The sequence below is a fragment of the Capra hircus genome, chromosome 2 (genome assembly GCF_001704415.2).
Source record: "Capra hircus breed San Clemente chromosome 2, ASM170441v1, whole genome shotgun sequence".
In the NCBI taxonomy this organism is placed as follows: Eukaryota; Metazoa; Chordata; class Mammalia; order Artiodactyla; family Bovidae; genus Capra; species Capra hircus.
The window spans coordinates 10,012,201-10,065,318 of NC_030809.1; the positions used below are offsets into that span (position 1 = coordinate 10,012,201).

Consider the following 53,118-nt stretch of genomic DNA (forward strand, 5'->3'; position numbering starts at 1 on the left):
ATGCTGAAGCTGAAACTCCAATACTTTGGCCACCTGATGCGAAGAGCTGACTCACTGGAAAAGACCCTGATGCTGGGAAAGATTGAAGGCAGTAGAAGGGGACAACAGAAGATGAGATGGTTGGATGGCATCACCAACTCGATGGACATGAGTTTGAGTAAACTCCCGGAGTTGACGATGGACAAGGGAGGCCTGGCTTGCTGCAGTCTATGGGGTCGCAAAGAATCGGACAGGACTCAGGGAGTAAACTGACTGAACTGATGTTCGCATGTCTAGGGGCTTCCCAGGTGGCGCTGGAGGTAAAGAACCCTCCTGCCAATGCAGGAGACACGAGACGTGGGTTCCATCCCCTGGTCGGGAAGAGCCCCTGGAGGAGGGCATGGCCACAATTCTCGCATGTCTAACCAGTTTGTAGGGATTAAAAACAATGTCAGGTGCGTCGCACCTAAGGATAGCTCAATAAGTAGAGACTGCACCACACCTCTCAGAACCCCTCAGCGTACTGAATTACTGAGTGCTTGGTGAAGCTCCCGCACTAGACTGCGCGCTGCCTGAGGCTCAGGCAGCGCCTCGCCGCCGGCGCAACGGCGCGGCGCTGGTGGGCGCCGGGCCCAGAGGGACGCGGCTCCTATTCCCGGGGGGAAAGCCAAGCCGGGCGGACCCCATCTCCGGGAAGTGACGCCACCCAGCGAGAGGCACTGGAGCAGGGGCTGGGCCGGTAGGCTCACGCAGCATGGCGGAAGCGGAAGGGAGTTCGCCGCTCCTGTTGCCGCCGCCGCTGCCTCCCCCGCTCGGGATGGCGGAAGTGGAGGCGCCGACGGCGGCCGAGACGGACAAGAAGCAACTTGGCGGTGCTGGCAGCGGCGCCATGGACGTGGAGCGGAGCCGCTTCCCCTACTGCGTGGTGTGGACGCCCATCCCGGTGCTCACGTGAGTCTTCTCTGGCGTTCGGCCGGGACAGGGAGAGATGGGCCGGCGCGGTGTCCTCTGGCGGCCTCGGGCCAGCCTCCGGGCCCAAAGCGCAGCAAAGCCTTCCCGAGGGGCCGGGGTTCAACAGTACCCCGCCAGCCGCGTGTTGCCTGTGGTGCTGACGGATGGGACCGGCTCCTCGCCCTCGTTACACCTGGTCTGATCTGAGAGACAGTTGTTGACCGTGGAGAGGTTCAGAGGCTGGGAAACTCAGGACCTGTGGGCGTACAGAAAAAGGGCCCCTTGACTTAGTGTGAGAGAGACATCTTCATTCATTCACTGGCTTATTCATTCATTAAACAGACGATTACTGGTCACTTCCTGTACGCAAGACATCCTGCTGGGTCTGGGAGGCCCAGAATGGAAGTTTGGTTGGGACCACAGTGACTCCTGGGATGTCGTCATTGGAAGGGCCCCCAGAAATACGACCACACCATCTCTGTTGCAAAGCGTGTTTAGGTCCCAGGCAGTCTGCCCACCAGACCAAAGTTCTTTCTATGGCATCAGATCAGCCTTTGTCAGAAAAGAAAGCAAGTGCTCCAGAAAGTGCTGGCGCCTTGTAGCAAGGAGCCGCAGGGTTAGAAAGGTAGGGAGCTGGTTTGCCCTGGTGCTTCAGCCCTGACAACTGATGATAACCATTGCCCACCGTGCTGAACACTTGGCTAAGCTGTTTTACACTCATTTTCTCTGAATTTCACAGCCACTTTCTGAGGTAGGAATTATAGCCTCAGATGATGGATCTCTACCATTAAATGTCTAGATCAGGTTCACACGACAGTAAGCAAAACCATCCCAACACCATTTTCTGACTTGCTCTCTTTTGACCACATCCTGTTCCCTCTCACCTGATGGAATAGACTTATTTGTTTCCTGTATCAAAAACAGCCAGGTGAAAAAAAAAAACAGCCAGGTGGTATGGAGAACGGATCATTTTTGTCCTTATATGTTTCTGATTCTAAAATGAGCTCTTTTTCTTAAGTCTTGCGTCATGTTAAAATACTTGCGTTGTTTCTGTTTCAAATGCTTTTGCATTTCTTTAAGAATATCCAAGTCTGAGTCCTTTAAAAATAAAAATATTTAAGAAAGTGTTTTCATTGATTAATTCAATATTCCTTATAGCACACCTGCTCAGCGACTCCTGTGTGCCTAGAATAGTTCTAGGTGATAAGAATATATAGTGGTGAGTAAAGCAGGTATGATCCTTGCTCTCACAGTGTTAAATCATGGTGGAAGCAGATAGACAGTTAACAAGTGAATTATAAAAGAACTGATAGTGATTAGTGCTATGAAGAAAGTAAAATGTTAATGTGAGAATAAGTGGGAGGGAATGTATTGGTTTTGCTAAAAATTGTGTTGTTATCCCAAGATCTCTTTGGTTTTCCCCTGTTCTCAAAAACACGTTTGCAGAGTCCTCTGCTCTTCAGAAAGCTGGTAGCAACGTTGAGTGGAAGCACCACAGTCCCCCGTCATCTGGGCCAGAAGCAGGGCACACTCCGTTTCTATGCAGATCTGTGTACAGGTGTTCATAAGATGAATCTGATGCCTCTGTCAGAGGGCTTATGTTCCCATCAAAGGACTCGCCCTCCAGCAGAAGAGAGAGAGAGGTGAACCATTGTAGTGCATTATGGTGACTGCTGACCTCAAGTGCAGAGCTAGGAACAGATGGGGCACAAGGAACTGTCATTGATTTTGGAGGGGGAGGATCAGAGAGAAGGCAACTGAATCCAGAGATCTGTCTGTCCCCTCAGAACTGTTGATGATTCTGCATGAAAAGCCTGATAACAGCTACTGCTACTATAAAAAACAGCAAAGAGTAGATGCTTACTCTGTTCTGGGCTCTGTTCTAAACATTTTATATTCACTGTCTCATACAGTCCTCACATCAACCTAAGGAAATAAAATAAATACTATCACTCCCATTTTATAGATGAGGAAACAAAGGCTTTGAAGCCAGCATAGGGCTTTTTCCACTGAAATACTCTACCTTACTAGGTAGAGGTCCAGGGTCAGTAACTCATTCATTCAATAAGCAGATCTTGAGGCCCTGTTACATACTAGGTCTGACTATACGGTAGTCCACAAAGCAGCTTTGGAGCTTGCCTTCATGGAGCTTCCAGACTGACAAAGACTTTGAGAGTTTCTCCTCTGGGGCTTCCCCAGGTGCAGGCGCTGCCATTGTCTCCAGTCTTTATTCTAACCTCCAGCGCAGCCGTGGCACGTGGAGTACTAGTCAAAGCCATACCTTTGCCCCAACCAGATGAAAGAAATTGAGGGGAAGAGGGGGAGAGAGATCTTGAGATTAGGGTCTGAGAGGTCTGAGTCCTTTCCCGTAATCCTGAGTGTCCATGCTGTGGCCACTATGAATCTTCAGCAACTTATACACCAGTCCAACCAGTCATATAGCAAGTATTTATTGTACACCTAATGATAACAACATTGAGCAACTACCAAGTGCAAGGAAGTGTCAGGCATTTTGCAAGCATATCCTGTTTGATCCTCACAATTACGCCGCACTGAGGCACTATCATTAGCGTTCACCTCTCACTGAGAGATGGGAATGAGTGCCTGCCCAAAACACAGTCCAGGCTCCACCCAGGTCTGACTTCAGAGCCTGACTCCATTCTTAAATGCAGGACATTCACTCATTCAGCATTTAGTCAATGACTGTTTGGCTCCGGTCATGTGCCAGGCACTACCTGTGGGCTACTCTAATACCAGAGAAAGAATCCCTGCTCTCTTGGAGTCTACATGCTAGTGAGGAAAGACAGGGGCTTTCCAGGTGGCACTAGTGGTAAAGAACCTGCTTCCCATTGCAGAAGACATAGAGATGTGGGTTCGATCCCTGGGTCTGGAAGATCTCCTGGAGAAGGAGATAACCCACTCCATATTCTTCCCCGGAGAATCCCATGGACAGAAGAGCCTGGCAGGCTACAGTCCATAGGGTCGCAGACATGACTGTTAGACATGACTGAAGCAGCTTAGCACGCAGGCAAGGGGAAAGACAGTGACCATGTAAGTGAACAAGGTAATCTGAGATTGTAGTAGATACTATGAAGAAATTAAAGCAGAGTAATGGGATCTGGGGTGTCTGGGGTTGTGTGTGGCTACTTCAGAAGGCATCATCAAGGAAAACCTCCAAAGTTGATGGTTGAGCTGAGGCATCAATGATCAGAAGCAACCAGCTATTCAAAGCTCTAGAAGACAGTTTGGGATGAAAGCCAGAGCAGAAAGCAAAAAAAGCATTGAGGTGGGAGGACTTGGTGTGTTTGATGAACCAGAAGTGGGCAGTGTAGCTAGCGAAAAGAGTGAGGTGGCATCAGAGGATAAGCAAGATGAGACTGTTGGAAGGAGTTTGGAGTATATAAGTGTAACAGGAAGCCTTCAATGAATGTCAAAGCAAGGGAATGACGGAATCTGGATTACATTCTTAAAAGACCACTTGGGAATTCCCTGGTGCTCCAGTGGTTAGGATTTAGGCCTTTCACTGTGGGGGCCTGGGTTCAGTCTCTCGTCTGGGAACTAAGATCCCTCAAGCCATGTGACAGCAAAAAATTTAAAACAGACCACTCGGCCCGCCATCCTTTCAGGTCCTCAAGCTGCAGCCCAGAAGTGCTCTATTCTGTCAGCATGAAACCATCCAGTTTCCTTTGAAAGATCTTCTGAAGCCATCTGCTTCTCACCACCCCACCACCAGTACTCTGCCCAGGATCACTGTCACCTCTTGCCAGTATTCCAGAAGAGCCTCTGAACTCCTGTCCTCCCATTCTCCAAGCACGTGCAGCGCTTTGCTGCCTTTGGAGTTCTGCTGTCTGCCTGTTGACATCTTGTCCTTTCACAGGTCTGGGTTAAAGGTCACCTCCTCTGTGACGTCGTAGCTCCACATAATTGTTTCCTGGGGTTGCATCTCTAGGTTTTGCCTCCACCTCTCCAGCAGGCAGCCTTAAAATCACACATGGCTGCTGGCCCTGTGAGGCCTTTTTTTTCCTCCCTGTGAGTCCTTCTTAAACTGATCAGTCTCTCCACCACCTAGTTCCTGTGGAGCCATGGTTCTCAGACCCTAGACAGATCTGGAGTTCCTATGTGTTTTGCATATAGGGGTCCTACTGCGATTTGGGTGTTCGTAAATGCCTGTGACTTTGAAAAGTTTGAACTCAATTCCTGTAATACACCGTGCTTTTGTCCGGATCTCTACCCTTGCACGGATTGTTTCTTCATCAGTTCCTCAGAGGAAGCTTCTGAACCTACCCCCCACCCAACACACATACACACACACATATATTGGTTTAAATGCTCCCCTCTACTTTAAAAAAAAACAACAACAACAGCTTTTTATTGAGATGTAAAATATAGCATAAAGGGTACAAATCTTAAGTGTATGGGTCAATGAACTCTGCATATGTGTACGCTCACGTCACCCAGGTCAAGAAAGGACATTTTTAGTATCCAAGGGAACTCCCTTGTGCGTGTCAGTTCTGCCACAGAAATAACCCATCTTCTCCCTCCAGCACAATAGATTAATTTTGCCTTTTCTTGAACTTCATATAAACAATACTATGCACGCATTTTTGTGTGAGATTTCATTTACTTTGCTTATGTCTGTGAAGATCTGTGTTGTACGTAACAGTTTATTCTTTCCTATTGTTACCTGCTATTCCACTGTGTGACTATACCCCAGTCTACATACCCACTTTATTATTGTTGGACATTTAGCTTGTTTCTAGTTTTTTTAATCAACTTTATTGTGGTATAATGCGCTTTTAAGTGTGCAGTTCAGTGAGTATTGACAAATGTTTTTTCTAGCTATGTATTTTTCTTCTTTAAAAAATTTTTTTTCTTTTTCCTTTTTCCTGCTGTTTTTTAATAAAGGTGCTGTGAATGTTCTTGTCCACAGCTTTGGTGGACACTGGCACCAAAGGTTTGCTTTTGTGGGGTGTATACTCTGAAGTGGAGTTGCTGAGGTAGAGGGTATAGTGCCCGTTTGCGAAAGCTGTAGAAACGGCTTATATCCCAGCAGCAGTGAAGGAGCGTTCCCGTCGCTCCGCGTCCACACCTCGCTCGGTGTTCCTGTCCTTGGAGTTTAGCTGTGTTGCGGGCGCGCGGATTCCCCCTCTGTTACTCGTCTGCACTGGCCTCTCTTCCCTACTCCCCCGCCCCTCACACCACCCTCATGGGCACATGTATTATACTCATCTGCTCAAGCCGGATGGAGTGTCCCAGCTCTGCCTCACCAGCTGAAAGACTCCCCTGAGCTCTGCCCTTCCATGTCCTTTTCTCCCACAGGTGGTTTTTCCCGATCATCGGCCACATGGGCATCTGCACATCCACAGGAGTCATTCGGGACTTTGCCGGCCCCTACTTTGTGTCGGTGAGTTCCCCATTCTGCCCCCTTTGGAGGGCTCTGAGGCTCCCGTAGAAGGCTGGCCTATCTTGCCAGCAAGCAGCCTTCCCGTGTCCCTAGTATCCAGAGAGTACAGCTGCCCCATAGTCCTGGCCCTGGCCCTCTGCTCCCCACCAGTGTTTTGACCCCTTTTCCCCTTCTCTTGCCTCCAGGACAGGCCGGGAGGGCAGTGTGGCCAGAAGGAGTCTTAAGTAACTGACCCAGCTCTTGGCCCACCCCGGGGGTACCAAGACATGGGTAGGGGTTAGAGGCAAGAGTGGAGAGTCAGACCATCCTGGAACTACAGCTCTGGACCTTCAGAAGGTGGGAGTCACAAGGTGGGGGCACATGGGAGGCTGACATGGTTCCCTGGGTGTGGCCATGGAGAAGAAGGGGCAGGCCTTCTAGAATGAACCAACTGTGTTCTCAGGTCTGCTCCCCGGGGCTGGGCCCACGGTAGGGGCAGTGGGCTTGCTCCAGATAAGCAGGCAGCATCCTGCCTATTTCAAGGTTGCAGATTCCTCTCCATCAGAGGCTAGACGAACAAGTGTGACAGTACCAACCTGTCTGATTCATATTTATCATGATCTCTAACCCCACAGAGATCTTTCCTACCCCTTACTTTCAGTGTCATACACGTTGATGAGAATTCATCTCTGACCAGCTCTGTGAGCAGATGCTAAACCCAGATTCTGTCCCTGTGTAACTCCTGCACTCCACATCTTGTGTGGCAGGTCTAGGACTCAGCTATAACATCTCCCTCAAAGGAGGCCTCTTGAGACCCAACCTCTCTGTCCCCCGCAACCCACTCCACGTCCTGCTCCGACTGCAGCCACACTGCCAGGCTCCATGTGGGCCACCACTGTCAGGTCAGGAGGTCAGAGGGTGTCCTCATTAACACTATCAAGGAAACCACCTCCCTGTGGGCACAGACCAGAGACTGACCAGAGAACCTGGAGAAAACCAGGCCCAGAGAGGGGGAGAGAATTACCTGGGCGCCACAGGGAGCGGCGGCCATGCCTGTACCCCGAGTGTCTGGCCTCTGGGCACAGGGCTCTGTGCACTCCTGTCGCATCGCCTTTTTCACGCAGGAAAGCTGCTGCAAGCACTTGAGATACCCCGCCAGCCCCAGAGCAGGGCCCACGCCCCCCTCATGCCCACCCCACATACCTCCTTCTAAGTTGCGACACTTCCACCACCAACCCAGGTCTGTCTTTCTGGCCGGATGCAGGCTCCCCACTGACCTCTGCTCTTGTTCCCCAACAGGAAGACAACATGGCCTTTGGGAAGCCTGCCAAGTAAGTGACGAACATGCATGTGACTGGCCCTGGAGCCAGGTTCCTCTGCCTGGAGCAGCAGGCCAGGCCTTCTGGGGCACAGCAGGAGCCAGCAGCCTGAGGAGGGATTGAGGGGGGCGCAGCCAGGGTCCACCAGAGGGTCTGGCCTTGTACCACACATTTCCTGCGCTGGTCCCTGGCCGGGTCCTTTACCCACAGGCCTTCTAGGCCTTGCCCCAGCCCTGCAAGGTCGTGTTCTCAACTGTGTCGGAAAGGTGAGGGAAAGAAGGAAAAGGTGAGAAATGGAAAGAAGGTGGCAGGACTGGAACTTGCACGCAGGGCTGTCTCCCTCCAAACCTGGGCCCTTTCTCTGCCCCTCAGGGAACAGACACACCATTTAAGGTGTAAGGGAGGCATTGTTTAGAACTCTGCTGGAAAGTGCTGGTTGGAGAGAACGAAAGCAAATTTAGGCCCTCCTGAAGTATTGCTAGTTTGCATGGGGTTTCGGGACCTCAGTTTTTCTGTGTGGGGGCCTGTCTCTCTCGTGGCCTGGAGACAGCGCTTTAGTCATCGGTCTGCTCAGGAGAGCATCAGGTGCCCTGTTGGCCGAGGCAGCGTCCACGAGGGTGGAGCCCTGGAGGAGGCACCGCGGCAGGCAGCCGGGAGTGGGGCTCCCAAGCCCTGCTGGCGTCCTCAGGGGCCTATGGCCTGGGTGTCTGCTGCCAGCCCACTCTTCAGCAGGAGTTGGAAGGGCACCAGGCACCTGTTTCCAAGCAGGAACCACCGAGCAGCCCAAGTCCCCACAACACGTCCCCAGATGGCAGCGGTTTCTCTCCGGTCCTGTCTGTAGGCTCCTCTGTCAAGCCACTCCCCACACAGCAGCCAGAGGGCGCTCGAGCTCCCAGTGTCCCCGCCTGAGAGACCCTGTGGGCTCACCCCCAGCTTGAAGGTCGTGAGCTTTCAGCTCCACCGGTTGTTCTCACCCTAGCCTCCCGAGTGAGGCGATGAGGGGAAAGACGGATAAACACCTCAGGAGGACATTCAGGCCCCCAGACATGGCGTCCAGCCTCCCTTACCCTGTTCCTCCAAACCCTCCAGCAGTGCCCAGTGTCTTCATTCCTGTACACGCCACGCAGCGTCATGCCCCTTCCTCCCTTCAGACTGTTCCCTCTGCCTGGAACGTCCACTCCCCACTCCGTGCCTGGATGCTGCCTCCTGTCACACCGGACTCAAGTGTTCCCGCTCCCCCCCGCCCCCACCGCCCCCTCCCAGGGAAGCCTCTCACACCCCGACTGAGTGAGCCCGTGTCCTCCGCAGGATCTGCGAGGCCGCGGCATGTCACACTGTTCAGCTGCCAGCTGCGTGGCTCTCTCCTTGGACCTGGCTCACCCCTGCAGCCTCCGCGCCCGCTCAGGGCCCCACACAGAGCAGGCGTCAGGGGGCACTCATGGAGCTGAGCCAGTGCCCAGAATGCCCTCTTTCCCCCTCTCAGGTACTGGAAGCTGGACCCTGCTCAGGTCTATGCCAGCGGGCCCAACGCGTGGGACACCGCTGTGCACGACGCCTCTGAGGAGTACAAGCACCGCATGGTAGGTGGGCCACCCCTGGGGGCGGGAAGCAGGGTGGGAGGGCGCCCCCCGCCCCTCACGCCCGCAGCCCGGCCTGACCCAGCCCTCCCTGCATCTCCAGCACAATCTCTGCTGTGACAACTGCCACTCGCACGTGGCCTTGGCCCTGAACCTGATGCGCTACAACAACAGCACCAACTGGAACATGGTGACGCTCTGCTTCTTCTGCCTGCTCTACGGGAAGTACGTCAGGTGAGCCCCCTGGGGCTGCACTTCCACAGATCCCAGCAGGGCCACGCATCCCAGCAGGGCAGCTTCTGGGGTCCTTCAGCCAGCAGGGCCAAGCGGGCGCCAATGGAAGCCGTGGAGGTTCTGAAACGACTAGCTGAGCTGGCCAAGAAGGCGTGCCTTCCAAGGCCGGCTCTGTCCCCTGCTCACGGTGAGATCTCTGGGAGTGGCCCTGGCCTCTCAAGCGGCACCTGCCCTTTGGTAAAACAGAGATAAAGATGCTGGCTCCTCAGGGACGCTGCACGCGTGCAGAGAGCCCTGTGCTCAGGTCAAGGTAACCAGGTAGACCCTCAAAGAGCGTGGATGACCCCACAGGGTCCCCTCCCAGCTTCCCTTGCCAGAGGCAGGGTTCTGGGCAGGTGGGCCCCCCGTGGTGGCCTGGGAAGCCCTTTGAGGCCACGGCCCCATGACTTGTGAGGTAGCACAGGCCGTAGTCACAATTCACAGGTTGAGGGAGTTCAGAGAGGTGGAGTGACCCATCCACGGGGCCCCACACACCTGGGCTAGCCTGGCCTCCTCTCCAGGCTTCCCTTCAGCTACACTCATGGTTCAGAGCTTCTGAAAAGGAGGTTCTTTTCAGAAGAATCTTTTAGTTCAGAGGGTTTTAGAGGTCCCCGGGAAGCCCTTAACTACAGTCACACAGAGGCTGAGACAAAGCCTGGGTTGAACCTGGGACCCTGACTCCAGCCACAGCCCTGTGCTGACTCTTGCTAGCCCCTCCCCACCTCGTAGGCTGTCTGCACCACACAGACTACAGAATTCCTGGTTCTCTTGCCGGAGACCCCTCCCCAGACAGGAGCGATTGTGGATGGAGTCAGGAAGGCCCAGAGGGTGGGCCTGTCTTCCTGTGCCCACCCAGCAAGGTGTCCCATTGCCAGGCGCCTGGAATGGCGGCCGCCTGGGACAGGAGCTGGTGGGCCTCCGTAGTGGACCAGTCCCTCAGTTGACCGAGTTTGGGCCTGAGAGGGTGGGTCCGGGAGCTTCCTGAGGGGAGCAGCCCCGTCTGGGTGTGCAGGTGAACGGTGTTCTGAGCCACACACCCACAGGCCCCTGCGGCCCACACAATTCTCTCTCTCCACCAGTGTCGGCGCCTTCGTGAAGACCTGGCTGCCTTTTGTCCTTCTCCTGGGCATCATCCTGACCGTCAGCTTGGTCTTCAACCTGCGGTGATGGCGCTCCATGGCCCTGGGCCCACCTGGCTCCTGAGAAGGCAGCCGCCACCCCCCTTTTCGTCCCAGATTGTTTGTCCTCGCCCCGAAAGGCAGGGATGGGCCTGTTGGGTTTGACCCGAGGTCTGGGCTAGGCGGGATGGAGGGAAAGGCTGAGGTTGAGTTTGGGGCAGAGGCGTTTGCATTTTGTGCCTAACCAGTTGCTCAGAAGCTCCTGGACCCCTCCATCCCAGGCTTGTGACCCCCCCATCCTCGAGATACCCTTTGTTTATCTGTCAGAAAAGCCTTAGTTTCCCTCTGGAGCTGGGCTCCCTCTGCCTCAGCCCACTGACTGGCGGGGGAGAGAAGGGCATTTGGACCCACCAGCCAGGGCAGCACTGGGGCCAGAGCTGCGCTTGAAGCCCATTCTCCTGCCAGGGCTCTGGTCCCGGGACGAGGGCACCCTGAGAAGTCTCCATGAGCTCGGCGCCCCGGGGCCTGCCTCCTCCACTGGCCACTGGAATGGCCCAGCAGGACTGACGGCCCCCTCAGATGGTTGTCAGAAGCTGCGCTCGAGGCGGTTTGGGCCCCACTGCGGGCAGCCTCCAGCCCATGAAGCACTCTCTTCCCACTCTCCCAGGGCCTGCAAGCCCTTGGGCCTATCTTCCCCTGCAGTTTGGGGCCTGGGCTCCCCCAACCAGGCTGGAGAAAGGAGTGATATATCCAGGGTGACCCCTGCAGATCAAAGCAGTGTCACAAAGCTTAGCCTCAGCCCCAGGTGTGGACTTCGCACTGGTGACTGGACAACCTCCAAGATGTTGCGGGGGTGGTTGGTGCAGCCAGCCCCATCAGAGGGCTGAAGGGGAGCTGTTTCTGCCCTCCTCCCACGGCTCCCCCTTCTCTCCAAGATGTGGACGGGCCCGTGCCGCCACCCCTCACCTCTGCTCCACAGATTCCTTTGTGCGAGCCTCCCTGGACAGGACAATAAAGAGTTTTAACTCCAGACCAGGCCTTGTCCTTGTTTTCTCCCTTTGGTGGTCCCTGGGTTCACTGAAGATGTGAGTTCCCTTCAGCTCCTGTCTTCTGGGTGAACATGGCTTCCTCTGTCCCCAGCAAGGGGTCTGGTTGCCAAGGACATGGCTGTCTGGAGCTTAGACTCAGCGTCCCTCGGGTGTATTCCGCTCTGAGCCTGAGCTATGGAGGTTCCTCATCACGCCTCATCCACCGCCCCGAAGCTGTCTCCCTGAGGCAGGCAGATAGTGAAACCCCTCCCACATTCCCTTTTGGGAGGAACTTGGCAGTGGGATTGGGGGTCAGCGCAGGGCTGACCCCAGAGGCCAGGCCGCTGCCCTGCTCCGTGACGTTTCTGCTCGTCATGACCTTCAGGACCCTGCAGTCTCACTCTGCATCCTGGCCTCCACCAACACGGTAGCGCCCACTCTCTACACCCGCCTGCTTATGGTCCTCTGCTTTCCACCTGTTAAACTCATGCCCTTCCTTCCCAACTTAAAAGCCACTTCCTTGGCAAAGTCTTTCCTAATCTTGCGCTATGCCAGGTGTCACTTTAGTTGAGCTAGCAAAAGATTTGGTCTCTGAATCCTGAAATCCCAAGGACGGCCCTCCGGGCCCTGGATCAGGTGTCTGTCAGCTCACTCCAGACCCTACAGTGCTGCAGTTTGCAAGCCTGGGGGTTCACCAGGTTAGGGTAGTGCCACCTCCCCTCTTAAGAGCTATTCCATTTTCAAAAATCTGTTTTGCATATTGGGGTCCACCTAAGGTTTGGGGTTAAGTTCTGATACAGAGAACACAACGGCAGAATGGACAGGAAAGTTTTCGGGCCTGCTTTCATACAGCAGAATTTTAAATCAGCTGTGTGGTGATGGACCTAAATAGGTATCATAAAATCACTAACGGTTACTAAGTGCTGATAAAGTATGTCATTTACCCTCACCTCAGCCCCATGAGGTACATGCTGTCATCCCCATCTGAAGATTAAAAAAAGAAGGGATTCCCTGGTGGTCCAGTGGTTAAGAATCTGCCTTGTAATGCAGGGGATGTGGGTTTGATCCCTGGTCTGGGAACTAAGATCCCATATGCTGCAGGGCAACTAAGCCCGTGCGCTCTAGAGCACATGCACCCCAAGGAACGATCCCATGTGCCCCGACTAAGACCGAAGGCAGCCAAAATAAAATTTATACATTTTTTTAAAAGCACAGAGAAGTGATGTGATCAGCTCAAGGTCACAGAGGTAGTGTGGAAACACGTTCAAAGGCAGCAACCAGGCTCCAGAGCCCCCCACTTGGAACCACCCTGCGAGGTGGCCCCGCTGGAGCACAGGAGGACAGGTGAGGAGGGGCTGTCCCTGACAAAAAAGGAGAATGGACTCTGGAGGCAAGAGAAAGGGACCTCCTTAAGACAGTCCTATGAAATGGCTGCCATTGTCCCTGTTTCATAAAGGGATAGAGAGACGCTTCCAGAGACTGTCATTGATCCAAGGCCACGGGAGCCATGCAGCAGAGCCAGAATTTTAACCGAGGTCCAGGGCCTCTTAGCCAGGAGTTGCCTGGAGACCAGCCGTAGTGCAGAGGCGCTGAGTGGCGGCGCGTAGGGAAAGAATTCTGCAGTTGAGCTGGGAGCACACGTGGACCAGGTTGGGGGCGGGGGGTTGTTGAAGGACAGGAAACAGTGCCTGTAGGTAGGGCTCTAAGGATGTGGGACCACTGAAAGCCAGGCAGGGGTCCTGAAGGTCAGGCCGAGGGGCCGGGCAGCCCAAAGGAGGATGGACTGTCTTGGGAGATGATAAGACGCGGCTGGGCAGGCTTGGAGCAGATTTGTTAAAAAGGTCAGAGGGTTCCCCTGGCTGTCTGCTGGCACCTTCCAAAGCTGAGGAATGACACATAAAAGGACCCTCTGACAGCTGGGCGATAAAGGGCTAGGGGTAGCGCTGAGGGTGGAGGCCAGGAGGCAAGGGGGAGGAGGCTTCCAGAAGAGACTGGACAGGAACGGAAAGCTGGCCAGTGGGACAGCGGTGGAGGTGGGGGACAGATGGGAAAGGGGGCAGCCTGGGGAGTGGCAGCAAGCGTCAGGAGGCCTGGGGGGCCAGGACAGGAGGGCTGGCCACACAAGTGGGAACTTGGAAACAGGTTAGAGGTGGGGAGGGTACAGAGGAGTTGGGGCTGAGAAGAAAGGAGAGTCACAGATGCTAGGACAGGAGATGAGAAAGAGGAAGAGGGTATAGAAGCCAGAATAGACAGCGAAGTTTGATGCCTTCCAGGGTGAGAGCTGCGGAGAAGGCAATGGCACCCCACTCCAGTACTCTTGCCTGGAAAATCCCATGGGCAGAGGAGCCTGGTAGGCTGCAGTCCATGGGATCGAGAAGAGTCGGACACGACTGAGCGACTTCATTTTCACTTTTCACTTTCATGCATTGGAGAAGGAAATGGCAATCCACTCCAGTGTTCTTGCCTGGAGAATCCCAGGGATGGGGGAGCCTGGTGGGCTGCCATCTATGGGGTCACACAGAGTCGGACACGACTGAAGCGACTTAGCAGCAGCAGCAGCAGCAGCAGGGTGAGAGCTGACAGGTGGGGTGTTAAAGAAGCATCCTTGGGTGGAGCCAGGACAGAATAATGGGCAAGGGTGAGGGTGCTGCTGACCACTCGCCTTCCATTTGGGGAGACTTCGCAGAGGAGGCTGGCATCAAAGTGGTGGCTCCTGTATTGGACAGTCAATGGCTATCGCATCTACCCATGCATATACATGCTTATTAAGGGCCTGTAGGGATCTCATTGCACTCTAGTGAGACCCATCTGAGGAGGGATTATTATCCCCATTTAACAGGTATGGGTAACAGCACTTCCTGGGAAGCATCTGTGGACACTGAGGGACAGCAGTTGTCAAAAGGGGCTTATGTTGGCCAGAGGACACCTGGTAACCGTGCCAACTGGTTCCAAGCACTTCCATCTCCCCTAGAGGCTCTTCACACTCTGCAGCCCGTACTTTGCATAGGAGGAAATTGCAGCTCAGAGTGGCTGAGACCTTCTAAAGGTCACACAGCAGCCGAGCAGGAACTCTTTGGGGTTATCTGGCTGCGTGTGCAATCCTTCCACTGTTCTTGTTTTCAGGTTTTCTATACGTTGCTTTCAAAGCAAGTTTCTATCAGCTCCTTAGTGGGCAGGATGGGGCTGCAACCCATTCTGTGCAAGGGGCAGCTGAGGCTTTGGGGGTGAGAGCCAGCTCGGGTTACAAGAGTCACAGAGGAAGTCTGCCCAGGAGCTGGGGCCAAGCCCCGGGCCTCTCCCACTGACCAGCTCAGCTCTGGGTTTGCTGAAAGCCAAGGCTACACCCCTGGGGAGCCAGGAGTCCAGGCCCGGTTTTGCATAGGGCCCTGTGAGAAGGTGTTTCCTCCTCCTCCGTGGGGCAGCCGCTTTGCTGGGCTGCGGTTGAGTCAGCCTTAGGCCCTCACTGCTCTTCTCCTGGTCCCTGAACCTTGACTGCCAGGGAGCCGGGATTACCCCACAAAGGCGTCCCCTCCATTCTGGACCCCTACAGGTAATACATCTTGGGCCGGGGATCCCCTGCCTGTGCCCAGAGGGGCGTGCACTTCCACCTGGCAACCCGAGCACCCTCTAGGATCTCAGGGTGTAGGGGGGAGGTGGAACGCGTCTGGGACTGGAGCAACCAAACAAACAGACAGAAGCTTAAGCTGACCAATGGGTGTGTCCCATGAGGGTCAGAACCGCGGGGAGGGCTGGACGCTGGATTCTGCCTCTGGGACCAGAAGGGACTGCAGGGACCCTGGGCTCAGAAGCCCACAGCCCAGCCCTCAACCTCAGGACCAGGGTAGAGTCAATTCTGCAGACCGTCGCTCGCCTCCACACTCATACACACACACTGGGTAGCCCCCAAGGCACCAGGGTACACACTGCCACACACAGCCCCATCACACATACACACACAGGTGCACACCCCACCGCGCTGTCACCAGAAAGTCAGAATATACCACACAGACGACAGTCCCCTGTGCAGCAGCACACAGTGTCATGATGCCCAGAGACACACGCAGCTACAACACTCACACCCACAAAAGATACAGGCTCCCAGAGCCACGGTATGCAGACACCTGCCGAGAGCAGAGGTTCACAGCAGCACCAGGCAACGCAGGGGCTCCCACGCCAGGCCCCAGAAGAGCCCCGAACCCTGCATCTGTACCACCCCAGACCTGCACACGGCAGACGTTCAGGAAATGCTGTTAGCGTGGGCACAGGCATTTCCACAGCGTCATGCAGGACACCTGATCGAGACTCCCACCCACCCTCCCCGGGAGGGTGGGGCAGGGGCTTGCTCGACAGGCTCGCTGACTCAGCTGGGAGGGCACAGATTCCAGGCAAAGCCAGGACCTGCCTACTGGGCGCCCTCTCCCTACCCTGGCCCTGCCTGGTGCCCCGAGAGGGAAGGGACTGGCAGGGCAGGGGGAGCAGAGAGACAACCCCGGCCCGTGGGCTCAGGCCCGGCCGCGGGCCCCTTGCCACGTCCACACGCCCCTCAGGGCTGCACAGGTGTTTTCCTTCCGGAGTCACCGTAGTACCCGTGCTGCTTTGCAGCACTCGGCTTCCACGGCCAGGACCCCAGCCAGATCCAGGCCAGGGCGCGGGGATCCCAAGCAGTCAGAGTAGAGGGGTCCGGAGCCTCTGGCTCAGGGTGCAGGGCTGGCAGCAGGGGCATCCCTGGGCTGGAGGCCGCAGGGGGAGTGGGTGCTGCGGTTACCTCCGGGGAGGAAGTTGGGCTGTGGGCTGGGGAGGAGGTTGCCTCAGACAGGAAGGCCCACTGGGCCAGGACAGGGTGGGGGTGAAGAGTGGAGGGGAGGGACCCAGGTAGGGGGATTCCCAGGGCAGGGGGCCAAGCAGATATGTGTGTGAGCCTGTGTTTCCCAAGCCAGATATGTGTCTGGCTGCATGTGTGTGTATTCCCCATGTATGTGCAGCTGCATTTCTGCATTTAACTAGTCAAACATTTACCGACTATCTGTCGTGCGCACAATTCTGGCTTTAGGGGTGAGGCCCTGGTCTCTCTAGCTTCAAGGTCACAATCCAGTTTCAGGGGTGCAGTATGTGTGTGCAAAAGTCTGTGTGATTTGTAAGTATCTAGGGACACGCCTTTGTCCCCGGACTTACCCTTGTGCAGGTGAAGCCATCTGTGGTCCTTGTCGCCCTTGTGTGCTCGAGCCTGTGTGCAGGTGTGTGAGGATGTGTGAGGCACAGCTCTTGGTCTGCACATTGATCTGGGTCTATGACTGCCTAGGGCCCTTTATGTGGGACCAAGTATCATGGTTTTTATACAAGGGTCAGTGTGCATGTGTGACCAGGTATACTTCCCACTGGGGGTAAGTGTATCTACATGTATCAGTGTGTACACATATGTCTCTGTCCATGTCTTGGAGTATGTCCTTGAGTATGTTCATGGGCCTTTGTAAGCGTGTGTCCATGAATGCCTGTCATGCCGCCTTGATCTCAGCCTTCCTGGGCTTGTACCCTTCCCACCACAGGGGTGTATATTTGGGCAGAAAAGGGCAGCTGGCTCCAGGATGTGCCCTGTACAGGGGCAAGGCCTGACCTGACCCTTGGTCTGCCCCCAGGGAGCCTTGTGTGCCCAGCCTGGGCGCTGCCCTGGCTGATGCCCCAGAGGGGCCACCCAGCTCCAGAGGAGCTCTGGTCCCTGCCTGGCCTCCTCATGGCACGTGAGCCAGAGCCCGAGGCTGATGGACTCCTGGATCTCAGCTTCCTGACAGAGGAGGAGCAGGAGGCCATTGCTGAGGTCCTGAAGCGAGATGCCCACCTGCGCCAGCTGGAGGAGGGACGGATCAGGTAAGGCAGAACAAGGGGAGCCCTGAGGAAGGGGCCTCCGGCCTTGGGGCGCTCAGGCGGCCCCCACCCCGTCCCTTCAAGGTGCAGCCTGTTGGATATCTTCGTAGGCCTTGCTTTTGCCCCCTGGTCTACTTGGCCCTTGGCCCACTCAGCTCATCACCTCTCCCAGCGTGGCTGCACCCGCTCCCTTGCTAGCCTCCCTGCCTGCACTCTCGCTCTTTCGGACCTACCCACCATGCTGCAGCCAGAACTCTCCAGATCTATTCTTGGTATCCACTCGGGAAACCTCACATGGTTCCTCGGCATCCCGTCAGGGACAAGCTCCGCACTGTGGTCCACAGGCCTCCCTGGTTGGTCTCTGTCAACCTCTCCCATCTCACCTTCCACCAGTAAACCCCCGACACACGCACGCAGAGTGTAGCGCTGCAGCCACTCAGTTGCTCCACAGTCCCAGACACACCCTTCACTTCTGCGCCGTTCCTCGTGCCTGGAAGAAACAGTGAAGACAAGCACTATCAGTAGTGTTTGGGGACACACAGACACTTCCTAGCTTGAAACCTGGACCTCCCCAGCACCACTCTCCTCATCTGTAAAATGGGGTTAAGGAGCCTACTTCATATAGTTAGGAAGGGTTATACACAGTCATTTAGTAAAGAATAAATATTTTCCTTCTCTAACTGGAGAAGTGAATTTGTCGTGGGTGAGAAATTCAAATGTCACCTCCTCTGTGAAGCTCTCCAGGATTCTCAAAGGCAAAGCTGGTCCTCTTACATATATATGACTCCTACCTCATGGTTGTGTCCTGGTTTATTCCAGACTCAGTTCCCCACAAACCTGAGCACCTCCAAAGCAGGGATCAAGTCTGATTTACTGTTATATCCCTGGCCCCAGGTACAGGGCATGGCACACAGAGTGGGTGGCGAGAATATTTGAGTGCATAAGCGGTGACCGCCATGTTCTCCCTCATCTTCCAGCAAGCTCCGGGCATCACTGGCAGACCCTGGGCAGCTGAAGATCCTAACTGGGGACTGGTTCCAGGAAGCACGCTCCCAGCGGCACCACCATGCCCACTTTGGCTCTGACCTGGTCCGAGCTTCTATCCGCAGAAAGAAGGGCTGCAGGGGTGAGAGGAGCTCCCCAGAGGAGGCAGGCCTTGTGCAGCCCAGGTCACTGGGTATGTGCAGACAAGGAGAGGGGGCCCCTGGTACTATGTGACTCTAGGTGGGCACCACCCCTCCATGGGCTCTGGGGAGTGGGTGGGTATCTCCAAGGACCAGACATCCTGGGAGCAGGGGTTCACAGAACGTCTCACCTGGGTGCAGGAGACCAGGCTGGAGGCAGCGATGGGGAGGCCCAGGCTGCAGGGAAAGAAACTGAAGAGGCCCTGGAGCCCAGGTGAGGAGGCGTGGCGGGCAGTGGCGGGTGCCTCCCAGTCGGCCCATCCCTGACTACACCTCTCCCTCCTCCCAGGCTCTCTGTAGACGAGGGCCCCCAAGAGAGGTTCAGCGAGGCTGAGGTGAGCAATGAGTGACTCAACAGACTAACAAGTGCGTGTACAGAGTCTCTGGAGCAGAGGTGGACTGTACTAGGGAAAGAACCCAGCCTGTGAATTAATTGGGAGACCCTGGGCTAGGCCTCTGTCCTCCTCCTCTATCACATGGGGCTGTGGGCCCAGCCTCTAAGGGAAACCAAATTGGCTACTAGGGTTGGGGTGGGGGACAGAGCTGGGTAAGGTCCAAGACTCAGATACCACCGGTGGGGACCCTGGGAGTCAGGCGGGGCAGGCCCTGAGGTGTGAAGGGGTGTGAAGTAAAAGGGCCAGACTGGTCCTGCAGCTGGTTGCTGGCTCGGCCCTGAAGGCGGTGCAAAATCTGGAGCTGAAGCCTCTGACCCCATCATAACCTCTGACCCCTTCACCACCAGTCCCCACTGTGACTTCTACCCCTTGCTTCTTTCAGGGACTGGATGTCCCCTCACCATGTGTCTCCATAAAGCCTTCAGAGCAGGAGGAGGAGCCCCAAGCCCAAGAAGATGAGCGGGAAGGTGGGTGTTCAAAGCACTGGGACGCTGGGGGATCAGAGACAGCTCTGTGTGTACTGTGCTTAGTCGCCCAGTCGTGTCCAACTCTTGTGACCCCATGGACTGTAGCCCACCAGGCTCTTCTGTCCATGGGAATTCTCCAGGCAAGAATCCTGGAGTGGGTTGCCATGCCCTCCTCCAGGGGATCTTCCCAACCCAAGGATCAAACCCTGGTCTCCCGCATTGCCGGCGGGTTCTTTACCATCTGATCTTCCCTGGTGGCTCAGACGGTAAAGAGTTTGCCTGCAATGCAGGAAACATGGGTTCCATCCCTGGGTCAGGAAGATTCCCCTGGAGAACAAAATGGTAACCCACTCCAATATTCTTGCCTGGAAAACCCATGGACAGGGGAGTCTGGCAGGCTACAGTCCAGGGAAGCCCAGAGATAGCTCTAAGTGACCCCCAAACACCTGCTTTCACCTTTCTCCTTCTGTTTTGGGGGCGGGGAGGCGTGGTCTCCACGGGCGACCGCAGGGCAGCCCTGGGCCTGAACCTAGCTGGTAAACCAGTCCCTCCAAATTTGCTCAGGGGCAGGGCGGGCGGGCGGGCAGGGGAGCGGCTCGCTGAGCAGCTTGTGCCCGTCCCAGCCCCTGGCCTGAGGCACCCTCCGGTCGTCGCCGGCGAGGAGGCGGACCCGGAGATGCAGCCGCCGTCGATGGGAGAGGTGGAGCCGCAGACCCCGCCTGCCCAGGTAGGCGGGAGAGGCCCGCGGCTGCTCTCAAGACCCGGAGCGGATTCCGGGCGGGGAGCGCCTCTGCCCGAGGCTGCGAGCTGTGCGGGACCAGGAAAAGCCGCGGGAGGGGCGAGGGTTACGGGGACGCCCCGGTCACTTAGTCACTTACTCCCCTCCTGAGACCCAGGCGGCGTCTGAGATGCTGGAGAATGGGGAGGAGACCCCGGGGCCCGACCCCTCGTTCGACCGCATGCTCAGCAGCAGCTCTTCCATGTCCAGCCTCAACTCCTCCACGGTGAGGGGGTGAGGGAAAGGGTCTGGGGGTGGGGGTGGGGACACCTCCTTTCCCCGCATCCCAACACACAACCCCTGCATAACCCCTCCCTCGACCTCACTGCCCCACCCCCGCCACTCCCACGATCTGAACCCTCGGGGCTCCGCTTCCCCCGCCCCGACGTGAGCCCCGGTCCCCCGCTCTGACCTCCCACCCTCCGTCCGCAGCTGAGCGGCAGCCAGATGAGCCTGTCCGGGGAGCCGGAGGCGGGCGCGGTGCAAGTGCGCGGCTCCTTGCACTTCGCTCTGCGCTACGAGCCGGGAGCCGCCGAGCTGCGCGTGCACGTGATCCAGTGTCAGGGCCTGGCCGCCGCACGGCGCCGCCGCTCCGACCCGTGAGTGCCGGACCCCGCGAGGCTGGGGCGCTAAGGGGGCCGCGCTCTCCGCCCAAACCCGTCGCTTTTCTTGACCTCAGTTTCCTCATCTGCAAAATGGGAATAACCTTGGGAGACGCAGGAGTTGAGTGACTTAACTCCTATAAAGCGCAGCACGAGGCCTGCCACGCGTTCCAGGCTGTGGCTGGAGCAGGTGCTGGAAGGGGCTGGAAGGGTAAAGGGCCCCCTCCCTTTTACCTCCGTTCCTCACCTCCCCCTCTCCAGCTACGTCAAAAGCTACCTCCTCCCGGATAAGCAGAGCAAGCGCAAGACAACAGTGAAGAAAAGGAATCTGAACCCGGTCTTCAACGAGATTCTCCGGGTGAGGCTTCGACGGCGGGGCGGGCCCCATTAATGAACCGAACCCCCGCCCCTTCCTGCGGGGGTAGGGCGGCAGGGGCAGACATGGTACTGTCACTCCTGGTCGCTCCAATCCTCCATTCTGCGGGAGGAACGGCTAGGAGGCGCTCGCATTAACTCACCCTCCGGCATGTCGGTCTAGAGGCGGGCACAGCGCTAGTCCAGACCCCCATTTACACCGTCTGGGGCTCCCCGGGATTCCTTCCAGCAAGGAGCGTGGTAGGATAAGCCCCAGCGAAAACTCCAACAGCACCGGCCTCGACGCTGCTCCATTTAAGTGCACCGCTTTCCCTTATAGCTCAGTTGGTAAATCATCTGCCTGCAGTGCAGGAGACCCGGGTTCTATTCCTGGGTCAGGAAGATCCCCTGGAGGAGGAAATGGCAATCCACTCCAGTATTCTTTCCTGGAGAATCCCATGGGCAGAGGAGGCTGGCGGGCACAATTCATGGGATCGCAAGAGTCGGACACGATTGAGCGACTTCATTTTCTTTCCCGTCCCCAGTACTCTGTCCCTCAGACGGAGCTCCGGGGCCGCGTGTTGAGCCTGTCCGTGTGGCACCACGAAAGCCTGGGTCGCAACATCTTTCTGGGCGAAGTCGAAGTGCCCCTGGACACGTGGGACTGGGACTCCGAGCCCACCTGGCTCCCCCTGCAGCCCCGAGTGAGCAGCTGGCCCACGTGGGGAGACCCCGGCCCAGATCTCCCGCCTTTATCCCACCGGGCTTTCCCCCAGTCCCCTTCACCCTCGAAACCTTAAGGCCCCATGCAGAGGTCTGGTCTCCGACGGCTGGTGCCTGGGTGGCTCTCCGATTCCCTAGGCGGTTCTCTCGGAGCCCCGCCCCGAGACCCCGCCCCATAGACACGCCCCACCAATGTGCGGGGACTCCGCCCCCCCCACCCCGGTCTTTCCCTAGGTCCTGGTCCCAGCCCCTGACAAGCCCGCCTCTCGCAGGTCCCGCCCTCTCCCGACGACCTTCCCAGCCGCGGGCTGCTCTCTCTGTCCCTCAAGTACGTCCCCGCTGGCTCCGAGGGTGAGTGACCGCCCCCGAGGGGCCAAGCCAGATGGGCCTTGAGAGGCGGGGAACCCGGGTCCCGCAAGGGTGAGGGGACTCTGTCCCCGGGGCAGAGCCTGAGCAGAGTCTCTCCACAGGCCCGGGACTGCCCCCGAGCGGGGAGCTGCACTTCTGGGTGAAGGAGGTTCAGGATCTCATCCCTTTGCGGTCAGGGTCCCCGGATACTTTCGTACAATGGTGAGGGGCATAGCCACGGCCCAGCTTCCCTTCCTTTCTTCTGCAATGGAGCGCCCCCCGCCTTCAACATGCACCCACTCTTGATTCCCCCTGCCTGGGCTTTGACCACTGAGCAGGGGTGAAGGGAACTGCTTGCGCAAACGCCTGGAGTCAGGAGAGTGAGGACTCCCTCCAGCAGCTGCATTCCAGTGACTGGCACCTATAGGGCTTGCTGGAGAGCTGAGGCTGAGACCTGGCAGGTCTCGGGGCACCTATGGAGGACCTGGAAATCCAGGTTGTGGGACTTGGTCCTTGCAGTTAAGTGGTTTTCAAAGTAAGCACCAGAGGAATTCTAGGGGTGCCTGCATCTGCTGCCCCACCCTCAGAGAGTAAAACAGAGGCAGGCCCCAGTGAGGTTCTGAGCTCCCAGCCCTGATTCAACCAGAGGCTTTGGTTTCCCTTTAGGTTTTGTGCTTCTGAGTAATATTTTGTTTTGCAGAAAGAGCTCCAAGTGCCTGCTTTAGAAAAGTTTGGAAATCACTTCTGGGTGGTCTTGAAGGTGACTGAGCTGAGGAGCAGCAGACAGGCATTTCAGGGACATTACTCTGGGGTCCTGTGGATAGGAGTTGTAATTTTTAAAGGCAGGAGATCGAAGTAAAGGTCCCAGCAAGGGTTTGAGGCCGGTTCTCAGGCAGGAACCCGAGGACGTGGACATTGCGAGGGAGTGTGGGTAGGACTCAGTGACTAGTGGTGCTGGGAAGTGTGAGGGGGTGGCCGCTTGACGTCAGCCCAACTCCCCCACAGCTCGGTGCTGCCTGATGACAGCCGGGCCAGCCGCCAGAGGACAAGGGTGGTACGACGCAGCCTCAACCCCATGTTCAATCACACCATGGTCTATGATGGCTTCGGGCCTGCTGACCTGCGCCAGGCTTGTGCGGAGCTCTCCCTCTGGGACCATGGGGCCCTGGGCAGCCGCCAGCTAGGGGGCACACGCCTCAGCCTGGGCACCGGTGAGTGGGGCAGAGCCCTGAGGGGACCTGATGCCAAGAGGCAGGGGCTCAGCGTGTGGCCTTGGGCAGGTCTCTGCCTTTTCCTGAGCTTGGTGTCCACTGAGAACGGGGGGTGGGGGGGGGTGGGTGACGGTGCATGACCAGGGACCAGGCAGTGTTCCTCAGGATCTGGGGTGTCCAATGTGACCATGCCTTCTACCCCTTTCCCCCACTCACTGCATCCAGGCAGCAGCTACGGGCTCCAGGTGCCCTGGATGGACTCCACACGTGAGGAGAGGCAGCTGTGGCAAACCCTCCTGGAGCGGCCATGTGAGTGGGTGGATGGCCTTCTGCCCCTCAGAACCAACCTGGCCCCCAGGACATAGCTGCCCTACATGCTCTACAAAACCCCTGTTTCGGGATCCCCATCTCAGGGCCTGCCCTTGCCTAAAAAATAAAGTTTATTCTGAGGGCAACAAGGGGCTGATGTCTGCCTGGGATGGGGGAGGGGGTTGGTGGTGAAAGTGAAGGGGAGGGGGCCAGAGGAAGGAATTTTAGACTCAAGACATAAAGACCTCAGGGAGCTGGTCCTAGGACCCCTCTCAATACTTCAGACATTGCCAAGGCCCAGGGGTACAAAAGTATTGTTTAATAGTCTTTGCCTGGTGGCCCTCGTGAGCTTGAGGCATGTCTGTGATTGGTTCTCCCCACTGGGGCTAGAGGCCTGGCGCCTACCCTGCCCCCCACCCACCTGGACTCCTCCAGTTGCTGCTGGGTCCTGGGGCAGGTATGTCAGAAGCCTCTTGTGTTTCCTCCATTCATCCATCCTTGGATCTGGCCTCCTGCCTTGGATGTCCTCATTCGGCCTCCTGGGGGCCAGGGGTAACCGGCGTGGATCTTGTTCGCTGTGCCAAGATGGCTCTCCAGATGCGGCATGTCATCCCTCCCCTGGGGGTACCAGGCTCAGTGAGGCTCAGCCAGAAGAAGGCCCTGGGCACTCTCCGGTACCCACTGTCTGCCTGATGCCCCCTCTGTCCCCAGAGGACACTGGTGTCCCTGTAGTTTTCAGGGAGGAACCCAGGCAGGCTTGTAACAGCAGAGTAGGGTGGTGTCAGGATCTGGCCAGCATGAGGCCATGTGTGTGGGTTATCCTTCGAGGATCAGGACATACCTGATACGAGTGTAGATGAGGTCATCTCTAGTGGCACAGGTCAGCAGGGCATGGAGGGTGAAGCTGTGGTTCAGTAGCTGGTTGTGGACAGAGACCCCCACACAGAAACAAGGAGAGGTAAAAATCAGAGAAAGCGACATCCAAAGACCCAAGAACTAGCTCTGGGTTATTGGGCTGGCCGAAAGTTCATTCAAGTAAGAAAAACCTGAATGAATTTTTGGCCAACCCAATACTACCAACATGCTAGGGCAGCCCTTTCTGCACCTCAGTTTTCTCACCTGTATGATGGGGGGAAAAGTAAATTGAAAGTGTTAGGCACTCAGTCATGTCTGACTCTTTGCAACCCCATGGACTATAGCCCGCCATGCTGCTCTGTCCATGAAATTCTCCAGGCAAGAATACTGGAGTGGGTAGCCATTCCCTTCTCCAGGGGATCTTCCCAACTCAGGGATCGAACCTGGGTCTCCTGTGTTGCAGGCAGATTCTTTACTATCTGAGCCACCAGGGGCATACAAAGTGCTCATTCAGTACTGAGATTCTCTGCATCAGACGGAGAAAGGGAGAAGAGCTGAAAGATGGGCATAAGAGGAGTCTTTGGTTGGTGGGTGTCAGGGGCAACCAGCACATTTCCGCTCACCGTCTGGATGGTGCCTGAATCCACATTCAGGTCCTGTAGCCACTGCACCAGGCCCTGGTCCACCGTGAGAGCCACTGTGAGGGAGGTCATGTGTTGAACCCAAGGGTGCCTCGGCCAAGAAGCTGCTCCCACCCACCATTCATGTTCGCCAGCCTGGTCCTGCTCACCTGGGGGCTCTGAAGCCAGGGCACAGGTCCTGGCCTCCCCACTGACCCGCTGGAGGGCTAGTTGCACCAAGGCCTGGCATTCCCTTTCCTTCTCAGCCAGAACATCTCGAAGCCTGTCGGAAGGCAGAAGCCCACAGAATGGAGTGGGAGTAGGGGTGAAGCTTGTGCAGAGATTATGGGCAGGTCCTCGGAGCTGTACCTATCGGTCTCTGCTCGCAAGAGGCCCAGCTGCACCATCAGAGAAGGGGTGCCCTGCTCCGGTTCCATCAGGAGAGGGCTCCGCTCGGCTGGGGTCTCCTGCTGCTTGGGCTCGGACTCCTCTGCGTTACTGGCCTCTTCCGACTTCGGTGGGACCGCCTCCTTCTCCGCCTCTGCCAATCCGAGGGGGGTTGAACTCAGGCAGGGCGAGAATGCCCATTTAGGACCCCAACATCGGCAAAAGACGCGGGACTCTGGGCACCGGCCAGGCAGCGTCAGCCGGGGAGGTATCCATTGGGCCACATCCCCTCCTTGGCGCCGAGTCTAGGCTGGGCCTCGCTGACCACGCCCCCACCTGACCTATTGGTGTTCGCCACGCCCCCAAGGATAACAAGGAGAGGTCCCCACGCGCAGGCGGGCAGGTAGGCCCCGCCCTTCCGCCCACCTGGGGCCAGCACCGCCAGGGCTGCCCTCACAGCGCGGCTGAGCAGCGAGTCCAGCACGAACATCCAGTGTGGGCGGATCTGGCGCCTGCGGAGGACCTGCTTCACCTGGAGAGGGAGGGAGGGCGCGGCTGAGACGGCCGAGCCTCAAGTAGGAGTGGAGTTTAAGTTGGAAAGGCCTAAAAAGGCAAGTAGGGTGGGCGGGCTTGGGATCAAAGGAAGGTCAGAACAGCTAGGACTGGGCAGGCGTCCCAGAATACGCGGAATCTTGCGATATCAAGTCCTTGCACATGCCCAAGTATTGGGAGCGCCCTACCTCTTACTGCATGCATGCGTGCTAAGTCGTTTCATTCCGTGTCTGACTCTTTGTGACCCCATGGACTGTAGCGTACCAGGCTCCTCTGTCCGTGGGATTCTCCAGGCAAGAATACTGGAGTGGGTTGCCATGCCCTCCTCCGGGGGATCTTTCCAACCCAGGGATCGAACCCGAGTCTCTTATGCCTTCTGCATTGGCAGGCGGGTTCTTTACCACCAAGCACCACCTGGGAAATTGGGTAGCCCTTACTGTGAGAGGGCTCCCTCACCTCATCTGGGAAGGCGAAGAGCGGTCCTTGCAGAAGCTCGGGCTCAAGGCCCTGGGCCCGAAGCTGCCCTTGGAGTCCCCGCAGCTCCTGGGCCAGCTGCCGACGGTTAGGAGTGTGGATGTGCGCCCTGAGGCAGAGCAGAAGCTGTTCCACGTGACTCCTCTCCAGACGGGGACCCTGGGAAGGAAGAGAAGGGTCCTCAGCGAGTATACGGATGAGCCAGGAGAGATGCTGGTGGGAGGATGTGCTGGGTGGGCGCTAGGCCGTCAGCAGGAAAAGCAAGCGTCCTGTCGGGGCTCGACCAGCAGGGGGCGCCGGGGCGAGCCGCCCACCTGTTCCTGCTCCAGGCGCAGGCTCTCCGCCAGGGCCGGCAGCTCCTGCTCCAGTACCGTGGCCAGCGTGGCCCTGCGCCTACTCTCTTGATGCAAGAGGCTCAGCCCCGAACTCTCCTCAGGGGACGCGGGCTCGTCAGCCCCAGGCTCCTCGGGCACCCTGGGTGCAGTGAAGAGTGGCCGATGGAGGATGAGTAGAAATACCATCCAAGCCACCTCCACCCCAGGGACTGAATCCTGGCTTTTACTTTTATCCCCCACCTCACAGGGATAAAAGAGATGAACTCAGCATTGAGAGGGCACAATAAACTTAATGCCACCTTGCACGTGGTCCAAGTGTCTGGGTCCCCAAGAAGGGCTTTTGCTGGAGGGATTTCCCTCGGGGACAAAACCAGATGAAGCGAACCCACCCTGGGACCCTGGGTGCTCACCGGAGCTGGCTGGTGTCCCCATAACTGAGGCAGCGCTTGGGGGGGCTGGGAGGGTGCTGAGAGGGTGCCTGAGGGCGCGGGAATGTCTGGGACTGGGACGTGGAGTCCGCTGAAGGAGCGGGGCTAGCAGATGGTGCCTCTGAGGGAGGGACAAGGCTGTCGGCCGGGGGCCCCTGAGCCCTCTCCCTCCAAACCTCCGCTGCCCTCACCGCACAGTGCTCACTCCCTCCACCCACTTAGTACCTGAGGATCTTAGAGCTTGTCTGGGGGAGCCCGGGCTGCGGCTCCTCTTCCCAGGCTGCAGGAAGGGGTCTGCCAGCAGCGCTTGAGCACTGGCTCGGAGGCGGGGGTCGGGCTCAAAAGTTCGGAGGAGGAAGGCTTGAGCCTCAGCTGACAGAGAACCGGGCATTGGCGGATGCACCTTGTACATGCCCACCTGGGAAGGGAGCAGGGACAGGGAACAAAGGACACATTTAGAGGTGTTCAGGACTCTGAACACCACCCCACCTCATAAGCCAGGCCCTGAGGATCTCACCTGAAACATGGCAGCCTGCGGGCTCCCTAGCTCATGGAAGGGTGGGCGACCTGTGGCCATCTCGATGACTGTGCAGCCCAGTGACCAGATGTCTGCTGCCTTCCCATACCCTCGTGGGCCCTGGTCAATGATTTCTGGGGCCATATACTGTAGGGTCCCTGGGACAGAAGCAGTAGCAGTAATGCTCATCTAGGCTGTATCACCGGGGGTGTGGCAGGGGGTTTATCATTCTCTGGCCACCTGCTCTCAACCTGAACTCTATCATCCAAAACATCCCATCACCTACCCTGGTCATCAAACCTCTATCCCTATTCTCCTCACTCATCTCAGGCTCCATCACATCCATGGCCTCCATCACCCACAGGAGGTGCCATCATTTATCCCACACTGCATCATCCGCTCTGAACTTTGGTCCGCATCCACACTTTTGGGCTCCATTTCAGGGACTGAAATCAGTTCAGTTATCAGCTCTCCAAGCTCCAGTTCTAGACTGTATCATTACCCCCTGGCTCAGTGACCTGCCCCAGGTTCCATCTCCCATTAAGACTCTAATTCCGTGCCCAGGAGAAACGTCATTCCCTGGAATGTCCCAAGAGTTCTCTGCCCCACATCAGCAAGCTTCATTCACCAGCCCACACCCTGTTCCCTGTGAAGGCCTCAGTGCAGGGTGTGCTGGCTGTTACCTGTGAAGGTCTCAGTGCAGGGTGTGATGCCTGCTAGTCGCTTGGAGGTGCCAAAGTCAGAAATCTTGAGCAACCCGCTGAATGTGTTGATCAGCACATTGTCCCCCTGAACAGAGTGGACACTGTGCTCAGCAGACATTGGACTGGGCTCCTGATGCCAGAACTGGACTCTATCCCAGACCCCATCTCCCGAGACTCCCAGCTTGACCCTGACTCTCTCAACCCCCTCCCCCTGCCATCCCATTTATGTCCCCCTGGAGGTTGGCTGCACTTTAGTGATTTATTTTTGGCTGTGCTGGTCTTTGTGGCTGCGTGTAGGTTTTCTCTAGTTGCGTCGAGTGGGGGCTACTCTCTAGTTACGGTGCATGGGCTTCTCACTGCGGCGCCTTCTCTTGTTGCAGAGCATGGGCTCTAGGCCGCACGGACTCAGTAGTTGTGCCACAGGTTTAGTTGCCCCACAGCCTGTAGGATCTTCCCGACCCAGGGGTGGAACCCATGTCCCCTGCGTTGGCAGGTGGATTCTTAACCACTGGAAGAATCAGGGAAATCCTGGAAGCTGGCTTCAGATCTGAACTTCTTTCCTTCCCTAGGGAAACTTCTTGATGAATTTCCCAAGCTTTTGCAAAGGGTCTGTCCACTTAAACTGCCAGCCTGTGTCTGGAGCCTCTCTGCTCCTCCCTCTCGCCCGCCCCACCCCCCACCAAGGTGAGCCAGCTACAGGCTGACCTTGATATCTCGATGCACAATGTGGTTGTCATGCAGATAGCTGAGTCCCTGCAGGATCTGGCGGGTGTAGAAACTGATGGTGCTCTCGTTGTCCTGCAGGGGTCCCCACACTGATCGCAGCAAGGAAGACAGGCTGCCTGGAAGGTGCAGTCCAGGGTCGTAATTGGCACCCATTTAGTCCAGCCCACGGCTGTCTGCTTGAAGGCCAGGCCATGGCCCAGCTTCCACCACCCAATCGCACTGCCTCAGCTAATTCTGGGCTGCGCCACCCACACAGGCTAGGGGTCATTTTCCCCGGAGGGTTCTCCACCCTTTGCTTGGCTCCATCCCCAGGCCCCACAACTCCAGTTCCATTTGCCTCCCACGCAGGGCAGATACCTCCAGGCACTTCCTCCATGAAAATCTTGAGGTAGCCGCCCTGGCTGACTGAGCCCAGATAGCGCACGATGTTCTTGTGGCGTAGGCGTTTGTGCAGAGCGATCTCTTCGTGCAGCGGCTGAGAGAACCTGGGGGCCGGTAGGGAGTGACTAACAGGACTGCTTGGGGCAGGGGTGCTTACCCTACTCCAGTGCCAGCAGGACAGGCCTATAGATTTCCCCCCCTCACCCCACCAGACCCCTGCCTCCTCCTTCCTCAATTCATCACCCAGCCCACACGCCCCTCCGGACCCTATCCCCCGCGCTGGATCCCTGCGGTTCTGCGCACAGGCCTGGCTGGGCCCCGGGGGCTCGAACTCTCGCTTCTCTGAGCTCAGGCACTCAGTCCCGCCCATGTGGGCCTTTGCGTCGCCCCGGCCTACAGTCGGGCCCACAGGAGCCTCTCAACTTCCGGTCCCGCCCATGTGACCCACCCACTTGTTCCCTGGCGCCCTGGGCCCCGCCGCCCCCAAACCTGCTGTCCCGCTCAGGGATCTCCTTGATGGCGATGCGCACGCGGGTGTGCCGATCGCGGCCAGCGTACACCACCCCGTACGTGCCCTTGCCCAGCACCAGCCGCTCACCCGACTCCGTGTACTCGTAATCAAACTGCGAGGGCGGGTGACATGAGGGGTTCAGCGGGGCCCTCGGCCCACCCCCCTCCTCAAGCTCCCAGCACCCGCTCCTCACCTCCAACACCTCCCCAACGCCCTCCGTCTCCTCTGCGGGCGCCCCGGAGTCCGGACTCTTCACCAAGGCCTGGATCATGCCGCAGAACCTGAGGGCGGAGATCGAGACTTACGGGAGAGGCAACCTGGGGCAGAAACTGTTCCCTTCTCTGCCCAGAGCACCCAGGGAACATAGTCCCTTCCTCTCCCTCGATGCCCCGCGCCTCCTGGCTCTCGGAGCACCCCGACCCCGCGGGGCTGCGCGCACCACTGACAGTGCCCGGCGCTGGGGAAGCACAGCTGGAAGTCCTGAGCCGGAGGCGGCGCGTAGAGGAAGCAGCAGCGCTCATCCCGCTTCGAGACGCTGGAAGGGATGAAGAACCCGGGTGAGCCGGCCTCCCAGCCGCGCCGCCTGCCCCCTTCACCTTCCAAAGGGCCCCCTCTTACCTGACGCCGCTGATGGAGGCCACCGGGAAGGTCCAGCTGGAGGGAACGTCCTGTGAGAAGACAGGGGTCCCAGAGGGGTGCTGGGGACAGGGAGAGGGGTCTAGGGATGGGGGAAAGGCCGGACAGAAGAGGTGCATAGATGTCAGTGGGGGTGGCTCACCGGCGACTTCACCTGCTTCTCCGGCTCCAGCAGGCTCAGGGTCACCGCGCTCACTGGGTTTGTACCCTGAACCTCCAGCCTGGCGGGCAGCAGCACCTTATTCATCTCCAGGACCAGCACCTTCAGACGACAGGGGAGAGGGGTTGGTCAGAAGGGGCTGGCAACTCTCCCGGGTCCCATACCCCACCGGCCTCACCAAGCACTGGTCCCCTTGGGGACAAGCCGTCTTGAGTGGCTGGCAGGACTGTAGCAAGAAGTGGAGCCAGAAGTGGGCACCGTGGGGGGCTTCTCCGGGAAGCTCTAGTGTGGGTCTGAAGTGCTGATACAGCAGGAAGGTTTCCATCACGGACACCAGGTACCTGCAGACGATAGGCATGTCTTCAGCCCAGGCACCAACTGGCACTGTCAGGGGGACTAGACTGGCTTGGATGCAGCCAGAATCAGGCCATTGGGTGCCATGGGTACTGGTTTGGAAGGGGTTCAGACTAGATGCCAGGGGATATATGTGCAGAAGCTGATAGCCCAGGCCAGCCCAGGACCCCAGAGGGGGCCGCTTACCATATGGGGGCATTGAGCTTGTACAGCTGCTCTGAGGCCAGTGCCACCTGAGTGAGGTCATTGGCGAGGATCTGAGCTCCCAGGTAGAAGCCAACATCCCAGTAATACTGCATCTTCTCCACACAGCCTTTTCGGGCCAGCAGGCAGCCCAGCTTCATGCCTGGGAGAGAGGGGCCTGGGTTGTAATGAATGTGGTTGTGAATTTCGGCAAAGCCCAGGTGTAGGCCACCAAAGTCACATGGGCAGGAAGATAGAAATGGGTGAAAACTGAGGTGTGGCCAGATCTCAGGTGGGAGTAGAAGCTCAGGCACAGGTGAGGGTGTGGGAACAAGTGTATGTGGAATTCAGTGTGTAAGGAGCACAGGTGTGAGCTTAGGAACAGTTGTGGCCTCAGGGGCTCATGAGGGTCCAGGTTAGGCATGAGGACCCAGGTGTGGGTTCAGGCAGAACAGGTCCCAAACAGGATGGGTCAGCCCCAGCTCTAGCCCAGTGTCCTCTCTCCCTGCCCTCTTCCCAGGCCCCTCAGGGCGCCTGTGGGTAAGGGATAGGGGTGCAGGATTGGGGCTCACCTATGAGCCGGAGCTCCTCGGAGTCCTCAAAGCGCTGCCCGTCGGCAATGAGGAGCACAGCGGCATTGATGCCCGAGTGAAGGCTGGGCTCTATGTCAAAAGCCTTGCGATACCTGGGGTGAGGGTGGGGGTGATGCAGGGCTGGACTAATGCCCATAGCTCCATCCCTCAGCCCACTAGCTCAGCTCACTGTTCACCTGTTTCACAGGCATATCACCCTTACCAGTGATATGCCTGCTCCCGATGCCCAGCATCCTGGAAGCCAGAGCTGAAGAACATGTCCTTGTAGATACGGCCACACATGCAGTACAGATCAGGTGCCACGGGGCCCTCTACCTGTACCAGTGGCAGCAGCACGGCCAGTGCCTTCTCCCGGTCCCCAGGCCTGTTCCTCCTGGGGGAAGGGGAAGATAGGCTGGGGACCACTCTCTGTCCACCAACCCCAAGACCCTGAACAGCAGGGACCTTTCCAAGGGCCTGACCATCGTGAACCCAGAAGAGCAGTGTCTCTGGTCAGCGCTGACCTTCCAAGAGGTGGGAATCCCAGACAGAAGTGACCGCAGGGACTGCGGAGCCGTGGCCTTAGACGGCTGTGACCACTCCAAGGTCAGCACCACCACCCCACCCCACCCTGGGCAGCAGAAACAGAATCATAGGGACGATTTGACACCAGCGTGATCCTGGTCGGCAAATTCCCTGAACAGCCGTGATTGCAGACCGCAGGGACTTTGCACGGCAGAGACCCATGTCCCCACGTGGCCATGACCTGAGCCTTGTTCTGCCAACCCACCGGTTGAGGGCAAAGGTGTAGTGGAAGCACACATTATGCTGCTCAGCCACGTCACAGGTGGGCAAGGCCTGCAGGGTCTCCACCAGGTCAATGATGGCTGAATAGTCCTGCCGGAGGGAACAGCACGCACTGGCCTCATGGCCTCTGGTAGGTCCCATCGGCCCATGAACCCTGAGGCAAACCTTGAGCAGGGGAGTGGGGTGGGGGTCTCCTCCCACCCAACCCCCCACCGTTCCCACCCACCATCCTCTGCACACTTCCTCCAGGAAGTGCAGACACTGCACCGTTTGCAGAGACCCCAGTGGGTGCCCAGCCTTCCCTGGTTTTCTCCCAGGAAACCGAGGCTTGGAGATGTCAGATAATTCATTCAGAGCCTCTGGTGGGTCTGGAAACTGGCCTGGGGCTTGTTGGACGGGCCGGCCTGCCTCTCCGAGCCCCGCACACCTGCACATCCCGGTAGGAGAGCAGCAGGTTCATGATGATGTCGGGGCTCAGCAGCTCCACACTGTCCAGTCTCCGCTGCAGGCGAGCCAGCTCCTGCCGCAGCTGCGGCCCGCTGAACCGCTCCCGCGCCCTCCGGATGTCCTGCCGAATGGTCTCCCGGAAGTAGCCACTAACGCCCAGGGAAGGGGAGAGAGAGAGAATGGCAGGGTCTGCCCCTCAGCTCCAGGCCCCCCTTGTCCTCGCCAGCTCCTCCTGGCACTCCCGCTCTGGGGGAGCCCATTACCAAGAGTCCGTGGGCGTGGCCTCCAGCAGGCGGGCCAGCCGGCCCACCAGGGGTGTGAGCAGGGCCTCTGTGCCCACCCCAGCCTGGAGCAGCCCATCAGCCAGGCCTCTCAGGAGGCCTGCATCGCCACACAGCACCCGACCAGTGGCTGTCACCACGTAGGGGATCAGCGTGTAGCTGCCAATGCAATCCTAGGATGGGAGAGAGAAGCCAGGAATCAGAGGAGGTCAGAGGTCAGGACTAGATTAGAGAGGGGCAGTGGAGGGGTCAGAGGTCCACCCCCGTGGGGATTAGAATAGCTGGGAAGGGGCCCACTTCATGAAGGGAGGCAATAGGGGGCCAAAGGTCACATGGATGTCATGGGGGCACTAGGGAGGTCAGGGGGGCACTAGGGAGGTCAGAGGTGAATGAGGAGGCCTGGAAACATGGTGGAGAGCAGAGGTTATAATGGTGGAGGTCAAAGGGAAACCGCGGAGGAGGGGTGGATTCGGCTCACCGAGTTCTTCTGGAAAATGTCCTCCTGCAAGAGACAGACATTCAGATACTGGTGCTCTGGGTAGGGCCACCCCCGCCCTGGGCTGGTCCCCACCTGCCCCCTGGCCACCTACCCGCAGGGCCTGCAGGTCAGGGAGGTCGGCCTGAGAGCAGAGGAGCACGTTGTTGGTCATGCTGAAGCTCTCCCTCACACCCAGGTGGTAGAACAGGGAGGGCTGTGCCAGGGAGCTGCTCACCTCAAGCACCACCATGTCTGTGGACACACAGGTAGAGGCCCTGAGCTCTGAGCCTGAACCCCAAGCCTGGCACCCAGAGCCTGGAGCCCCAAGCCCTGAGCCCCGAGCCCCAAACCTCAAGTCCCAAACCCATCTTGTGGGGAAGAAGCCTGGGGATCCATCCTGGCTGGGTCTGCCTTCCTATATAACTCCTCAGAGTTCAGTTTTGCTCTGGGCCTCAGTTTCCCCCTTTTAGGGTCCCTCTGGATCATACAGAAATTATGCCTATTGTATTATGACCAACCTAGATAGTATATCCAAAAGCAGAGACATTACTTTGCCGACTAAGGTCTGTCTAGTCAAGGCTATGGTTTTTCCTGTGGTCATGTACGGATGTGAGAGTTGGACTGTGAAGAAGGCTGAGCGCCGAATAATTGATGCTTTTGAACTGTGGTGTTGGAGAAGACTCTTGAGAGTCCCTTGGACTGCAGGGAGATCCAACCAGTCCATTCTGAAGGAGATCAACCCTGGGATTTCTTTGGAAGGAATGATGCTAAAGCTGAAGCTCCAGTACTTTGGCCACCTCATGCGAAGAGTTGACTCATTGGAAAAGACTCTGATTCTGGGAGAGATTGGGGGCAGGAGAAGAAGGGGACGACTGAGGATGAGATGGCTGGATGGCATCGCGGACTCGATGGACGTGAGTTTGGGTGAACTCCGGGAGATGGTGATGGACAGGGAGGCCTGGCTTGCTGCGATTCATGGGGTTGCAAAGAGTCTGACACAACTGAGCGACTGAACTGAACTGAACTGATTGCAAGGAGAGGGTTGGAGCTCCCCAGGCCCCACTGCTTGTATCCCACTGTTCAGCGCCTACGGGCACTGGGCACAGAGAAGGGGAAGCTGTGCACCAAACCTGGAGCCTGTTGTGGGCCATTTGAGAGGCAAGAGCTGTGCAAAGAGAGACGTGCCCTTCCCTGGGTCCTCAACACAGTCTCTTGAAAGGGGCTGGCACCAGCAGTGTACTAGGTATATACACATGTATATACATACTTGCCTTGTGTGTGTACAACACTGTGCCTCTGTGAGTGTGTCGCTTGCTGTCTGTATCTCTGTGTGGGACAGTGTCTGCAACAGCCTTTGTGAAGCAAGATATGCACGATTTGTGAGTCCATCTATGATTGTGTGTTTGTGACCTCAAGGTCGAGTCAGCCTTCATTTTTATCTCTTTATTTATTTTTGGCTGTGATGGGTCTTTGTTGCTGCTTGCAGGCTGACACGGGCTCAGTAGTTGTGGCACACAGGCTTAGTTGCCCCGCCACAGGTGGTGGAATCTTCCCCGGACCAAGGACTGAACCCATGTCCCCTGTTTCCTAGGTGGCAGCAGTGTGGTAAAGAATCCACCTGCCAATGCAGGAGACGCCAGAGACGTGGGTTCTGTCCCTGGGTCAGGAAGATTCCCTGGGGTAGGAAATGGCAACCTGCTCCAGTATTCTTGCCTGGGAAATCCCGTGGACAAAGGAGCCTGGCCGGCTACAGTCCATGGGGTCCCAAAAAGTCGGACCGACTGAACGCCCCGCAGGTGGATTCTTAACCACTGGACCACCGGGGAAGTCCAGCCTTCATTGTTAGACTGACGTTTTATGGACATCCTGCAAGTAGGGTTCCTGAACTCTTGGATAAACAAATTAGTATCGGGGAGGGGCATCCGGGCTGGCGAGAGGGCGGGGTGATCCCCCTCGGGAATAGCCGCTTTCTGGCCCCGCCCCCGGACGACCCTTCTCCGCCTCCAGTTTCCGCCCCAGCTCTGCAGATTCTCCCGGAGCTGCTTGTTCAGTCGGTCCGTTGTGTCCGGCTCTTTGCTACCCCGTGGACTGCAAAGAGCAGTCGTTCTGTTCAGGCTCTGGTCCTTTTCTGTCTCCCGGAGTTTGCTCAAATTCATATCCATTGAGTCAGTGTTGCTATCCAGCCATCTCATCCTCTGCCTGCCTTCTCCTGTTGCCTTCAATCTTTCGCAGCATCAGAGTGTTTTCCAAATGAGTCAGGTCTTCGCATCAGGTGGCAGCTTCAGCATTAGCATCAGCGACCGGGGCGGGGGGGGGGGGTCGTCCCATGAATGTTCAAGGTTGATTTCTTTTAGGATTGATTTGTTTGATCTCCTTGCCGTCCAGGGGACGGTCTTTCCCAGCACCACAGTTTTCACTTTTCTCAGAACTATTGGGGCCTCATAAACCAAGCTCCTTCCTCTAGAATCCAGTGCCGTTGGTGCCCTTCGCTTCCCTTTGCAGCCGGATCTCCGGAAGTAGTATGCTAGGACCCCTGAACTCTAGCCCCACGTGTTAGGGCCCCTTTCCCCAGTCCAAGTTCCACCTCCAGGATCCTCCGTCATGAGCTCCGTGAAAGATCATCCTGAGGCTGAGTTCTCCGATCCCATTCCTGAGATACCACACCCTGCCCTGCTCCCAGCCTCTCCCTAATTCTAGACCCACTCCCTAGGCACGGTGCCAACTCCAGAGTGCCTAAGTTCCCACTCTGAACCCCGAGCCAGACCTGGATCCGCGAAGTCCCTGCCCGAGTCTGGCCACGCTCCACATCCCCTAAACACCGCTTTTATCACGGGTCCCTCCTCGAGCCCCTCTGCTTTAGTTCACTTTATGCCCCCCACGACTCCGCACCTCGGGGGTCTCCCGGGAGTCGCTGAGCCCCGCCCTCGGCCCCGCCCCAGACTCTAAGCCCCACCCAGCGCCCCGCCCCCCGGGCTTGCTCACCCGCGTTGTAAAAAGAATCGAGAGCTGTGGTGTCTCCCAGTGCCAGGGTTCCAAAAGGCAGGCTGCGCAACTGAGGTCGCGGCCGCGGTCCGGGAAGCTGTGCGCAGGCCTCACGCAGGCAGCGCAGAGGCAGCGGCTCCGCCTCGGCTCCCGTCTCGGGTTCTACCTCCGGCAGCGGCTCCCGGGTCAGCACGTAGACCACGCTGAGCGGCCGGCTTCGCGCACAGCCCCGACCCGGTGACGCCGCGAGCGGCCGGCCCCGGCTCAGCGCCTCGGCCAGCGGGTCCTGCCAGCAGCTGCCGGCGCGCTCCAGGGCTCCGGACCGCGGGCTCGGCCCCGCCATACGGGGGCGCTCGGGTGTCGGGCGCCCGGCTTTGGGCCCCCGGGGCTGGACGGGAGCCGGGAACAACAGATCCTGGGATCGAGAATTTCCTGCAGGATCTGGAGGTCAGGAGTCCGGCCAGAGATCCCGTTTGGGAATCTGGTGTCCAGGGCGAAAATCCGGCCTCTGACTTGCAAGGTCCTGAAGATCTGACTTCGGGGATTGGGTCCTGGGAATCTTGGGCATCCAGTGATCCGCGGTTCAGAGTCACGTGGAAGGTCCCAGGCATCGGGCCAGCAGTGCCCACCACCCAAGATCCGCCGCAGAACGCCGGCTGTCGCTCTCTCCTGCCCCCACATGTAGGCTGGGCCCAGCCCTTTCCCGGCCGACCGGGAAAGCTCCACCCTCGGCCTTGGGGCAGCACCGCTCCCTAGCGGCCCGGGACACGGCCTCTTCCCTCCCTCTTCTCCCGCCAGAACCTCTGAGACAGGCCACTTCCGGAACAGCCTGTGCCCCTGGGCAGCCAACCACTGTGGACTGCTCAGAGCAGGCAGTCGTGAGATGGGTGCCCAGGCCAGAGTTAAGACCCAAGTGCATTGCAGGCTCTGCCCTGAGGGGATCTGTTGGAAGAAAGGATCTTCAGAGATGTCAGGGTGTGTAGAACAAACACGGCAGAGAGAGCCCGTCTCTCGGCATCCTTGCTGGGCATGCTGGGAGGGACTGGACTGGGAAAGCCTGCTCCCCAGCCTGTCAGGAGCATGGGACTTGGCATCAGAGCTGGGTCCTTTGCCTTTTTTGCCAGGGGGCTGCTTTCCCCGGAACTCAATCTGCTTTGGAGCCCTTCTGACCCCTGACCTCCAACCTGGACATGACCATGAAACATCTGAGAAGAATCTTCGTGCAAACGTTTCTCCATCTCCCTGGAGAACCCCAGGAACCCCAGCCCTTGGGTTACAATGGCTTCCCAGCTCCAATTCCCAAGAATCCCTAACCTTCTAGTGGGAATTAGTGAGGCCACAGCCTGGCATAAACTTCAGTGGACTCTGAAATCAGGAACTGGGAACTCTGAGGTTGAGTAACTTGTCCAAGATCACTCAGCTACACAACAAAGCAGGATGCAAGGCCAGGACTCCCTGTCAGACTCAGAGATCAGACTCTTAACTTATTGTTCTAACACTTTCTTGAATGTGACTCTGGCAAATTATCTAACTGCTTAATAAATGCCAGTTCAGGAACTGCTGTTTCACTGCCCTGTTGCCCCATGGGAGAAAAATGCCTTGTTTTAACTGAGTTCGAACTAACCACTAATGGAACAGGCAGGAAGTAGCAAAGGATGAAAATGTGACAACAGAGCCTGGAAAACAGACAACTTTGAAGGGACAGGCAGGGGATAACAGGGTGAGATGGCAGTGCAATTTCCACCATGAAACCATCTACTTGTAGGACCCAAGGGACCCAAGAATGTTGTCAATGGATGCTTGGATCCTTCCAAGCCTGCCCCTCCAAGTGCCTCTGGCCTCGACTTGCAAACCTCTAGGAACAGAAGCCTCACTATCTTTTGAGGTCAACTTGTCAATCTTCCTGACTGGAAGGAAGATCTTCTTGAATGGAACTGAAACTTGTGTCCTTCCTCTGCCCTCTTGTGTTTTTCCCAATAATTGGAAGAGGTCTGCCAGTCAGGGAAGAGTTAAAATGATTTTATTTTTTAATAAAAAGTAAGAGGAGCAGGGATGAGATAGTTGGATGGCATCATCGACTCAATGGGCATGAGTTTGAGCCAACTCTGGGAGACAATGTAAGTGAGAGAAGCCTGACATGCTGCAGTCCATGGGATCATGAAGAGTCGAACACGACCAAGCAATTGAACATCTGCCGAGAGTCCGGAAGCTGTGTGATAGAGATAAGGGTGCTGGCTACCAGGGTGCCCTAGTGAAGCACCATTTAATCCCTGTGGTAAGGGTGGCCCACGCCTTGGCGTGAGGCCCTTTCAATGCTATAACTATGGGCAGGGGCTTTGAACATCAAATAGCGCCCGTTGAGATTGGTCTGATAGCAGGATCCGTGCCACCAGGCTCCGGGGAGACTCACTGTGCAGTTTCTCCCACTTGTATCATGGTTGATGGGAAAGGGTTTCCCGGTGTGGAAGCTCTGGGAGGCCCCTGGCAGGAAGAGGGTGGGAAGCGCCTCGGTGCTGGCACCATGCCTGGCACCCTTGAAGAGATGATATCACAGGAGCCTGAGGGCAACTGTGAGGTGGGTGTTTTCAGGCCCCTTGGGAAAAAACAGCAGTGTCATGGAACCAGGGCGTTGGCCCAGGCAGGTAATCACAGAGGCATTGGGACTTGAGCTCAGGACTGTGGCTCCAAAGCCACTGACGCCTCCCTTTGCCTCGTCCCCTCCCAGAATCTCCGGCTTCCCTCTTGCTCATTTGTCTCCTCGCAGCTCCCAGCTGCAGCCTGAGCTACTGTGCTTGGGGGAGCTAGGAGGGACTTCTCAGACGCTTAGGCAGGAAAGGGGGCTCCACTGAGGCACTCCTTGTAACCACTTCCCTCTTTCAAATTTCTTCTCAACTGTTGGTATTTCTCTGGAAAAAAAAAAAAAAAGACTTTCTTGGTTCCTCTTCCAAAGCAGATAATGATAACACTCAACAGAGCCTCAGCTGGCTCTCACATCCTCCCTCCCTGCCTCCTTACCCATTTTACAGGAGAGGAAACTGAGGCTCTGACCCAGAAGGGACTTGCCCAAGGTCACACAGTTAGTAAACGACAGAGCTGGATTTTAAACTCAGGATCGATTGCCTGCAGAGCCTAACTTGTTCACTCCTACACCACCCTGTCTCATCACTGCCATTTTTTCCAATGAGAAAACAGATCCGCAGCAGGGGAAGGAGTTGTCCTGGGTCATCCGTGGAGGCCATGGCAGCTCTGGGGAAAAATCCAGCCTCCCTAGACTTCTTGGCTTGCTCCAGGGCCCTACTGTAGGCTTGCTCACCTGCCCTGCCCTCTGAGAACCTGCCCAGCAACAGCTGGTGATGGTCTGCCTCCACTAGGAGGAGGAAGGACCTACAGGGAACAAAGGTGTGGTTGCCTAAAGTCCTCCGGCTCCACCCACAGCTCCTGGGTGCCTGGGGGAGGGGACAGGGAGTCAGAGACGGAGGAATCCTCAGATCCCAGGTGGGAATCAGAATGCCAGGGAAAGGCCCCTCAGACTCCCTGGACCCTACTGAGAAACACCCTGGAGAGTAAGCTGGTGCAAATTCTCATTCCCCAGCCAGAATTCAGACTCCTGGCTCCCCACACCTGCTGTGTAGGAAGACCAAGAGCAGAAGGAATCCACGGAACCATCCCGTCACCCCTGGAAGACCTAGGGAGGCAGAGAAGGTGACAATGGGAGTCATCACCCCGGGCTGAGCCTGGGATGAGGAGATGCAAGGGGCAGAGGCGCTATGAGGGGTAGGCGGACAGATGGTTTGAGGGCTTGTTGATAAAGTGTGAGACCAAGTGAGCCTTGCCTGTGAATATGCCAGTCAACTCTACACACCTTTTACTGACTCTCAACTTCACACCACAGTCCCTGGATGGACTGAAATAGAACCGTTGTCCCTGCCTTCAAGAGATGGTCAGCCCAGTTGGGAGTAGGATTCAAAATAACCCTGCTTTCATTTACGATAAGAACCAAGGTATTAGAGCAGAGGTCCATTCAGTCTTACTCTGATACTCCCTCTCAACCCCAGTTTCCTCTTCATGCCAAGCAGTCCCCAGGTCCTGTAGAGTTTCTCTCCTAAATATCTTTCAGTCTAAGAGCCTCTACCTTTGTTCCTGTCCCTGCCCACCCTCTTCTCCTGCCCAGATCCCTGCAGTCATCCTAAACTGTGTCCCTACCTGCACTCTGGTCCCCATTCAATGCATTCTCCACAGTGTAGCCTGAGTCTTCTTTCAAAAACATGTCTGACCTGGTCCCTCCTCTGCTTGAAACTCTTCCAAGGCTCCCCACTCCCACTGAGTCAGTCACTCAGTGCCCTTTGTGAATGGGTCTCTGCTGTCTGGGCCTTCTCCATGCTTGACCCACACCAGTAGACCTCAATCAAGCACTCCACCTGCTCTCAGCTCACTTGTCCGGTCTCCCCCACCCCCTCATGCTCTCCGGCCTCCCTGCATTTGTCTTTCGCTCTACCTGGAAGGCCCTTCCTATAGGCACCTCACCTATCTTGAGAACTTCTACACAGCCTTCAGGGCCCTTTCAAATGGCATCTCCTCTGTGAAGCCTTCTCAGACTTCTTCAGGCCCTCTGGGAGCTCAGTAAGCATTTGTTAGTGATACTCACCAAAGGGATGTCTTGGCTCCAGTGGGCTCTGGCGCCGCCTAGGGGCCAAGGGGAAGAAGTGCCCACTGGGTCTGACTTGCTCCAGTCCTTTCTCTCCCTGACACTCCTTCACCAGCCAGCCACCATCTGCGGTGTCCTTGTCACAAAAGACAAAATTAAAAGACGCTTGCCCCTTGGAAGAAAAGCTATGACCAACCTAGATAGCGTATTAAAAAGCAGAGACATTGCTTTGCCAACAAAGGTCCATCTAATCAAAGCTCTGGTTTTTCCAGTAGTCAGGTATGGATGTGAGAGTTGGACTATAAAGAAAGCTGAGTGCCAAAGAATTAATGCTTTTGAACTGTGGTGTTGGAGAAGACTCTTGAGAGTCCCTTGGACTGCAAGGAGATCCAACCAGTCCATCCTAAAGGAAATCAGTCCTGAATATTTATTGGAATGACTGATGCTGAAGCTGAAACTCCAATACTTTGGCCACCTGATGCAAAGAACTGACTCATTTGAAAAGACCCTGATGCTGGGAAAGACTGAAGGCGAGAGGAGAAGGGGGCAACAGAGGATGAGATGGTTGGATGACAACACTGATTCAATGGACGTGAATTTGAGTAAACTCGGGGAGTTGGTGATGGACAGGGAGGCCTGGTGTGCTGCAGTCCATGGGGTCGCAAAGAGTCAGCCACGACTGAGCCACTGAACTGAACTGTCACAAAAGCCTGGGAGGGCTCAGCACTCAGGTAGGCACAGATGGTACCAGTCACTCAAAGTGGTCTTCCGGCTCAGCAGCTCCTGGCAGCTCCCAGGGCCTGGGGAAGAGGAGATGAGCTGATGGGGGCCCCTAAGTTATTTCCCAAGCCCCAGCCCACAGGCAATGGAAGAGGCCACGTGCTGGACTCCAGGAGCCCTCTCAATTCCTTTGGACCCCTGAAGAGGGGCTCTGGGTGTGGGGCTGGGCCACTCCTGCTGACCCAACAACACCCCAGCACCATCTGATTCCAGGTGCCTGGGCTCCAGCAAAGATGGCCTCAACCTTCCTGTCCCCACAGCAAGTTCACTGAATCTCCAGCCCCAAGAAAAGATGAATGTTGACTCTGAAGTCTGAGTACTCCCAAGGGAAGGCTCACGAACCACCAGAGGGGAGGGTGCCCAGGCCCTTCTCCTGATTCTCACCACTCCTCCCAGCTTTCCACCCCCACTGCATGTGTGCTAAGTCGCTTCAGTCGTGTCTGACTCTTTGTGACCCTGTGGATTGTAGCCTGCCAGGCTCTTCTGTCCATGGGATTCTCCAGTCAAGAATACTGGGGCGGGTTGTCCTCCAGGGGATCTTCCCGATCCAGGGATCGAACGTGCATCTCTTATGTCTCTGCAATGGAAGACAGGTTCTTTACCACTAGTGCCACCAGCTTTCTATCCCCTCTACAAGAGGTCAATCACGGCCAATTCCTGAGCAGCAGCCAAGCAGCCCCCTCTCTGGTCCAGGGACAGAGCAAAGAAAGAAGAGACCTCTAGCTCCACACAGTCCCCAGGCTCACCCTTGGGACCCATCTTGCCCAGTGATCCAGGCTGCCCTGACATCCCAGAAACAGAGAGATGCCTTACACCCTGCCCTATGTCAGGGGCCAGAAAGCAGTCAAGTCAGATCCCAGCTGCAGCCTTTCGTGGCTCCTGGCTCTGTGTACATGGGTGAATGACTGATCCTCTCTGAACCTCCCTTCCCCCACAGCCCAGCGAGATGGGGATGATACTACCTACCCCACAGGGTCAGTCTTAGGATGCTGGGCATCCAGCCTGGAGCCTGGCACACAAATGTTCCTTGCCCCTTCACCATGGTCTCTTAGCACAGACTGTAATTGCTGCCTCCGCAGGCCCCTGCCTGATCTCTGGCATCTCTTACCTTGAGGACCTGGTGCTCCCTTCTCCCCAGGACTTCCTGGGGTTCCAGGACAACTGGGCAAGAGGACAACTTTACTGGCTTCCAGTTTCCTGGGTTCTGCAGGGAGATACAGGGCCAGGTGGGCACAGGATGGGCATGGGGGTAGTGGGTATGTCTCTTCCAGATCCCTCTGCACTTTTCTTTCCATCCCCCAGATTCTAGCTGTCAGGTTTTTCATCATTTGCATCTATTTGCATACAGTGTGTGTGTGTGTGTGTGTGTGTGTGTGTGTGTGTAGCCCAGATTATCAAACTCCCACCCTACTCCTTGAGGCTAGTGAGCCTGGGTGGGAGAAGGATACCTAGGGAGAGGATGAGGATGGGATGGTGAGTGGGTGAGTGGGGAGGGTACCCTGGGCCCCTATCTGGGCAGCTGGGGTAGTCCTGGGTCCTCAGAGAGGCAGGCTCCCCAAACAAGAGGAGGAAAGGGGAAGGTGGGGTCCACAGAGGGCCCATCTTGCTGGGGCCCTGAGAAAAGATTCCAGGCTGGTGGGAGGACATGAAGCAAGACTTCCTCCCTTGTCTTTCCCCAGGGATACCCCACCCAGGCTGGAACCAGCAGAAGGTGGGGGCTTTTCCTCCTTCACCTTTGAGAGAATGGGCATTATTCCTGCCCGGTCCAACCAGGATGGAGTCCAACTTCTGATCCTGGCCACCAAGACTCTGCAGCCATCTCTTCAGACTTCTGCACTCACATAGGGTCTTTCTACTTTTGTTTCTTAGCTCATCTGGAACCCCCTCCTCGTCTCTCCCTGTGAAGCTCCCCGCTATGCATGAAGGTCCAGCTCTCATGTCATCTCCACTAGGAATTCTTCCCTGATCCTTGTCACCATATTGGGAATGACCACCGATACCATCTGGTGGGCACCTGCTGCCCACCCCCACCCCAAGTCATGCTGGGTGCTATTTGTATATCGCCTCCCATCCTTACACAGTCCCACTGATGGTTGTTATTAATATTATTGAAACTGGGTTATAGGCTGGTACATAGCAGGTGCCCCATTAATGTTCATTAAATGAATAAACAAGGAAAAACAGGCTCAGAGACAGGACATGATTTGTGTTCTCTCTGCCAGAGATTTTTCCCAAGCCCCTAACCATGCCCCCAACCAGAGAGAAGCATTGTTAGCAAGGTGACTTCATGCCCACCCTCAGGTCCACTGAAGAGTCCCTGGCAGAGGCTAGAAAACAGCTGCTAATATAGGCCATCACATGGGCAGACCATGCGGGGCAGGCATGCAGGCCAGTGAAGAAGAGGCAGCAGCCTTGGTCCAGATGCGAGGGGTGAGGTCTCAGCTGGAGAGGGACCTCTGGTGACAGAGGACAGGAAAACGTTGTTCATTCATTCACTCATCAAATCCTCCCTGAGGGCCTTCTCTATACCAGGCCCAGTTCTTGTGGGGGTAGAAAAGGCCAGGTTCATGAGAGTGTCAAGGAAGGTGGAGGCCAAGCTTGCCAGACAGGATGGATCCATGAGATGAACGCTGAGAAGCTCCAATTCCAGTTCTAGGAATATGTCCCCACCACACACACTCTGCTGCAGGTATGCCAAGATCTGAAGACAAGCCCGTTTATCATGATGCTGTTTACGATAAAACGGAAATAACCCAGTTGGACTTTGACAGGATGCAGGCAAATCAACCATCACCATCTGAATAAGTCATGGGGCAAATCTGATCTCTAACGAAAGGGGCAGCGTTGCAGAACAAAATGTAAAGCATGCTCCCACTTCGTTTTGTTTTTTTTTTTGTAATGAAAAACTTTAAAAAATAATTTTATTTTTGGCTGCGCTGGGTCTTCGTTGCGTTGTGCGGTCTTTACTTGCAGCGAGCATGGGTCTCTCATTGCAGTGGCTTCTCTAATTGCAAAGCACGGCCTCCAGGCATGCGGGTTTCAGTAGTTGTGGCATATGGGCTTAGCTGCTCTGAGGCCGGTAGAATCTTCTTGGACCAGGGATGGAACCCGCATGGCCTGCACTGCCAGGCGGATTCTTAACCCCTGCGCCACCAGAGAAGTCCCTCATTTTGTATTAAAAAAAAAACTAAGTGTGTGTAGGTATGTCTTTTGTAAATTCATAGAGAAAGGTGTGACCCATCCTGTTAAGCATAGTTATTTCTGGGGAGTGGGACACTGGGGAGAGTGATTCTCGTTCTTCATGTACATGAATGTCCGTGTAGTCCTTTTGCTCTTTGCAGGCATTTACTACATTTGAAAAAGAAAACATCCACTAGAGAAATGTCCTTAAGTGGGTGAAAAGCCAGGAGGAGGTGGAGCATTCTTTCCTTGGCCTGGGAGAGAACGGGCATCGTCCCAGCCAGGGGAGGGCAACCCAGGCAGGAGAAACCATGTGTACAGAGGCTTGAAGAAGAGAGAGCAAGGCAGGCTGGGTCACATGACCCAGATGCAGGGACCTGGAGGGGAGGCTGATGTCTGAGAGGAGGAGAGGTGTTGATAGAAGTGAGTCTGTGCAGCAAGAAAGACACAGATGTGTATAACGGACTTTTGGACTCAGAGGGAGAGGGAGAGGGTGGGATGATTTGGGAGAATGGCATTCTAACATGTATACTATCATGTAAGAATCGAATCGCCAGTCTATGTCTGACGCAGGATACAGCATGCTTGGGGCTGGGGCATGGGGATGACCCAGAGAGATGTTATGGGGAGGGAGGTGGGAGGGGGTTCATGTTTGGGAACGCATGTAAGAATTAAAGATTTTAAAATTTAAATAAATAAATAAATAAAAATTTAAAAAAAAAAAAAGAAGTGAGTCTGTGGGGTGGTGGACTGTGTTTGGCATTGATGGGTAGGCAGGTGAGCCCTCTGAGAGGCCAAGAAGCAGCTGAAACTCCCTGTGGAGCCCAGGGGCCCTAAAGCCTTTCCCGCTGCAGCCAGAGATCCTGCAAGAAGAGGTGGCCTCAAGGGGAGGAAGAGATGCAGGCATTTGGGCAGCTGGAGGGGTGAATGGGTGCCCTGGAGTGAAGCAGACGGGGCACATGCCCCTGCTCTGAACCTGCCCTACATCCCACTGAGATGGAACACTGTTACTGGACTTTATAGACGAGGAAACCGAAGCCCAGAGCTGCTCCATTAACTTTCAGTCCCACAAGGCAGTCGGGTTCCACAGGCTAAACTCTTGCCCGTGACTCTCTACCGCCTCTCAGCTTTCTAGGACAATCATGGGACTAAATGAGACACTGATGCCAGACTCTCAGCCACACGCCTGGTTTCCAGCAAGTGCCCCATGGATAGGAGATGTTATTAGAGAAGACTTCTGGGCCCAGGGTTGAGGGGGTGAAGAGAGGGAGGTGGGCGTAAGTGATGCTTTCTAGGAGGGCCCATTCAAGGAAGGCCAGAAGTACCCTGGGGAGGGTCCCGGGGGTACCTCCACCTTGGCACAAGGGCAGAGATCCAATTTAGGAGCCAAAAAAAAAAAACTGGAGATGCCTCTGCAGAGGAGTTCTGAAGTTCTGTTCATTCTGGAGTCAGAAAAACCTGGATTAAATTCCCAGCCCTGCCCCCATTCCACTCTGCGTGATCTTAAGCAGGTGTGTTTCCCTTTCTGAGTCTCTGCACCCTTCTCTATAATGCAGTGGAGGAGGGGCTTAAACACATAACAACAAAAACTATTTTTCTGGCCAGGCCATGAGGCTAGTGGGATCTTAAAATTTCCCGACCTGGGATTGAACCCAGGCCCTGGCAGTGAAAGCGCCAAGTCTTAACCACTGGACTTCCAGGGAATTCCTGAAAATAAAAATACTTTAAAAGGTGACAGTGTTAATTTAAGGCTGAATTTCCATGAAAGAGAGGGCAGTGAACCATACCCCTCACCCCATCCAATCCACACACAGCCCAAGACATGGGAGCACAGTGCTGGAAAGAGCTCCTTTATTGGGGGGCAGTGTCCAAGCCAGGTCGATGGGAAGAGGCCAGGCCCATACCGAGTACCAGGCGGGGGCCCACAGGGATGACGGATGAGGCAGAAGGTGGTTGAAGGATGCTCTCATCTGCACGAACCAGGCCCAGGACAGGAAGGGATGTCAGCTATGGGGTCCTGAGTCTGCTCAGTGTTCACAGGGGCCACAATTTGGTGACCAAAGTTTTTCCCACCCTGAGGGCCCTTAAGGGGGCCAAGAGAGGGCAGCTTCTTCATCCTCTTTCCCCTGAGTGTGGAATCCGGGCCTGAAGGGGGTCAGATTCTGCAGAGGGCAGACAGAGAAGGCACTCAGGGTGGTGGCCCCACCTCAGCTGGGCTGAGGACGCCCCCCCGAGCAGGCAGTGGGCAGAAGAGCAAACACTTTAATGGAGGTTGCAGCGATCCACCCCACAGCACACATGGGGACCAGAGCCTCAGAGCAGCTCCCCTTCTCAGAGGAAAACCAAACCGCACACGTGGCCTGGGCTCCTGCCCGCGGCCACAGAGCTGCAGGCTGAAGGCGGCCTGGGCTGTCACCTACTGGTTCTCCTCCCTGTGGGCAGCATGAGGGGACAGAGACAGAGGGGCTCAGCTGGGCTCTCAGACGCCGGGCCCAGGCCGAGTTCCACGTGGGCCAACACCCAGCCGAGAGAACCCCACACTAGAAGAGGGAGACGCGCTGTGGCCTACACGGAGGAGGCCGAGAGGGCCTCAGGGCTCCTGAGGCTGCCCTGTGGCGGAGACAGCACAAGGGCAGTGAGGGCCACCTGGGGGGCCAGGGCGGAGCGGGTGCACGGGGCTTGGCAGCCAGGTACTCACAGCGTCTGGTAGGTGCTGTCCTTGGCCTTGAGGAAGCGCAGGACGAAGAAGGCCACTGCCTGCAGACTCAGCACCATCACCACGCCTCCGGTGAAGCTGGCCCCGTCAAAGCCGGGGCTGTGGGCCTCAGGGACCGAGGGGCTCTCTGCAGGGTGGAGGCCACAACAGGCCACTGTAGGCCAGGGGCCCAGCCCCACCCCAAACCCGGCACAGGTCATCTGGGAGGCCCCCAGTCCTCACTAGGGGAGCCTTGGACAGCGGGCTCAGAAGTTCCACCCAGATTCTACAGGTGGCCTGGAAGTGCCTGGAAGAACGGATAGCATCGGCCCTGGCTCTGCTCCTGAGTTGCTCTGTGGCTTGATGCCTGTCACACTCTCTCTGGGTTTCCTGACTTCAGGTCCCAGATGGTGAGTGAGCTCCCTGCCTGCTTCCCTCTTCCACTGGGGCCCCACAGAGTGACGATGGACCCAGAACTTGGGCGTCCACACAGCTTTCAGCTCACAGTCCCTCTCCGTCTTGGGTCTTGAGCTTCGAAGCCCAGGTGCAAATGCTGTGGTCTCCTTGGGACTCCCAAGTCCCAAGACCCTGGCGTCACCCGGGATCCAGAGAGAGGGAAGGAGGAGAGGAAGATGCGGCAGCCCACACTCGACCAAGGGGATAAATGAAGACTCGATGCCATGTGTCGGAGGGACTAACCAGGCTCTGAGTGCCAGGCCTGACAGTCACCTCTCCGTTAGGGCAGAGCCAGACTTACACGGCATCCCGGACCCTTTCCCCCACCCCCGCCTCAGGGCCCACAGTTGCCAGGACATCTAGGTGGCTCCCAGCTGTGCCATGTTAGCCATCTACTCCCACCAGGGATTCAATTTCAGGCCCTGGGCCAGGTGCCCAGAGCAGGGCAGGGCTGGTGGTAGAAGAGCATTCTAGGGCAGTGAGAGGGGCCCAGTTGGGTGCTGGATCCACCTCCCAGAGGGTGTAGCTTGCAGAAGGGGAATCTGAGAATGTGAAGGGTGGTCCCAGCAGCAGTTCAGGGAGCCCCAGAGAAGGGGACTAGGGAAAGAGGAGCAGAAGAAGGAAGAAATAAGCTGCACAAGACCCAGGTGGGGCTCAGGCTGGAGGAGGAGCCATCAATAATTCAGCCCCTGAGATCATGTTTCTGACTTTAATTAACCAAGAGCCTCTTCAGCCATCCTTGCCAAGCCTGCTGACCTCCATACCCTGAGGGGCAGTGGGAACCAAAGAGTGGGGTTCTTGCCTCTGTTCGGCTGGGACCCTGCTTTGTGACCCTCTCTGGGCCAGGAGGTTGCAGTAGGTAGTCACTGAGGACATCTCCTTGGCAACCTGACATACACCCTCAGCACCAAGCAGGTCCTAAAGGGGGCCATCCTGAGTTCTCAGAACCAGGGTTGGGGAGAAAGGATGGGAACCATCATTTCTTGATCACCTTCTATACATTGGAAACTGAACGAGGTGCTATACACGCTCTCATAAAATCCTCACTTTGTGAGGTATTCTTCAACCCATTTGACAGATGTTGGAAATACGCTCAGAGGGAGAAATCACAGGATTGAGGTCACAGAGCACGTCAGTGCCTGAGCCCCGCTGTTTTTCCCTACACCTCCTGTCCTTCCATTGCCCCAGACAGGACCTACCTGTTGTGGCTGTCTTCGGTTCATGAGTTGGGTGGTGGTGCACAGCTGAAGAGACAGGGAATCCGTAATTAAACCAGACCCCCCTGCCACTTCCCATCAAGACCCCATCCCAGGCCCACCTGGCACACTCTTAAGCCTTAGTTTATACAGTTCCTTCCACCAGCACAGCCCTCCCTCTCCATCTCTACGTCTAATCATCATTTGTGACGCTGCCTCCTTCAGGAAGCCCTCCCCCCATTCCCTTCTGAACTTCCGAAGTCCTCACTATGGTTTAAAATAGAAGAGCTAGTTCCTCCGATTCCTCTACACGCTTGTCCTAGATCCTCTAGCTGCACCAATTTTCAAAGGAGGAAACGGGCCGGAGAGGGGGAGCGACATCTCAGTGAGCTGAAGGCAGAACTGACGCTGGACCCAGGTGCTCGTGGGCACAGTCTTCTCTCTGGGAGAGGCTGGTTCCCTCCTGGAGGCAGGCTCTGGCTGAGGACACCTCGGCCCCCTCCCCCCAAAATGACTTAGGCCAGAGGGAGCCCCCTTACCTGGACATGACTCTGAGCGGTTGTAGATGGAGCAACCTTCCTTGACCACCTCCGCTTGGGCCACACAGCGTCCTGGTGGGAGAAGGAGCAGGGAAGCGGTTTAGGGAGCAGGGCCAAGGTTCTGGTGTTCAGAACTGGGGGCACTAACCTTGGGGAGGGCCTAACTCCATACCTGGCTCCTCCGGCCGACACTGCTCCCACACACAGCCGGAGAGGTTGTGTGCTCGGTCCCCCTCCACACAATGCTCACAGGGCTTCAGCTGTGTGCAGGCCACTCGGACAGCTGGCCAGATGTTCACGCGGAGCAGGGCTCCCCGCCCAAAGCCTCGAGCACCTTTACCTGGGCGTGAGGTGGGTGCAACACTTGGAACCCAAGCTACCGTTCCCCTTCTCCACTACTACGGATCTCACCTCCTGCACACATACACTCACCTGGATCCCCTAAGCCCCACCGCACGCCTGGAGTTTCCACAAACACATGGGCACACACACCTATAAGCTCCCTGACATTCACCAGAGCACCCTCCCTTTGCATATATCAGGAACCACCCCCATCCCATTCACCTGGGGCCGCTTCACTTCCCTACACCTGAAGTTACCTCACACCCGGAGCCTATATATACGGCTCCACAGACAGTCGGAGCCCACTTCTACCCACCCCAGGAGCCCCGCACACAAGTGAAAAGTCCCCTCCCGCCCCTGCCAAGCCCAGACTGCTCCTGGCAAGCAGTTGGGTGAAGGGCACGCGTTACCAGCCACAGCAAGCTGGGCACACAGGAGGAGGCAGCAGCAGCCGCCACAGAGCGCAGCCCGTAAGGCGCGGGGTCCCAGCGCGGCCATGGGCTCGGAGGCGGGGCCTAGGGGGCGGTCGGGGTCGGCGGAGAGCGGGTGTGGCGTGGCCCCTCTGGACTCGGCTCCGCCGGGCTGTAGGGAGCGAGACCAGGGCAACCCGCGCGAGGCCAGGTGGGCGTGGCCCCGACAGGGCGGGGCTAGTGACGCGAGTGGGAGGGCGTGGCTTTGTTGTCTGGGGCGGGGTCCGATGGGGCGTGGTTTGTGGGAGCTGGTCTGGTGGGGCGGGATTTGGGGGTCTGGGGCGGGGTTCTGGCAAAAAGGACGAGTCCAGAACTATTCTGAGTACCCGGCCAGGTCCCTGGATGTCCCCTTCCCTCGCTGGATCATGAACACTCTGTTGCGTTATTATCCCTACTTCACAGGTGAGGAAACTGAGGCTCAGAAAAGGTGTGTGACTAGTTGGAGGTCAAAATTCTCTAAGCCAGGCTTCAACAGTACATGAACTGTGAACTTTCATATGTTCAAGCTGGATTTAGAAAAGGCAGAGGAACCAGAGATCAAATTGCCAACATCCGTTGGACCATCGAAAAAGCAAGAGTGTTCTAGAAAAGCATCTAATTCTGCTTTATTGACTACGCCAAAGCCTTTGCTTGGATCACAACAAACTGTGGAAAATTTTTCAAGAAATGGAGATACCAGACCACATGACCTTGCCTCCCGAGAAATCTGTATGTAGGTCAAGAAGGAACAGTTAGAACTGGACATGGAACAACAGACTGGTTCCAAACTGGGAAAGGAGTATGTCAAGGCTGTATATTGTCACCCTGCTTATTTAACTTCTATGCAAAATCCCATGGACAGAGGAGCCTGGTAGGCTGCAGTCCACGGGGTTTCGAAGGTCGGACACGACTGAGCAACTTCACTTTCACTTTTCACTTTCATGCATTGGATAAGGAAATGGCAACCCACTCCAGTGTTCTTGCCTGGAGAATCCCAGGGACGGTGGAGCCTGGTGGGCTGCCGTCTATGGGGTCGCACAGAGTCGGACACGACTGAAGCGACTTAGCAGCAGCAGCAGCAGCAGAGTACATCATGAGAAATGCTGGGCTGGATGAAGCACAAGCTGGAATCAAGATTGATGGGAGAAATATCAATAACCTCAGATATGCAGATGACACCACCCTTATACCAGAAAGTGAAGAACTAAAGAGCTCTTGGTGAAAGTGAAAGAGGAGAGTGAAAAAGTTGGCTTAAAGCTCAACATTCAGAAAACTAAGATCATGGCATCCAGTCCCATCACTTCATGGCAAATAGATAGAGAAACAGTGGAAACAGTGGCAGACTATTTTTCTGGGCTCCAAAATCACTGCAGATGGTGACTGCAGCCATGAAATTAAAAGATGCTTGCTCCTTGGAAGAAAAGTTATGACCAACCTAGACAGCATATTAAAAAGCAGAGGTATTACTTTACCGACAAAGGTCCATCTAGTCAAAGCTATGGTTTTTCCAGTAGCCATGAGAGTTGGACCATAAAGAAAGCTGAGTGCTGAAGAATTGATGCTTTTGAACTGTGGTGTTGGAGAAGTC

The 53,118-nt window shown here is 56.6% G+C and overlaps 5 protein-coding genes across 11 annotated transcripts; 2 read left to right on the plus strand and 3 right to left on the minus strand.

Annotated features, from left to right (window-relative positions):
• Positions 688 to 11,630, plus strand: TMEM222 (transmembrane protein 222). Of its 2 annotated transcripts, none has more exons than XM_018056672.1 (6): positions 688 to 930; positions 6,250 to 6,334; positions 7,613 to 7,644; positions 9,116 to 9,212; positions 9,313 to 9,434; positions 10,562 to 11,630. In XM_018056672.1, the coding sequence occupies exons 1-6, from the start codon at positions 734 to 736 to the stop codon at positions 10,647 to 10,649; spliced, it is 621 nt and encodes a 206-aa protein (XP_017912161.1). In that variant the 5' UTR covers positions 688 to 733; the 3' UTR covers positions 10,650 to 11,630. The 2 variants fall into 2 exon arrangements, with proteins under 2 accessions (XP_017912161.1, XP_017912152.1); XM_018056663.1 differs by having other exon boundaries at positions 694 to 930; positions 9,313 to 9,443.
• Positions 15,032 to 24,001, plus strand: SYTL1 (synaptotagmin like 1). 4 transcript variants are annotated; one of them, XM_018056689.1, is made up of 15 exons: positions 15,035 to 15,178; positions 17,262 to 17,490; positions 18,465 to 18,664; positions 18,813 to 18,885; positions 18,961 to 19,006; positions 19,449 to 19,533; positions 20,157 to 20,260; positions 20,430 to 20,537; positions 20,744 to 20,910; positions 21,175 to 21,271; positions 21,813 to 21,971; positions 22,263 to 22,341; positions 22,461 to 22,560; positions 23,344 to 23,549; positions 23,775 to 24,001. In XM_018056689.1, exons 2-15 carry the CDS (start codon positions 17,300 to 17,302, stop codon positions 23,912 to 23,914), a joined length of 1,755 nt encoding a protein of 584 aa, XP_017912178.1. In that variant the 5' UTR covers positions 15,035 to 15,178; positions 17,262 to 17,299; the 3' UTR covers positions 23,915 to 24,001. The 4 variants fall into 4 exon arrangements, with proteins under 4 accessions (XP_017912193.1, XP_017912178.1, XP_017912186.1 ...); XM_018056697.1 differs by having other exon boundaries at positions 18,465 to 18,613; positions 20,424 to 20,537; XM_018056685.1 differs by having other exon boundaries at positions 15,036 to 15,178; positions 20,424 to 20,537.
• On the minus strand, positions 24,156 to 38,010 carry MAP3K6 (mitogen-activated protein kinase kinase kinase 6). Its single transcript, XM_018056678.1, has 29 exons — positions 37,249 to 38,010; positions 34,379 to 34,518; positions 34,267 to 34,290; positions 33,771 to 33,961; positions 33,488 to 33,656; positions 33,044 to 33,150; positions 32,477 to 32,647; positions 32,254 to 32,366; positions 31,685 to 31,844; positions 31,323 to 31,485; positions 31,127 to 31,246; positions 30,967 to 31,016; positions 30,788 to 30,883; positions 30,542 to 30,629; positions 30,327 to 30,460; positions 29,814 to 29,941; positions 29,436 to 29,572; positions 28,710 to 28,815; positions 28,027 to 28,184; positions 27,735 to 27,927; positions 27,492 to 27,630; positions 27,061 to 27,220; positions 26,729 to 26,905; positions 26,147 to 26,252; positions 25,703 to 25,874; positions 25,504 to 25,616; positions 25,337 to 25,410; positions 24,700 to 24,776; positions 24,156 to 24,476 (listed from the first exon to the last, which is right to left on the minus strand). The coding sequence occupies exons 1-29, from the start codon at positions 37,589 to 37,591 to the stop codon at positions 24,386 to 24,388; spliced, it is 3,900 nt and encodes a 1,299-aa protein (XP_017912167.1). The 5' UTR covers positions 37,592 to 38,010; the 3' UTR covers positions 24,156 to 24,385.
• On the minus strand, positions 39,497 to 44,275 carry FCN3 (ficolin 3). The gene is given in 10 exon segments (XM_018066283.1): positions 39,497 to 39,781; positions 40,566 to 40,659; positions 40,661 to 40,694; positions 40,804 to 40,933; positions 42,006 to 42,058; positions 42,598 to 42,693; positions 42,918 to 42,947; positions 43,405 to 43,455; positions 43,782 to 43,870; positions 44,172 to 44,275. Coding segments are annotated over 10 exon segments (966 nt in total).
• CD164L2 (CD164 molecule like 2) lies at positions 47,688 to 51,703 on the minus strand. 3 transcript variants are annotated; one of them, XM_018056719.1, is made up of 6 exons: positions 51,492 to 51,703; positions 50,912 to 51,079; positions 50,740 to 50,811; positions 50,204 to 50,248; positions 48,552 to 48,696; positions 47,688 to 48,015 (listed from the first exon to the last, which is right to left on the minus strand). In XM_018056719.1, exons 1-6 carry the CDS (start codon positions 51,577 to 51,579, stop codon positions 48,009 to 48,011), a joined length of 525 nt encoding a protein of 174 aa, XP_017912208.1. In that variant the 5' UTR covers positions 51,580 to 51,703; the 3' UTR covers positions 47,688 to 48,008. The 3 variants fall into 3 exon arrangements, with proteins under 3 accessions (XP_017912208.1, XP_017912204.1, XP_017912212.1); XM_018056715.1 differs by having other exon boundaries at positions 47,688 to 48,285; XM_018056723.1 differs by lacking the exon at positions 47,688 to 48,015 and having other exon boundaries at positions 48,548 to 48,696.

Bases quoted from the DNA above. Each gene is read 5' to 3' on its own strand.
- TMEM222 (XM_018056663.1), top strand. From the start codon at position 734: ATGGCGGAAGCGGAAGGGAGTTCGCCGCTCCTGTTGCCGCCGCCGCTG. The intron at 931-6,249 runs GTGAGTCTTCTC...TTTCTCCCACAG, and splicing joins ACGCCCATCCCGGTGCTCAC to GTGGTTTTTCCCGATCATCG. The intron at 6,335-7,612 runs GTGAGTTCCCCA...GTTCCCCAACAG, and splicing joins CCGGCCCCTACTTTGTGTCG to GAAGACAACATGGCCTTTGG.
- SYTL1 (XM_018056685.1), top strand. From the start codon at position 17,300: ATGCCCCAGAGGGGCCACCCAGCTCCAGAGGAGCTCTGGTCCCTGCCT. The intron at 20,261-20,423 runs GTAGGCGGGAGA...TCCCCTCCTGAG, and splicing joins CGCAGACCCCGCCTGCCCAG to ACCCAGGCGGCGTCTGAGAT. The intron at 20,911-21,174 runs GTGAGTGCCGGA...CCCCCTCTCCAG, and splicing joins CGGCGCCGCCGCTCCGACCC to CTACGTCAAAAGCTACCTCC.
- MAP3K6 (XM_018056678.1), bottom strand. From the start codon at position 37,591: ATGGCGGGGCCGAGCCCGCGGTCCGGAGCCCTGGAGCGCGCCGGCAGC. The intron at 31,845-32,253 runs GTGAGCCCCAAT...CCTCTCTCCCAG, and splicing joins CGAGGAGCTCCGGCTCATAG to GCATGAAGCTGGGCTGCCTG. The intron at 29,573-29,813 runs GTATCTGCCCTG...TGCACCTTCCAG, and splicing joins CATGGAGGAAGTGCCTGGAG to GCAGCCTGTCTTCCTTGCTG.
- CD164L2 (XM_018056715.1), bottom strand. From the start codon at position 51,579: ATGGCCGCGCTGGGACCCCGCGCCTTACGGGCTGCGCTCTGTGGCGGC. The intron at 51,080-51,491 runs GTAACGCGTGCC...CCTCACGCCCAG, and splicing joins TGCCCAGCTTGCTGTGGCTG to GTAAAGGTGCTCGAGGCTTT. The intron at 50,249-50,739 runs GTAAGGGGGCTC...CTGTCTCTTCAG, and splicing joins CCGCTCAGAGTCATGTCCAG to CTGTGCACCACCACCCAACT.